At 44.2% G+C, this 51,798-nt stretch overlaps 1 protein-coding gene across 1 annotated transcript; it reads right to left on the bottom strand.

Annotated features, from left to right (window-relative positions):
- Positions 1-18,687: 18,687 nt before the first annotated feature.
- MFSD4B (major facilitator superfamily domain containing 4B) lies at positions 18,688-49,554 on the bottom strand. The gene is made up of 4 exons (XM_040428883.1): positions 49,166-49,554; positions 24,558-24,726; positions 24,207-24,323; positions 18,688-20,202 (listed from the first exon to the last, which is right to left on the bottom strand). Exons 1-4 carry the CDS (start codon positions 49,436-49,438, stop codon positions 18,998-19,000), a joined length of 1,764 nt encoding a protein of 587 aa, XP_040284817.1. The 5' UTR covers positions 49,439-49,554; the 3' UTR covers positions 18,688-18,997.
- Between the last annotated feature and the right edge of the window lie 2,244 nt (positions 49,555-51,798).

Below are 51,798 nucleotides of genomic sequence, written 5' to 3'. Positions count from 1 at the left end.
CTTGTGTGGCACAATTTGGTAGAGGCCCTCTTAAAGGGATTCTGTCACCAGATTTAACCCTATTAGGCTAGCTGACATTAGCAATGTGCTAATGTCAGCTAAACCTAACTAGCCTATTCCTACTTTTATCTATGCCCCCGTTACGACAGAAATCTAACTTTTATAATATGCTAATAAGTCTCTAGGAGCAGGGGGGTCGTTATTCCTGCTCCTAGAGGCTCCGTTCTCCCACCTTTGTCACCTCCCTCCAAGTCCTGATTGACAAGGCCAGGCAGCGCTTGCATCTGTTTGCCAGCCCTGTGCCCTGGTGAAATCTCGCGCCATTCAGTATTTGGCGCAGGCGCAGTGAGGAAGCTGACATCCTGCAAGCGTATTTCCCTCACCGCGCCGAATACTAAACAGCACGAGATTTCACCAGAGCACAGGGCTGTCAGACAGATGCGAGCGCTGCCTGGTCCCATCAATCCCTCCTAGAGGCTAATTAGCATATTGTAAAAGTTAGAATTCAGGCGTAACTGGGGGCATAGATAAAAGTAGGAATAGGCTAGTTAGGTTTAGCTGAAATTAGCACATCTCTAATGTCTGCTAGCTTAATAGGGTTAAATCTGGTGACAAACCCTTTAAGTTGAAGTGTGGCTCAACTGAATGCATTGCTAGGAGAGTTCATTTATGTAACTCAATCTCAGCTTTTTATTGATTCTGGGTAACCAGGACTCCCTGAGGCACTGGTTTGATAGATGGCATGAGGATGTCCCAGAGTTGGAGCTTCTCATTTGAAGTAACGGAGTCTTACATGGCAAGTGTTCATGGCCAGCTCATTCACATCAAATGGTTGTATAAAGATTATTTGACGCCTATGCGGCTCTTTCTTATGCATAAACTCCCAGACCCTTCATGTACAAGATGTGGAGAGTGGAGGGGATTGTCTTTTCACAATCCTGAGGCTTGCTCTACTAAGTGGGCTTCTTATTAAGTGGAGTTAAAGAAAAGGAGTTTAAGACAAGGAGTTGGAAACTAAGGTTGGATAACATTTCCTTGTGTGTTGTTGGCTTAATTCTAGGTAGTCCTTCAACTACAGCCAACAGGGTCTACTTACTAAATGGGGATTACAACAGTAAAAAAGTATGTGTTGAACAATTGACAACGCAGTCCAGTGCACATCTTGCATGATGTATGCAGTCCTGGAACAGCCGTTCGAGGGCGTATATCTTTGTTCAAGATGTGAGCAAATTACCCGTTTGGAATCGCAAATCGAGTCTCTAAACGGGCAAGTTGCAACACTGAGAGACATTGACAATTTGCAAAAGAGTTTTCTTTTCACCGAGCAAGCACTTTTTGGGATAGATGAGGGGGAGGGTAACAGAGAGGAGGCTGAGGAAAGTGAGGTAGCTAGCTGGGTAACAGTTAGAAAGCTGGGTAGAGGGAAGAGTGCCAGGGAGGCTGGCCCTGATCTGACACACCCCAACAAGTTTGCACGTTTGGCAGATGAGGGGGATGTCAGTCCAGGGACGGCACTGCTGCAGCCGGACACTTCCTCTGCCAGTCAGGGGAATGTCAGCTCCAGTAAGCAGGGAACCAGGAGAGCAGGGCAGGCCAGACAGGTGCTGGTAGTGGGAGACTCCATTATTAGGGGGAACCGAGCAGGAAATCTGTCACAAAAACCGCGATCGCCGAACAGTGTGCTGTCTTCCTGGTGCTAGAGTTCGACACATCGCGGATCGAGTTGACAGATTACTGGGAGGGGCTCGAGAAGATCCAGCGGTTATGGTCCATATCGGAACCAATGACAAAGTTAGAGGTAGGTGGAGAGTCCTTAACCACCTCAGCCCCTATAGCTTAAACACCCTTAATGACCAGGCGACTTTTTACACTTCTGACCTACCCTACTTTCACCGTTTATTGCTCGGTCATGCAACTTACCACCCAAATGAATTTTACCTCCTTTTCTTCTCACTAATAGAGATTTCATTTGGTGGTATTTCATTGCTGCTGACATTTTTACTTTTTTTTGTTATTAATCGAAATTTAACGATTTTTTTGCAAAAAAATGACATTTTTCACTTTCAGTTGTAAAATTTTGCAAAAAAAACGACATCCATATATAAATTTTTCTCTAAATTTATTGTTCTACATGTCTTTGATAAAAAAAAAAATGTTTGGGTAAAAAAAAATGGTTTGGGTAAAAGTTATAGCGTTTACAAACTATGGTACAAAAATGTGAATTTCCGCTTTTTGAAGCAGCTCTGACTTTCTGAGCACCTGTCATGTTTCCTGAGGTTCTACAATGCCCAGACAGTACAAACACCCCACAAATGACCCCATTTCAGAAAGTAGACACCCTAAGGTATTCGCTGATGGGCATAGTGAGTTCATAGAACTTTTTATTTTTTGTCACAAGTTAGTGGAAAATGATCTTTTTTTTTTTCTTACAAAGTCTCATATTCCACTAACTTGTGACAAAAAATAAAAACTTCTATGAACTCACTATGCCCATCAGCGAATACCTTGGGGTGTCTTCTTTCCAAAATGGGGTCACTTGTGGGGTAGTTATACTGCCCTGGGATTCTAGGGGCCCAAATGTGTGGTAAGTAGTTTGAAATCAAAATGTGTAAAAAATGACTGGTGAAATCCGAAAGGTGCTCTTTGGAATGTGGGCCCCTTTGCCCACCTAAGCTGCAAAAAAGTGCCACACATGTGGTATCGCCGTACTCAGGAGAAGTTGGGGAATGTATTTTGGGGTGTCATTTTACATATACCCATGCTGGGTGAGATAAATATCTTGGTCAAATGCCAACTTTGTATAAAAAAATGGGAAAAGTTGTCTTTTGCCAAGATATTTCTCTCACCCAGCATGGGTATATGTAAAATGACACCCCAAAACACATTCCCCAACTTCTCCTGAGTACGGAGATACCACATGTGTAACACTTTTTTGCAGCCTAGGTGGGCAAAGGGGCCCATATTCCAAAGAGCACCTTTCGGATTTCACCGGTCATTTTTTACACATTTTGATTTCAAACTTCTTACCACACATTTGGGCCCCTAGAATGCCAGGGCAGTATAACTACCCCACAAGTGACCCCATTTTGGAAAGAAGACACCCCAAGGTATTTCGTGATGGGCATAGTGAGTTCATGGAAGTTTTTATTTTTTGTCACAAGTTAGTGGAATATGAGACTTTGTAAGGAAAAAATCATAATTTTCCGCTAACTTGTGACAAAAAATATAAAATTCTAGGAACTCGCCATGCCCCTCACGGAATACCTTGGGGTGTCTTCTTTCCAAAATAGGGTCACTTGTGGGGTAGTTATACTGCCCTGGCATTTTCCAGGGGCCCTAATGTGTGGTAAGTAGGTAAATAACCTGTGAAATCCTAAAGGTGCTCTTTGGAATGTGGGCCCCTTTGCCCACCTAGGCTGCAAAAAAGTGTCACACATGTGGTATCGCCGTATTCAGGAGAAGTTGGGCAATGTGTTTTGGGGTGTCTTTTTACATATACTCATGCTGGGTGAGAGAAATATCTCGGCAAAAGACAACTTTTCCCATTTTTTATACAAAGTTGGAATTTGACCAAGATATTTATCTCACCCAGCATGGGTATATGTAAAATGACACCCCAAAACACATTGCCTAACTTCTCCTGAGTACGGCGATACCACATGTGTGACACTTTTTTGCAGCCTAGATGCGCAAAGGGGCCCACATTCATTTTATGAGGGCATTTTTAGACATTTGGATCCCAGACTTCTTCTCACGCTTTAGGGCCCCTAGAATGCCAGGGCAGTATAAATACCCCACATGTGACCCCATTTTTGAAAGAAGACACCCCAAGGTATTCAATGAGGGGCATGGCGAGTTCATAGAAATTTTTTTTTTTTGGCACAAGTTAGCGGAAATTGATTTTTTTTTTCTCACAAAGTCTCCCTTTCCGCTAACTTGTAACAAAAATTTCAATCTTTCATGGACTCAATATGCCCCTCACGGAATACCTTGGGGTGTCTTCTTTCCGAAATGGGGTCACATGTGGGGTATTTATACTGCCCTGGCATTCTAGGGGCCCTAAAGCGTGAGAAGAAGTCTGGAATATAAATGTCTAAAAAATTTTACGCATTTGGATTCCGTCAGGGGTATGGTGAGTTCATGTGAGATTTTATTTTTTGACACAAGTTAGTGGAATATGAGACTTTGTAAGAAAAAAAAAAATAATTTCCGCTAACTTGGGCCAAAAAAATGTCTGAATGGAGCCTTACAGGGGGGTGATCAATGACAGGGGGGTGATCAATGACAGGGGGGTGATCAGGGAGTCTATATGGGGTTATCACCCCCCTGTAAGGCTCCATTCAGATGTCCGTATGTGTTTTGCGGATCCGATCCATGTATCAGTGGATCCGTAAAAATCATACGGACATCTGAATGCAGCCTTACAGGGGGGTGATCAATGACAGGGGGGTGATCAGGGAGTCTATATGGGGTGATCACCCCCGTCATTGATCACCCCCCTGTAAGGCTCCATTCAGACGTCCGTATGTGTTTTGCGGATCCGATCCATCTATCAGTGGATCCGTAAAAATCATACGGACATCTGAATAGAGCCTTACAGGGGGGTGATCAATGACAGGGGGGTGATCAGGGAGTCTATATGGGGTGATCAGGGGTTCATAAGGGGTTAATAAGTGACAGGGGGGGGGTGTAGTGTAGTGGTGTTTGGTGCTACTTTACTGAGCTACCTGTGTCCTCTGGTGGTCGATCCAAGCAAAGGGGACCACCAGAGGACCAGGTAGCAGGTATATTAGACGCTGTTATCAAAACAGCGTCTAATATACCTGTTAGGGGTTAAAAAAAATCACATCTCCAGCCTGCCAGCGAACGATCGCCGCTGGCAGGCTGGAGATCCACTCGCTTACCTTCCGATCCTGTAAGCGCGCGCGCCTGTGTGCGCGCGTTCACAGGAAATCTCGCGTCTCGCGAGATGACGCGTATATGCGTGACTGTGCGCAGCGCTGCCACCTCCGGAACGCGATCCTGCGTTAGGCGGTCCGGAGGTGGTTAAAAATGATTTCAGGGATTTAGGTCAAAAGCTTAGGGCAAGGACCTCAAAGGTAGTATTTTCCGAAATACTGCCTGTACCACGAGCCACACAAGAAAGGCAGCTGGTGATTAGGGAGATTAACAAGTGCCTCAAGAACTGGTGTACGAAGAGCGGTTTGGGTTCCTGGAGAACTGGGCCGACTTCTGTATCGGCTACAGGCTCTATCGTAGGGACGGGCTGCACCTCAATGGGGAAGGGGCAGCTGTGCTGGGGAGAAAGATGGCTAGAAGGTTGGAGGAGTGTTTAAACTAGGGACTGGGGGGGGAGGGAAATTACATTATAGGAGGGGAAGATAGGGCAGATAGAGATCGGGGGCAAGGTAGTGGGACTGGGGGAAGAATGGAAGGAGGGACTAGAACAGTTCAGAAGGAAAGGTGTAGGGTAAAAAATATACATAAACCTCTCAAATGTATGTATACTAATGTAAGAAGCCTGACTAATAAAACTGGGGAGCTGGAATTAGTAATGTGTGAGGAGAACTATGACATAGTTGGAATAACTGAGACATGGCTGGATGATAGCTATGACTGGGCAGTTAATGTACAAGGCTACAGTCTGTTTAGAAAGGATTGTCAAAACCGGAGAGGGGGAGGGGTTTGCTTTTATGTAAAGTCTTGTCTAAAGCCCACACTCCGTGAAGATATAAGTGAGGGACATGAACATGTGGAGTCACTGTGGGTAGAGATACATGGAGCTAAAAACAACAATAAATTACTAATAGGAGTTTACTATAAACCATCTAATATACCACAGAAAATCTACTACTAAACGAGATAGACGAGGCGGCAAATCATAATGAGGTGGTTATTATGGGGGGATTTCAACTACCCAGATATAGACTGGGAAACTGAAACTTGTATATCTAATAAAGGAAACAGGTTCTTGGCAATAACCAAAGACAATTACCTCTCCCAACTGGTTCAGGACCCGACTAGAGGGACGGCCATACTGGACATAGTATTAACCAATAGGCCTGACAGAACAACAGACGTGCAGGTTGGGGGACACCTGGGAAATAGTGACCATAAAGTAATAACCTTCCAATTATCATTCAAAAGAGCATTTCTACAGGGAGGAACAAAAATGCCAAACTTCAAAAAAGCTAAATTTAGCCAACTAAGAGGCCATAGGCATAACTAACTGGGACAAAGTCCTCAAAAATAAAAATACAGCCACAAAATGGGATATCTTTAAAAGCATCCTAAAATCTCATTGTGAGAGGTATATACCGTATGGGAATAAAAGGTTAAGGAACAAAAAGAAACCAATGTGGATAAATAGAACTGTAAAGAAAGCAATAAATGACAAAAAGAAAGCATATAAATCACTAAAACAGGAGGGTAGCACGGAAGCACTGAAAAACTATAAGGAAAAAAATAGAACATGTAAAAAACAAATAAAAGCGGCCAAACTAGAGATCGAGAGATTAATTGCCAAAGAGAGTAAAACTAACCCTAAAATGTTCTTCAATTATATAAATGTTAAAAAGTATAAATCTGAAGGTGTCGGCCCTTTAACCCCTTAAGGACTCAGCCCTATTTCACCTTAACCGCTTCACGTCCGCCCATAGACTATAAACGTCCTATGGGTGGACGTCTATTTCTGACAGCACGTTTTAGAACGTCCTGTCAGAAATAGCAGCTGCACGCTAATCGTGCAGCTGCTGATCGGGTTGCCCGCTGTCAGTGACAGCAGGGCAACCCTAAGACAAGGCAGGGACAGTGCCCAGGTGTCCCTGCCTTCTAGATCGCTGCAGACACAGCGCTCACCGAGCGCTGTGTCTGCAGAGAAGGAAGCGCTGTGCGCTTCCTGTTCCCGCCCGGCGGTCATGTGACCGCCGGGACCGGAGTGTGCAGGAGCTGTGTGAGGTCATCCACAGACCTCGATCAGCCCTGCTCTGAGGCTGTACAGCGCTGGATTGCTGCTGTACAGCCTCTCTAGGGGAGTATTTGTCCTGTAACTGGGGCTACTATGTCAGCCCCAGTTACAGGAGAAATTAACAGTGAAAAAAAAAAGAAAAAGTGAAGCAAATGTCCCCCAGAGGTCTTGTATGACTTTATGAGGGACGAAAAGTGTAAAATAAAAAATAAAAAAAATAAAGGGTTGAAAAAATAAAATAAAGTTTCACATGTAAAAAAAAAAAAAGTTCCCAAGTAAGGAATAAAAAAAAAAAATTAAAAATAGAAAAAATAAAATAAAATAGACATATTTGGTATTGCCGCGTCCGTAAAAACCAGCTCTATAAAAATATCACATGACCTAACCCCTCGGGTGAACACCGTAAAAAAAAAAAAAATAAAACTGTCAAAACAAGCAATTTTTGTCACCTTGCATCACAAAAGGTGCAACACCAAGTGATCAAAAATGCGTATGTCCCACAAAATAGTACCAATAAAACCGTCACCTCATCCCGCAAAAAATGAGCCCCTACATAAGAAAATCTCTCAAAAAATAAAAAAACTATAGCTCTCAGAACATGGACACATTAAAACATAATTTTTTTGTTTCAAAAATGCTATTATTGTGTAAAACTTTAATAAATGAGAAAAAGTATACATATTAGGTATCGCCACGTCCGTAACGATCTGCTCTATAAAAATGTCACTTGACTGAACCCCTCAGGTGAACGCTGTAAAAATAAATAAATAGAAACTGTGCTAAAACAACCAATTTTTTGGTCACCTTGCCCCATAAAGTGTTATAATGAATGATCAAAAAATCATATGTACCCAAAAATAGTACTAATAAAACTGGCACCTTATCCCCTAGTTTCCAAAATGGGGTCACTTCTTGGGAGTTTCTACTGTAAGGGTGCATCAGGGGGCTTCAAATGGGACATGGCATCTAAAAACCATGTGGAGTTCCTTTTCTTCTGCGCCCTGCCGTGTGCCCATACAGCAGTTTATGACCACATGTGGGGTGTTTCTGTAAACCGCAGAATCTGGGTAATAAATATTGAGTTTTGTTTGGCTGTTAACCATCGATGTGTTAAAGAAAAAAATTGATTAAAATGGAAAATCTGCCAAAAAAGTGAAATTTAAAAATTTGATCTCCATTTTCCTTTAATTCTTGTGGAACGCCTAAAGGGTTAACAAAGTTTGTAAAATCGGTTTTGAATACCTTGAGGGGTGTAGTTTCTACAATGGGGTCATTTATGGGGGTATCCACTATGTAGGCCCCACAAAGTGACTTCATACCTGAACTGGTCCTTAAAACGTGGGTTTTGGCAATTTTCTTAAAAATTTGAAGAATTGCTTCTAAACTTCTAAGCCTTCTAACGTCCTAAAAAAATAAAATGACATTTCCAAAATGATGCCAACATAAAGTAGACATATGGGGAATGTTAAATAATAAATATTTTATGAGGTATCACTTTCTGTTTTAAAAGCAGAGAAATTGAAATTTAGAAAATTGCGAATTTTTCTAATTTTTGGGTAAATTTGGGATTTTTTCATAAATAAAAGGTGAAATATTTTGACTCAAATTTATGACTATCATGAAGTACAATGTGTCACGAGAAAACAATCTCTGAATGATTTGGATAAATAAAGGCGTTCCAAAGTTATTACCACATAAAGTGAGATATGTCAGTTTTGCAAAATTTGGCCTGGTCAGGAAGGGGGCAAAGGGCCCAGATGGGAAGTGGTTAAGGACTTGGCCATTTTTTGCAAATCTGACCAGTGTCACTTTAAGTGCTGATAACTTTAAAACGCTTTGACTTATCCAGGCCATTCTGAGATTGTTACATATTGTACTTCATGACACTGGTAAAATGAAGTTAAAAAAATCATTTTTATTTATAAAAAAATACCAAATTGCAAATTTCCAAGTTTCAATTTCTCTACTTCTATAATACATAGTAATACCTCCAAAAATAGTTATTACTTTACATTCCCCATATGTCTACTTCATGTTTGGATCATTTTGGGAATGATATTTTATTTTTGTGGGATGTTACAAGGCTTAGAAGTTTAGAAGCAAATCTTGAAATTTTTCAGAAATTTTCAAAAACCCAATTTTTAGGGACCAGTTCAGGACTGAAGTCACTTTGCGAGGCTTACATAATAGAAACCACCCAAAAATGACCCCATTCTATAAACTACACCCCTCAAGGTATTCAAAACTGATTTTACTAACTTTGTTAACCCTTTAGGTGTTCCACAAGAGTTCATCGCAAATGGTGTTAAAATTTCAGAATTTCGATTTTTGGGCAAATTTTCCATTTTAATCCCCATTTTTTCCAGTAACAAAGCAAGGGTTAACTGCCAAACAAAATGCTTTATTTATTGCCCTGATTCTGTGGTTTTCAGAAACACCCCATATGTGGCCGTAAACTACTGTACGGGCACACAGTAGGACGTAGAGGGAAAGGTGTGCCGTATGGTTTTAAGAAGGCAGATTTTGCTGGACTAGTTTTTTTGACTCCATGTCCCATTTGAAGCCCCCCAGATGCACCCCTAGAGTAGAAACTCCATAAAAGTGACCCCATCTAAGAAACCACACCCCTCAAGGTATTCAAAACTGATTTTACAAACTTTGTTAACCCTTTAGGTGTTGCACAAGATTTAATGGAAAAAATTTCACTTTTTTGGCAGATTTTCCATTTTAATATTTTTTTTCCAGTTACAAAGCAAGGGTTAACAGCCAAACAAAACTCATTATTTATGGCCCTGATTCTGTAGTTTACAGAAACACCCCATATGTGGTCGTAAACTGCTGTACGGGCACACGGCAGGGCGCAGAAGGAAAGGAATGCCATACGGTTTTTGGAAGGCAGATTTTGCTGGACTGGTTTTTTTGACACCATGTCCCATTTGAAGCCCCCCCTGATTCACCCCTAGAGTAAAAACTCCAAAAAAGTGACCCCATTTTAGAAACTACGGGATAGGGTGGCAGTTTTGTTGGTACTGGTTTAGGGTACATATGATTTTTGGTTGCTCTATATTACACTTTTTGTGAGGCAAGATAACAAGAAATAGCTTTTTTGGCACAGTTTTTTTTTTTTGTTATTTACAACATTCATCCGACAGGTTAGATCATGTGGTATTTTTATAGAGCAGGTTGTCACGGACGCGGCGATACCTAATATGTATACAATTTTTTTATTTATGTAAGTTTTACACAATGATTTCATTTTTGAAACAAAAAAAAAATCATGTTTTAGTGTTTCCATAGTCTAAGAGCCATAGTTTTTTCAGTTTTTGGGCGATTATCTTGTGGGGTATGATTTTTGCGGGATGAGATGACGGTTTGATTGGTACTATTTTGGCGTACATGCGACTTTTTTGATCACTTTTATTACCTTTTTTGGGAAGTAAGGTGGGCAAAATTTCAATTTTCTCATAGTTTTTATTTTTATATTTTTATAGAGTTCACCGTGCGGGGAAAGTAACATGACCGTTTTTTAGATCAGGTCGTTACTGACGCGGCGATACCTAATATGTGTAGTGTATTTTTTTATTTTTTATTCAGTAATAAATGTTTTGTTTTTTTTATCTTTACTTTTTTTTACATTTTTTTGACCCAGACCCACTTGGTTCTTGAAGATCCAGTGGGTCTGATGTCTGTATAATACAGTACAGTACACTATATAGTGTATTGTACTGTATTTTACTTACACTTTGTCTGAACAGATCTATGCCTTTAGCACAGCTCTGTTCAGCACCATGGACAGCAGGATGCCTGAGAAGGCGTCCTGTTGCCATGGGAACCTTCCCCGTTTGCTCGGTTGTGTCCACAACTGAGCAGACGGGGAAGGGTAAGGAGGGGGGCTCCCTCCCTCTGTGATCCCATCCTGTCTGGGGGCTGAAAAGGCACAGCAGCTCCCCGATGGGAGAGGGAGGGAGCTCCCTGACCCGGACTGTTAACCTTTTCCATACAGCGGTCCGTACGGACCGCGGTATGAAAAGGAACGGCTGACATCTGCACAGATGTCAGCCATTTATACCAGAGTGTCAGCAATGTGCTGACACTCTGGTATAACCACTGGCCACCAATGAATATTCAAGAGGAGGCGGACAGGGGATCGCGATCCCGCCTGCCGCACCGCCCGCAACCCCCCCCCCCCCGCACCACCCGCCGCCATAAAATCATTCAGGGGGGGGGGGGGGGGGGGGGGGGAGGAATCAACATTTTGGGCATTTTAAATGATTTCAGCCGGCATCCTGTTCGGATTAACCCCCGCGGTGCCGCAATCGCGATTTAAACTTAGGACGTACCGGTACGCCCTGAGTCCTTAAGAGGTTAAAGAGTAATGAAGGGGGAGTTGCAGAGAGTGACGAGGAGAAAGCAAAGCTGTTAAATATTTTTTTCTCCAATGTATTCACTGAGAAAAATAAACTGTCAGTTGACATGCAGAATGTAAAAATAAATTCCCCATTAAAAGTGCCCTGTCTAACCCAGGAAAAAGTACATCAGCGACATAAAAAGAATAAAATAGACAAAATCGCCAGGACCGGATGGCATACACCCCCGTATCCTAAGGGAATTAAGTAATGTCATAGCCAGACCCTTATTTCTGATATTTGCAGACTCTATACTGACAGGGAATGTCCCACAGGATTGGCGCATGGCAAATGTCGTGCCAATATTCAAAAAGGGTCCAAAAACAGAGCCTGGAAACTTTAGGCCGGTAAGTTTAATATCTGTTTGGGTAAACTGTTTGAAGGTTTTCTGAGAGATGCCATCTTAGAGCATCTCAACGGAAATAAGCAAATAACGCCATATCAGCATGGCTTCGTGAGGGATCGGTCATGCCAAACTAATTTAATCAGTTTCTATGAGGAGGTAAGTTCTAGACTTGACAGCGGCAAATCAATGGATGTCGTATATATGGACTTCTCCAAAGCATTTGACACTGTACCACATAAAAGGTTAGTATATAAAATGAGAATGCTCGGACTGGGAGAAAACGTCTGTATGTGGGTAAGTAACTGGCTCAATGATAGAAAACAGAGGGTGGTTATTAGTGGTACACACTCAGATTGGGTCACTGTCACTAGTGGGGTACCTCAGGAGTCAGTATTGGGACCGATTCTCTTCAATATATTTATTAATGATCTTGTAGAAGGCTTGCATAGTAAATTATAAATTTTTGCAGATGACACTAAACTGTGTAAAGTAATTAACACTGAAGAGGACAGTATACTACTACAGAGGGATCTGGATAGATTGGAGGCTTGGGCAGATAAGTGGCAGATGAGGTTTAACACTGACAAATGTAAAGTTATGCGTATGGGAAGGACTAATGCAAGTCACCCGTACATACTAAATGGTAAAACACTCGGTAACACTGACATGGAAAAGGATCTAGGAATTTTAATAAACCGCAAACTAAGCTGCAAAAAACAGTGTCAGGCAGCTGCTGCCAAGGCCAATAAGATAATGGGTTGCATCAGAAGGGGCATAGATGCCCGTGATAAGAACATAGTCCTACCACTTTACAAATCGCTAGTCAGACTACACATGGAGTACTGTGTACAGTTCTGGGCTCCTGTAACAAGGCAGACATAGCAGAGCTGGAAAGGGTCCAGAGGAGGGCAACTAAAGTAATAACTGGAATGGGGCAACTACAGTACCCTAAAAGATTATCAAAATTAGGGTTATTCACTTTAGAAAAAAGACGACTGAGGGGAGATCTAATTAATATGTATAAATATATCAGGTGTCAGTACAGAGATCTATCCCATCATCTATTTATCCCCAGGACTGTGACGAGGGGACATCCCCTGCGTCTGGAGGAAAGAAGGTTTGTACACAAACATAGAAAAGGATTCTTTACGGTAAGAGCAGTGAGACTATGGAACTCTCTGCCTGAGGAGATGGTGAGTACAATAAAGGAATTCAAGAGGGGCCTGGATGTATTTCTGAAGCGTAATAATATTACAGGCTATAGCTACTAGAGAGGGGTCGTTGATCCAGGGAGTTAGTCTGATTGCCTGATTGAAGTCGGGAAGGAATTTTTTATTCCCCTAAAGTGGGCAAAATTGGCTTCTACCTCACAGGGTTTTTTTTTTTTTTGCCTTCCTCTGGATCAACTTGCAGGATAACAGGCCGAACTGGATGGACAAATGTATTTTTGGCCTTATGTACTATGTTACTATGATATGGTTTTGCCCTGTTAGAAATCAGTTTTCGAAGCACGTCTCTACCTGTATTAATCTAGGGCACCCTGGTGATTGTTCCCCTGCAGTTTGTTTACTGGGCTTAGTAACAGATTTGATTCCTACTAAATTTGGTAGACGATTATATCATCTCTTTATGCTTTATACAAGGAAAATGATTCTCAATTGGAAACCACCCAAGAGTCCTACTTTGAATCAGTGGATTCAATTAACACAGAATTACGTCTGTAAAAATTGACATATGCGGTGAGAGGGACATTCAATTGTTTTGTGCAGATTTGGGATTTATGGATTCAGGCCCAAACTGTCTACACTAGAATGAGTGTACCACGGAGTGTGTGTTGAGTGTGAATGGTTGTTTAGCTTTTGTAGTGTGCATGTATAGTTTGAGGGTATTCTATTAACCTCTGAGTGGGTAACTCTTACTGCTTGGTATTTTGGGAATCTTGTACTTTGTTCCCTTGATTATTGCTCTTATCCATGGATTGAAAGCTTGATGTTTGTTTGTTAAAAATAAACTGTGAAATAAAAGAGACCGTCTACATCAGAGAATACCTCATTGAATGTAATCTACCTAAAATCTGTCTAAAAAGTATCGCAAATTGCCGCAACTAGGGCTTATCTAATTTTTCCCCAACTCACTTGAAAAGGTGTGGGCCCTAATCGGAAAGGAGGGCATGGCCTAAGATACATTGATACAATGTACAATGGTACAACATTCTGTCTCAAAGTAACCCATCTAATAGTTGGTATAGAGCTAGATAAAGCTTATAGCCCTGCACCAAATGTATCATTCAGCTGATGTCAACCGTGATAAATCCAGTGAATGTCTACGTCATCTATAGGATTAATAAATCTGCCCAAATATGCATTTGTGTGGTCCCTCTGGTCATTGATACCATAGGGAGGTGCTGTTAAATCAATTACTGCTAATGAACTATTCATTTCTCCAGATGGCTGGTGAATTAACTTATTTCTGTGTGATGTGTACGGACTCCAGGAAAAGAAGATTTCTGGTAAGTAAATTATATTATTTTTTTTTTTAGCTACTGCCAGTACTAAGAACTAAAAGGAATTATTATTTACAGTGAGTAACAAAATCAAATAACTTCTACCTAAAATGTCACATGGGTAAGAATACAATTATCCTAGAAAGTTAAATGTATGTAAATTTTTTGAATTCGGCATTATTACCGCACAAGATGGACTCTTTCTTGAGGTTTACATCCTATAGCAACTGAGGGCAAAACATGGTCTAGATCTTAACTGTAAAGTTGTTTAAAACATTACTTTAAAAGATGACAGGAGACAAATTTGGGTCCACAAATATTGGATCTTAAGAATGAAAACATTTCAAAGTTTATAAAATGTAAGAAATAAACACATAAATATCACAGCTAATAGACAATTAATTACAATATATTCAAATTTATTATCGTCAACAAATTTTAGAACACAAATAAAACACAAAAATTAAACCACGAATAACAATACTACCTTTGCAGGATAAATATGTCATGTTTTGCCCAGATACCCAATAACTTCGTAAGGAATCAGTAAGGTGACTTTCTCTAGATTGCGGACTCAGGTGGTCAATAGGAGTGGAAGAAGACCACCAACAAATCCTTACATATTAGATAAATGAGTTTATTTCCAGTGCAAAAACAACTGAAATAGAAAATACAACAAACCAAATAGTCAGCCCAAAATAAAGTCTTCTGCAATGTAGTGAGCCAGACATAATTGTTGCTTGACAATTGTACCAAGAAGCATCATGCAGATTTATTTTTTCTTTAACCATTCGCAATACTTCTGCTTTTCTGTTTAAGAAACCATTTTCAAAGACAAATACAAACTCTTTTTTTACTTGATAAATTGAGCTGAATATGGCATCCTAAGAGTACGGCCACATCTGCAGGTTTAAGGTACTTTTTAAAGCCAAAATCAGGAGTGAATCATACAAGATGATATAGTATTAAGGACAGATATGACTTCTCCCTTTTTTTAATCCTGGTTTTGGCTTCAAAAACTACGTCAGAATACCTGCATGACCCGGAGCACCCCCAGTGTGGGTTTAGACATGGCAGATATTTTCTATCACAGATTGCCACAAGTCCAAGGAAAGATCAGCATGTGGTACAAGTAGGCTTAGCTACAAATCTGCAACGTACTGACAATGCTGCAGATTTTGTGTGGCTAGAGTTCTGAAAACACATGTATTTTACTACAGACTGCTACAGATTACAGAATATGCACAGAAAATCTGCAAAACGGATCCTACCTACAAAGCTCTGTCGGTATATCTTACAAACCCTGTCTACCATTTATCTTTTTCAGAACTAGTGCCCTTACAAAGGTCCTCTTTCTTACTATCATAGAAATAATATATTTTTACAAAAATATAAAAGGTGGAGAATCTCTTTCCTGTGGATGTGTCTGCTCGACAGTTGGGGCCCCACTGGCCATGAGAATGGGGGCTTGTTGTCACCTCTTTGAATGGAGCGGCGGTCAGGCATGTGCACTGCCACTCTATTCAGCTCTATGGGGCTGTGTGAGATAGCAAAGTGCTTGTGCTCAGCTATCTCCGGCAGTCCTATAGAGTTAAAAAGAATGGCAGAAACACATGCGTTCTACCAATGCATTCAAACAGGGGGCACAGGCACCTGTGGTTGGACCCCCACCGATTAGACACTTAGCCCCTATGTATATCTAAGTTGTCTTCAAGAGACAACCCCTTTAAGGACAGGTTCACACAAGGCAGTCTGCTACAGTTTTTGATGTATAAGTAATAAGAAGCAGCAGCACTTGCATAACCTAGAAAATTGACTGTGGGTGGCTGGATATCTTTCACATGAAATAGGTAAAATATTTTAATCCAGTCTTCATCCTGTAATTTACTGCCATGTGTAAATAAACAGGATCAATACATAATTAAACCTTTGTAATAAAACTTACTATTTATGGATTGTTAAATTAGAAATACACTTTATATCTTGTAAAATAAAGAAAGTAGTTACACTAGAAGTGGTCTACAATCTGCCAACACTACTAGGGGGAGTGTAGGAGTACTGACTATGTTATTACAACTCTACACAATATGCATTAAACGCCATTTAGCAAAAGCTGCCAGCAGCCAGAATACAATGTTTTAATCTAGGTATAAGTAGCAGGGCTTCAAGTGAAACAAAAAAACTAAAATTACCTTTCCACCATTGGCTTTGCCAAGTTTACAATATATATATTTTTTTTTACAACCTTGGGTTGGGCTTACAACCTTGGGTGACTGTTTCAGTTGCCGCCTGGAGTCCTGTATAGAACTTTTAATTTTATTTATGGTACAGTAATTTAAAAAAGGAAAGTTCCAAAATAATTCGTACTTGAGGTTGAGCTAATTTCTAGGCCACTAAAGTAATGCTAATTTCATTTCTAAAAATATGAAGGGCAGCGTATATAAGAGGTCGAGCCTGCTGTAATGTTTGTAGCAAATAACTGGTGTAATAAGTTATAACACAAGTCAGAGAAAACAAAGCTACTGATATTTCAGAGAATAGAATGGAAGAGGGTAGTAAATACAGAACATTTAATATTTCCTAATGTATTTGTACTTTAAAGAGGTTTTCCAGGACATACACACAGATGATCCATCCTTAGGATAGGCCATCAGTTTGAGATCGGTACCTCCGCAAATCAGTTGTCCGATAGTGTTGCGGCACTTGGACTAGCACTGCAGCCTCTTCTTCAGGGCTCTGATCACATGGCCTTTGACTTGGACTGTGAATTGCCCTGATCTTTAATAAGGTGATGTGCCTGGTATACAATGAAGAGGCCCGGGTGCTCACCTTCAAAAAGCCGATTGGCAGGGGTGCCAGGTGTCTGCCCACTGTTCTGATTGATGACTTATCCAAAAGACAGGTCATCAAAATGTATGTTCCAGAAAACCCTGTTAACATTAGTTTATCCAAGGATGTGTGATTACTTTCTGATATTCTTCTTAATAATTCAATAACACTCAGAATACGTTTATGTGGACATTTTAATCAAATACTGGAAAGCGCCTCAAGCTTTTCAAAGTAAAGCAGTAATGCATATAATAATAAAAAAAACTTGAACATTACCCACTGACAGCTAATCTAGCAAAGAAAAAAAGTCCAGTTACACATTCTGTACAGAAGTACATAGAGGTAAACTTAGGGAAAAAAGACCTATGTAAAGTCATCTGTTCAGCAACCATATTTGAGATTTAAAGGGGTTGTTCAGCCTAGTAGCCAATAATCTTAATTGTAAAAAAAAAAAGCCAACAGTTGAATCACAGGCCTCAGCAGTTACATCTTATTTAAATGGTATTCCGCCGCTGTGACATTCCTTTCAAGCAGATGTAACTGCGGAGACCTGTGAGATTTGTCCATAGTGGTCACAGGCCTAAGCCACTTTCTGGTCCTGCAGGGTCCTAATTGTTTTTTATTTTTCATGGGACACAGGTTAGGACCATTGAAGTGGTTGGCCTCTAGGCCAGACAACTCATTGGGAAGTTATCCAACTTATATAAAAATAAAAAAAAAGACCAAATGTTTAAACAAAAAAAAACCCTCTCCAATCCTCCACTGATGTAGCATATATGCTCTGGCAGTCCCCCTAGGGTTTGTTTATAAGCAGCCAGCATGTGACCATCTCAGTAATCATGTGCCGTACTGATAACATCACCGCTCAGAATTAGGAGCCATGAAGCCAGCAGTACGGCACATGCCCACTGAAATGACACTGGCACGTGTCACATTTCTCCACTGGATTACATGGACTGCTTGTAAATAAAGATGCGGCTGCCAAAGCACCTGCACTGGATCAGCAAGACTTTTTTTTGTTTGTTATTTAACATTTAGGACTGTTTATTATTTTGTGAAGTTGAACAGCCCCTTTAAACCCACATAAAGTTGTTTTGTCACTTAAGACTCTGACTTTTCCAACCACACAAGTGCTTGAACTGCTTTCTAGACTCCTCTTAAATCAGAGGTAGCAGAGAAAACAACCTCTGAGTATGTGGCTCTAGTACTAAAGACACAAATGCAAGACTCTGTCTTGCAGATTTCAGAAAAACACAAAGACACACAATATCTGCAAGTGTATAAAAATGTATGTGCAAGGAAGTTAGTTATACAGCTACCATGTGCCAGAAACTAACTTCTTCTCACAGCCTATTGTCGGAGCACTCTTGCCTTTAATTCTGGTTGAACTACCTGCTAACAGTTGAGAATATGACCAGCTCTCTGCTTCATAAATCTAGGTACTGTATGTGCTACCACACATTGAACATTTTCACTTACATTCTTCCTCACTGATATTTACCCAAATTGCAAGAGATATATAGTCTGTAACATACCAATATGCAACTGTAATATTGGTAGCGGGACGAGTCAAGGGTTTTAAAGATGAATGGACAATTGAATGCTATCAGAACAGGAAAGCACTGTGACTTTTAACACTTCTGCTTTGTGAGATGACTACTAAGACCATTAGTGGATGGCTCTTTTACCATTAAAGGAGTTGTCCCATCTCGCCCTTTCATGGCCGGGATGGAAATAAATAACCCACAGTAAATACTAGTCCAGGGAGGCGAAGGTATGGAGACAGCTAATCCCGGGCTGGCACTTACTATGGGTTATTCCCATCTCGGCCATGAAAGTACACATCAAATCATCATATGAATATAAATCTTTACAAACATTAATTGTAAGCAATTTCAGCAAGATATTCTACCAAACAAGCCAGCTTGCTTTATAAAACTATATTTCTAGTCATTTTTTTCGCTGTCTGCATTCCGGTTTTTGGCAGGAGATATGTTAGCAATCACATTACCTACTGTCCCATTTTTTGATACCACCCGGCTGTTGACGTCTGAACTTGAAGTAACATCTAATGTGCCCTCTTGTATCACAGTGTTGTAGTTCTTACTTTGTTCATTCATTTCAATTGATTCAAAATCTGCTTCATTCCAGCGCTGAGCATCCTCTTCCTCCTCTTCCACTCCAGAACCTGAAAGCAAAGCCCGGCGGTCCTCACTTTCCATTCCATCCCAACGGGTCTTGTCCCTTGGAGAAGTGGCCAGTTTGTACATAACGGGAAAGAGAATTGCAGTCAACACAGAGGACGCCAAGATTGTATACATAAGTACAGGATAGGCAGGAAACAATCCCTGAAGGTAACCTACAGAGGCAGGAATAGCCATTTCACCCAGTGCTGCCCCGATGACGAATAAAGAAGCAGCCTTTCCTCCTATGGTTGTGTACTGCTGTGCCCAAGAAAAGCCACTTGGAAACGTAGTAGCCATTGAGGCACCATAGAGTGCGCTACCAGCCCAAAGCACAATGTGGTTGGTATGAAAAAGTAGTAAAAACAAAGACGACACAGCACAGCCAATCACACTAAGCAGCAGCATGGTGCCAGGATACAGACATGTAGCAAAACAGATGGCCAGGCCTCGAACTGCAGCAAACACTCCCCAAAATATGGAATTCAGCCCTGCTGCTTTATCATGGTCCATTTCTGCTGTAGTGATAGCATAGGTAAAAATATAGGAACCGTAGGCAACTTCTGCACCAACATAGAAGAAAAAAAACAAGAAAAGGAGAAATATAAGGGCATTGTGGTATCTGGCTGTCCGTACTTTCTCGTCTGTGCTCTTGGTGACTGATTGGTTTGACTGGGTCTTGCTGTACAAGATAAATAAAAATAAAGACACCAGGAAAATATATGTTGCGATCACAATATAGGATAACATGGATTTTTTTAATCCCAGAGGCAAATCCAGCATTTCCTTGGATGTCGTGTTGTCTCTCAGACGTTCTGTGAGGTGATTCTTATCAAGTGGCAGAATTTCTGGGATTAGCTTTGCCAATATTGGAGCTAGGACAGCCCCCAAAGCAAAACTGAAGTGGAGTGCTTGCACGTGAGGTCCAGCTTCATCCCCCCAGGTGTTCAGAATGACCACATTTCCACCTGATGTACAGGAAGATACATTGATTAATACAACCTTGAGGCCTAAACTTATCCGGTATACACCAGTGAGGCCTAGTTCACACATGAGTGATTTCCATCAGTTAAGCCTTATTCACACGTCAGTGTTTGATCAGTGTTTTCCATCAGTTATTATGAGCCAAAACCAGGAGTTGAGACTACACAGACATAAGGTATAAGGGAAAGATCTGCACCTCTTCTGTGTTTAAAGCGGCACCTGGTTTTGGCTGAATATCACTGATGGAAATCACTGACCAAACACTGACTGCGAATAAGGCCTCATTGTGAGCCAAAACCAGGTGGGGGGGGGGGTCAAAAACACAGAACAGGTGAAAATATATCCATTATACCTTATCTGTATGTAGCCTCCACTCCTGGTTTTGGCTTGTAATCACTGATGCAAATCTTTGACCAAATCACCGAAGTGTGAACCAGGCCTGACTCATGTCCAATAGGATGTCAATGGCAAAAGGGGCCTTCAACTACAAACAATAATGCTGCTACATAGTACACTAACAATGGAACAGTAGAAGATTCATTACAACTGTAGTAAATGCCTAAGTAAAATATATGTGAGTTCTTCATTCATTCTGAAACAAAGAAAGGTCAATAAGGTCAGCGTTTCCTGAGCTATGCTGCATGAACATGAAATCTGCATGTAACTGCATGTACTGGGTACAATGTACATTATATACATTACAAGGCAAAACTGCTTAAAAAATTAAACTTACCTTCTGATTTTTAAATTTGTATATATAAAAAAAATAAAAAAATTATATATATATATATATATATATATATATATATATATTATATTATATATTATATATACACACAGTACAGACCAAAAGTTTGGACACACCTTTTCATTCAAAGAGTTTTCTTTATTTTCATGACTATGAAGGGATCAAAACTATGAATTAACACATGTGGAATTATATACATAACAAACAAGTGTGAAACAACTGAAAATATGTCATATTCTAGGTTCTTCAAAGTAGCCACCTTTTGCTTTGATTACTGCTTTGCACACTCTTGGCATTCTCTTGATGAGCTTCAAGAGGTGGTCCCCTGAAATGGTCTTCCAACAGTCTTGAAGGAGTTCCCAGAGATGCTTAGCACTTGTTGGCCCTTTTGCCTTCACTATGCGGTCCAGCTCACCCCAAACCATCTCGATTGGGTTCAGGTCCGGTGACTGTGGAGGCCATGTCATCTGGCGCAGCACCCCATCACTCTCCTTCATGGTCAAATAGCCCTTACTTTCAAAGTTTTCCCAATTTTTCGACTGACTGACTGACCTTCATTTCTTAAAGTAATGATGGCCACTCATTTTTCTTTACTTAGCTGCTTTTTTCTTGCCATAATACAAATTCTAAAAGTCTATTCAGTAGGACTATCAGCTGTGTATCCACCTGACTTCTCCTCAACGCAACTGATGGTCCCAACCCCATTTATAAGGCAAGAAATCCCACTTATTAAACCTGACAGGGCACACCTGTGAAGTGAAAACCATTTCAGGGGACTACCTCTTGAAGCTCATCAAGAGAATGCCAAGAGTGTGCAAAGGAGTAATCAAAGCAAAAGGTGACTACTTTGAAGAACCCAGAATATGACATATTTTCAGTTTTTTCACACTTGTTTGTTATGTATATAATTCCACATGTGTTAATTCATAGTTGTGATGCCTTCATTGTGAATCTACAATTTTCATAGTCATGAAAATAAAGAAAACTCTTTGAATGAGAAGGTGTGTCCAAACTTTTGGTCTGTACTGTATATATATATATATATATATATATATATATATATATATATACACACATATACACACACATACATACACACACACACACACACACACACGTGGACTGAAATGATCCATATCTTCACTGGGAAAATATCTATTATTTTTTTTTTCTTTTTAATTTAAAATTGTAGTGTTACATACAACACTGTTCTGGCTATTAAAAATAGAAATTGTTCCTTGGCAGAAGTGTTCATACCTGATTTTAACATCAGCGTATCCCTTAAATACCATTAAAGGGGTATTCTGGTTGTTACAAGTTAGGATACGGGTTAACAGTGAGCACTCCCCCACAGATTGAACCCTGTTTGCCCCACTACCCAGACACGGTATTGCCGCATTATGTTTCCCCTTCACCCAAAGGGCCTCTGACAAGTAGTGTTACTCCTCTGCACTACCCCTGCTGCCTGTGCAACTTTTTGTTCCACCAGAGAATCTTGCTAAGAAGTGTCTCCCACTTGCCCCCTTCTTTCCACAGAGCTCTGCCATGTAGTGCTACCCCCTGCATGAGAAATATTTTTTAATTGAGAAATTATAATTATATTTGAAATAAACAAAGCATATACACCAGTCTATGGACTGACTGCAGAGTACATACTGGACAATGGTTTGACTGACCACAGAGTATACACTAGACTATAGCCTGACTTACTGCAGCATTTACACTAGACTATGGCCTGACTGACTGCAGAGCTTAGACTAGAACAGGAATGCTCAACCTGCGGCCATTCAGCTGTTGTAAAACTACAACTCCCACTATGCCCTTCTGCAGGCTGATAGCAGTAGGCTGTCCAGGAATGCTGGGAGTTGTAGTTTTGCAACAGCTGGAGGGCCGCAGGTTGGGCATCCCTGGACTAGACTATGCTGACTGACTGCATAGTGTACACTAGACTATAGCCTGACTGACTGCAGCATTTACAACTAGACTATGGTCTAAATGACTGGAGAGTTTAGACTACACTATGCTGACTGACTGCAGAGTATATACTAGACTGTGGACTGACTGACTGACTGACTGCCAAGTATATACTAGACTGTGGACTGACTGACTGCCGAGTATATACTAGACTGTGGACTGACTGACTGACTGACTGCCGAGTATATACTAGACTGTGGACTGACTGACTGACTGCCGAGTATATACTAGACTGTGGACTGACTGACTGACTGCCAAGTATATACTAGACTGTGGACTGACTGACTGACTGCCGAGTATATACTAGACTGTGGACTGACTGACTGACTGCCGAGTATATACTAGACTGTGGACTGACTGACTGACTGCCGAGTATATACTAGACTGTGGACTGACTGACTGACTGCCGAGTATATACTAGACTGTGGACTGACTGACTGACTGCCGAGTATATACTAGACTGTGGACTGACTGACTGACTGCCGAGTATATACTAGACTGTGGACTGACTGACTGACTGCCGAGTATATACTAGACTGTGGACTGACTGACTGCCGAGTATATACTAGACTGTGGACTGACTGACTGCCGAGTATATACTAGACTGTGGACTGACTGCCGAGTATATACTAGACTGTGGACTGACTGCCGAGTATATACTAGACTGTGGACTGACTGACTGCCGAGTATATACTAGACTGTGGACTGACTGACTGCCGAGTATATACTAGACTGTGGACTGACTGACTGCCGAGTATATACTAGACTGTGGACTGACTGCCGAGTATATACTAGACTGTGGACTGACTGACTGCAGCATTTACACTAGACTATGGACTGACCGCAGCATTTATAGCTGATTATGGACTGACCACAGCATTTACACTAGACTATGGCCTGACTGACAGCAGAGTTTAGACTAGACTATGCTGACTGACTGCAGTATTTACACCAGACTAAGGACTGACTGCAGCAGCATTTATGCCAGACCTTAGTGTGGCAGCAGCTAAGTAAAAAATGTATATTATGTGGCCCCACCAGATTTGTTTTTGCCAATAGGCCTCCACCAAGCTTAATCTGACCCTGGTATGAAGCCTGTATGAAATGAGATTACAGTAAGGCAGCAAAGACTTCAATGGGTGCCATGTTATGGCTTCAGACCAACCCAGTGGTAATATGACTGTGTGCATAAGACCTTTAGCTTTGTTTTTTGTTTTTATCTGTACTGCAATTTTTTACGAAACTTGCATGAAGCAGTGCACTTACCAGTGTCTAGGAATCCCATGGAAGTTCCCACAATAGACATAACTCCAGTAAGGAAAATGGCCTTCTTACACCATGGCAAGACAAAAAGTCCTGCACAAGTTGCCAGCATTGATAACCCTTATGAGATAAGAATACACAGGAAATTAAAACAAGCCAACAGCAGTCCAACAACTATAGCTGGTCACAAAACAATGCAGTTCAATAACTTCTACATATAACTGAAAACTGTGTCATCTAACATTAATGCTTAGGGAAAAGAAGCTCAACACAGACCTGTCATCAATGAAAGTCGATACATGAAAACCTCTTTGCCATGCGGAATAGGACCATTTTCTTATTTGTCTCACATACCTAGAAGCAGGTGCTGATTTAAGCGTTCAAAAAGGATACCACTCAAGATAGAGCCACAAAAATATCCTAAGGACCTCCCGACAAAAATATAGGAAATGTTTCCAACAGTACTATTCACATTAGCAGCCAAATCAGGGAACGTTGGTCCTAAGACTGAAATAGCCATTCCCTAAAAAATAAAAAAAGACAAAAAACGAATTAGTTTTAGTAGTTGTATAGATAAGTACATAGAACGTACAGGATAGTATGTGAATAAACAAATTGTACTACACCCAATGCATGTGGCTACAGTAGAGTTCTGCACAGAAGCTGGACTCGGGGATCAGATCTCGCTCTGTGTGATGAATAAAGTCATTCTCAAAGCTTATTTTGTGTGAAATCCCAAGAGTGAAATATGATCTCATCCACGACTCTTAACCCCTTAAGGACTCAGTCCTATTTCACCTTTAAGGACTTGGCCATTTTTTGCAAATCTGACCAGTGTCACTTTAAGTGCTAATAACTTTAAAACGCTTTGACTTATCCAGGCCATTCTGAGATTGTTACATATTGTACTTCATGACACTGGTAAAATGAAGTAAAAAAAAATTCATTTTTATTTATAAAAAAATACCAAATTTACCCCAAATTTGTAAAAAATTGCAAATTTCCAAGTTTCAATTTCTCTACTTCTATAATACATAGTAATACCTCCAAAAATAGTTATTACTTTACATTCCCCATATGTCTAATTCATGTTTGGATCATTTTGGGAATGATATTTTATTTTTTTGGGATGTTACAAGGCTTAGAAGTTTAGAAGCAAATCTTGAAATTTTTCAGAAATTTTTAAAAACCCAATTTTTAGGGACCAGTTAAGGTCTGAAGTCACTTTGCGAGGCATACATAATAGAAACCACCCAAAAATGGCCCATTCTAGAAACTACACCCCTCAAGGTATTCAAAACTGATTTTACAAACTTTGTTAACCCTTTAGGTGTTCCACAAGAGTCAATGGCAAATGGTGTTAAAATTTCAGAATTTAGATTTTTGGGCAAATTTTCCATTTTTTCCAGTAACAAAGCAAGGGTTAACAGCCAAAGAAAATGCTATATTTATTGCCACGATTCTGTAGTTTGCAGAAACACCCCATATGTGGCCGTAAACTACTGTACGGGCACACAGTAGTTTACGTAGAGGAAAAAGGTGCGCCGTATGGTTTTTAAAAGGCAGATTTTGCTGGACTGGTTTTTTTGACACCATGTCACATTTGAAGCCCCCCCTGATGCACCCCTAGAGTAAAAACTCCATAAGGCCTCATGCACACGACCGTTTTTTTTTTTTTAAGGTCCGCAAAAACGGGGTCCGTGACCGTTTTTTCGTCCGTGGGTCTTCCTTGATTTTTGGAGGATCCACGGACATGAAAGAAAAGTCGTTTTGGTGTCCGCCTGGCCGTGCGGACCCAAACGGATCCGTCCTGACTTACAATGCAAGTCAATGGGGACGGATCCGTTTGACGTTGACACAATATGGTGCAATTGCAAACGGATCCGTCCCCCATTGACTTTCAATGTAAAGTCAGGAGTCCCTATTATACCATCGGATCAGAGTTTTCTCCAATCCGATGGTATATTTTAACTTGAAGCGTCCCCATCACCATGGGAACGCCTCTATGTTAGAATATACTGTCGGATATGAGTTAGATCGTGAAACTCAGATCCGACAGTATATTCTAACATAGAGGCGTTCCCATGGTGATGGGGACGCTTCAAGTTAAAATATACTAAGAACTGTGTACATGACTGCCCCCTGCTGCCTGGCAGCACCCGATCTCTTACAGGGGGCTGTGATCCGCACAATTAACCCCTCAGGTGCAGCACCTGAGGGGGGTTAATTGTGCGTATCATAGTCCCCTGTAAGAGATCAGGGGCTGCAAGGCAGCAGGGGGCAGACCCCCCTCCCTCCTTCTATTGTATTAATTTCATTGGTGGCACAGTGTGCGGCCCCCCCCCCCTCCCTCCCTCTTGTATTATTTTCATTGGTGGCACAGTGTGCGGCCCCCCTTCCCTCCCTCTATTGTATTATTTTCATTGGTGGCACAGTGTGCGGCCTCCCCTCCCCCCCCCCCCGATCATTGGTGGCAGCGGAGAGTTCCGAACGGAGTCCCAGTTTAATCGCTGGGGCTCCGATCGGTAACCATGGCAACCAGGACGCTACTGCAGTCCTGGTTGCCATGGTTACTTAGCAATATTAGAAGCATCATACTTACCTGCTGCGCTGTCTGTGACCGGCCGGGAGCTCCTCCTACTGGTAAGTGACAGGTCTGTGCGGCGCATTGCTTAATGATCTGTCACTTGTGCTCGGATCGACTATCAGAACAGCTGTGGCCTAAGCGTAGCAGTAGAGTAGTGGCGGAACTGCTGTAAAGGGTAGCCTAAAGGGGGCCGCCCCATGGGAAGGATGAAAAAAGGGGTAGGGTGGGAGGGGCACACGCTGTCGAGCCGGGAATCGTGGAGGAAGCCGCCAGGGGGGAAGGGCACGGAGGTGCCTTAAATAGTAAGAGCGGGAGCCTCCCCTCCCACAAATACGGCAACTACGTTGCCTACACTTGTGCTCGGATCGACTATCAGAACAGCTGTGGCCTAAGCGTAGCAGTAGAGTAGTGGCGGAACTGCTGTAAAGGGTAGCCTAAAGGGGCCAAAAATACACGACACAGTAATGTGAACAAAATACTGTATTGACACATATTACAGTAACAAATTACGGAAAGCTAAAGACATCTCGCGTTTAGGGTTGGGGATGTAACGAGTGTAGCACAATGACTTCCAACGCCCTAACCTCTTTATAATGTGCCCCGGTACGTTGTTTTTAGAGGCGGCTGATGCCGCGCCTATCCTGAATGAATGGCCGGTGATGCTCAACGGATCCACGCCTACTCCTGGCAATAAGGCGCGGATGAACCTAAGGAAGGTCTGTATAGAGAGTGGGCTGGAGTCGTGAGCCAACAATGGGGAGTGAGGTGCGTCGGGTTTGATCAGCGCCAACCATTCATTAAACACTGCGACCGGGCACCATACATTGCCTGTGGGAAAATACTTAACCTTGGTGGTCTCACCGGGTCTGGTCGTCTTGGTATGATAAAGTGTGAGCACATAGTGGGAGCCTGAGTGTTGTAAATGTTGTTTCTGTATGAAAGTATGGCGGGAAACGGGGCACGTAAATTCCCCGGGTCGTAGGAAGCCGTAGAAGCATAGATACAAGGCGGTCTTAACTAAGGCGCTAGTCCTAACTCCGAAGGGGTTGGTATCTAGGATGGCCGCTAAGGATTTAAACATGTCCCCAGAGAAGGGTCTCCTGGAAATTATGCTAACGGCTGCTGAATTCTGAATGCCCTTGAGGATTGTTTTAACAGGGTGAGCGGAGAATAGCGAGGGTCTATCTGGGTAGGAGATGTGCCAGTAGTGTTGTATACCGGCTAAGTATGACTTGATCGTGCCGTGTGCTAGTTTGAGGTCTGAGTGGCAAAAAGCTATAAATGCGAGTAAATATGTGATATCGTCCATGGCCAGCTGTGGACACTTAATCTGGAATCTAGAAAAATGGGACCACGCCGTCTTGTACGTCCTAGCCGTGTTCTCGGACAAGGACCTCTGCATGAGGAGCCTGGCAGTGGCCAGGTGCGTGTTCAAGGCATGACTAACAGGTTGTGCGATGGTGTAGGGGTTGGTACGGGGTCCGCCTCTGGTGAAATCTGAAAGAAAAATTGCAGTTTACCTCTAGAAAGAGCATCTGCTGCCACGTTTACCTTGCCAGGAATATGTGCACATTCAAAATGAAACTGGTACTGTAGGGCCAACCAGATAAACTGTCTCATGAAAGCCATGATTTCACTGGAGTCTGACCTACCCTTATTGATCAGTGCTGCCAGACCTTCATTATCGGTCAGAATCAGCACTGTGCTCTTGCGCCAGTGAGCTCCCCACGCCTGTGCTGCAGCGACAATGGGGTAAATCTCGAACAACGAGGATGACTGAGAAAACCCAGGTATGGAAGCAACCTCGGGTGGCCAAGCGCTGGCCATCCAGTGGTTGCCGTAAATGGCAGCGAAGCCCAAAGCTGATGAAGCATCGGCGTGGAGAACGGGGGAGTGGCTGGACACTGAGGGAATAAACAAAGAAATACCATTCCAGTTGGAAAGGAACCGGTCCCACATCACTAGATCGGCCAGAGCTTGTTGATCTAGCCTCACCTGGCTATCTTGGTCGGAGGCTGATGGAAGAAGGCTAAGGAGTCTGGAGATGAAAGTCCTGCCCTGCGGGATGATCCTCATGGCATAATTGAGCATGCCGAGCATGCTTTGGAGCTCCGCTCTGGAACAAATGCCTGCGCAAGCTAACATATGGATTTTATCTCTGATTCTATGGAGTTTGTCCGGAGGCAAACTAGCTTGCAACGTAACGGTGTCTAGTTGGATACCTAAAAAGGTCAAACTGGTGTGGGGGCCCTCAACCTTATGATTTGCTACTGGAACGCTGAGTTTGCTGAACACTTCGGTCAAAACACCTAGATCACCTGGAGGCCGTGCCGGAGGTTCGATCAGCAGAAAGTCGTCTAGATAGTGGATGACGTGATGGGCACTGAAGGTGTGCTCCAGGATCCAGTGTAGACTACTGGCAAACTGATCGAACAGCCAAGGGCTTGATTTTGAGCCGAAAGTGAGACAGTTAGCGAAATAATACAGCCCGTCCCACTTGACGCCATGCCACTGCCATAGTTGGGGATGAATGGGCAGCAGTTTAAAAGCGTCGGTGATATCTGCTTTTGACAGCCACGTGTGCTGCCCCAAAGACAGTATGACCTGAATTGCCTCGTCTATGGACGCATATTTCATGCCAAACTCCTCGGAGGGAATAAGAGCATTAAGGCTAGGCACGTTAGAAGAATGTGGAGCTGACAGGTCGTAAATCAGGCGTTTTTTATTGGAGAATTTGCCAACAACCATGCCTATCGGACTAATTCTCCAGTGATCGAAAGGGGGCTGGCGCATGGGGCCTATCAGGTAGCCCTTTGCCACCTCTGCTTGAATGAGGCCACTGACCGCCTCGGGGTTCCTGACGGCAGACAGCAAATTCCTACATTCGTACGTGGTCTGTGGTAGGGATATCTGGCCTGTGTGGAAACCTACGGTGAAACCGTTAAGGAGGAACCTCACCCACTGTTGGTCAGGATGATCGGCCAGGAATGTGGCTAGCGTGTCAACATGCACCCTGCCTAGTCATGCCGGGTGAATGCTTTTCTGAGGGCACGCTGTCTTGGGGTGGGCCCTGAAACAGTTGGTGCATAAATGCAGCAACCGGCATTGGCTGTAGAAGCACCCTGTGTGATTGAAGTTGTTGCAAATTTGCGATTTGCCTAGGTACTTGATGGGCCTGCCTAATTTATCGACCCCTGTGGCGGATTTGGGCATGACGCTCTCGGGTGCCTGCCTAGTCTGGGAGCTGCCTGACGGAGGATTGCTGGAGACGCACCACTCTGCAGTGTGGGAGTGTGAACTGCAGGTGGAACAAGCGGGGGCTCTCAAGCCAGCAAAATGGCGGCAAAAAAGCTCGGTATCCGTCACTGCCCAGTCGACGGTGTGCTGGAACTGTGTGAGCAAGGCTGCTGCCCTTGCAGAAAAAGACCTATGATACTCGTAGAAGGCCGTGCCCCCGTATTTGTGGCCTAGGTCTACTACTTTGTAAAGGTATAGGTCAAATTCTTCCCGGCGACTGGGCGACACGGAACAGATGACGTCCCGGAATAGGCTAAACGCCAGCACAAACTCAGTAATACTGAGTTTGCGGTTTAGCCGGATGTCCCGTGACTTGAGGATGACAGACACCTCCCCGCAGGCGATGGTCTTGTTGTCGGGTACCTCGTGTGTAGCGATAAGCAGGCAGGCTAAATTGACGTCCTTACCGTCTAGAATATCCTGCCTAACGTTGGCCGGAATGAAATGCGATGGTGCGACATTAGGGAAGTTGGGGGGGGGGGGTCGCCGCAGACGTGGAGGGGACTGATGGAGACGTAAGTGTAGGGGCGCCAGCGCTGGAGGTGGAAGCCCTGTTTTGAATCTCCTCTAGTCTGGTTCGGAAGCCGGACATGGAGGACGCCATGTTATTAATTGCCGCATGTAACTGGGTGATGGAAGTCTGAATGGTGTTGGGCGTAAGCAACTCTTGACTGGAGCCTGGTTCGGACTGTAGCAAACGAAAAAGTTCAGCCTTTCTAGCAGATGCAGGGAAGGGAATTCCTCTGCGTAAGAGTTCCGTAGTTATCCTGGATATGGTCCAAGACCTTAGGGAGGGGGTCATGCCTCTTTCTGACTGTACGTCCTCGCTGGCTAGGGAAGACGCGGATGCAGTCGGAACTTGGTTGTGTGGCAGCTCCATCTGGAATACATGAAATGCGTGAGACGATGGCTAGCTAAACGTGACGATGCCTGTACCATGCACCCTGGTGAACTAGTTAGGGAAGAAAGACTAACCGTGCAAGCTGTGCCTGAGGAAATAACGCACCACACTCGTGTACCTTAACACCCCCTGCCACCTTGTGTACCCCAGGACGGGGCATGTACAGCCATGACTGCTGATGTCCGTGGGGGCCCGCGACTGCGTGTGAGTGGGTAATGGGGAATGCGTGTGAGACAGGAGACCTGTACGCTCGAGCGGTAAGCCTTACCAAGCTGCGACTAACTGGCGCCTGTAGCCGTGACAGGGCTTGCGTTGTCTCTGAAGACGTGACAGAGTTGCGTATGCCTGAGGTCGTGTCAGGACTTAGACTGAGTCTGAGGACGTGACAGACTTGACGCGTGTGCCTGAAGACGTGACAGGACTTGACCGAGTCTGAAGACGTGACAGACTTGACGCTTTGCCTGAGAACGTGACAGGTCTTACGTTGAGTCTGCAAACGTGACAGAACTGGCAAATGCTGAAACGTGACGGAATTGGCGTGAGAGTCTGAGCACGTGTCAGAAGTGGGGCGGCTGAGATATGCCGTGACTATCAACTGGGTCTGAGGACGTGACAGACCTGCCGAGGCTGAACGTGCCGGGACAGCTTGTGGGTCTGAGGACGTGACAGACCTACCGTGGCTGAACGTGCCGGGACTGCGTGTGCATCTGAGGACGTGGGGAGAACCCCCCTTATATTTCCTTCACTTTTTTTCTCTTTTTCCTTTTTTTTCCTTTTTTTCCTTTTTTTTTTTTTATTTTTTTTTTTTTTTTTTAGCTGTACATGAACCCCTGGTGAGGAGAGCGAGGAAAAGAGGAGAGAGAAAGGGGGGAGAGCAAACTAAATAAATTCCCTTTACCGAATCCTGATGAACGAAGTATGTGCCTACTGGACTGTGAACGAAACAAAGCATCAGGACAGCTCTGGATTTTAAGCCTGACCTAACTATGTTACTGAAATCTACCTGCACCAGGGTTTGTAGGAGTTCGATACTCTGACCGTACGAGCCCTTGAAGCCTGAGATGACACCTATTAAGGGATGAAATGCATCAATGATATAGACAGTACTGACTACAGCATGCCCGTAATCGGACGTCTTGACAAGTATGTGCGCCCGTGCGCTGCTGCAGCGCGGGGTGCGCGGAACGAGCAGCTGAATAACGACATATGCCCGGCGTGAGTATGCTTTGAATTGCATACTGTCCGGACTGCGATATCAAGAACGAAACGGGTGGCAACACAGAAGCTGCGGTGCGCCGGACAGATGAGATACGGAATGTGACGATATGGTGCCGTACGTGCCATGTGTACATGATGTCTGACCCCCGACTGTGCACGCGTGATAGAAGGGACCGGGTACCCTGTGACTGCGTGGGTACTGTAACTCAGGGGGTATGAAATCCGGCAGCACGCAGAGAGCCCTCACGGGATCGACGCCTGCGGCCGGAGTTAGAGAAGTGGTGGGCGAGAGAAGACGGCAATAGTGAAAGCCGACAGCATACTCCGGCGGTCCGGAACGTGTACTAGACAAGTGGAACCGCCGCTAGGAGGAAGCTGTCGGCTGCATGCGCCCGGTACCATAGCTGCCTGGCGAGGAGTGGTGCGGCTGCCGAACCGACCGCCTGGACGTGGGGCGGGAAGCCAGGGGCATGCGCCCGTTACCTGTGCCTGGATGGCTGCTGGCCAGGTGCGGCTGAAGGTGCTGAGATGAGCGCTGCTGTAGGTAGGGAGGGGAGCGATGGTACACGCTGGACGGCGGCCGTCGGACGCGATCCCCCACGTGACCCGGAAGTGACGCGGACGCTGTTGAGCCGGGAATCGTGGAGGAGCGGTGTAAGAAGCCGCCTTGAACCGTCCGCTGCCTGGACGTGGGGCGGGAAGCCAGGGGCATGCGCCCGTTACCTGTGCCTGGATGGCTGCTGGCCAGGTGCGGCTGAAGGAGCGGAGATGAGCGCTGCAGTAGGTGGGCAGATGAACACTGGACGGCGGCCGTCGGACGCGATCCACCACGTGATCCGGAAGTGACGCACACGCTGTCGAGCCGGGAATCGTGGAGGAAGCCGCCAGGGGGGAAGGGCACGGAGGTGCCTTAAATAGTAAGAGCGGGAGCCTCCCCTCCCACAAATACGGCAACTACGTTGCCTACACTTACCAGTAGGAGGAGCTCCCGGCCGGTCACAGACAGCGCAGCAGGTAAGTATGATGCTTCTAATATTGCTAAGTAAGGGGAGGCCGCACACTGTGCCACCAATGAAAATATTACAATAGAGGGAGGGAGGGGGGGGGCCGCACACTGTGCCACCAATGAAAATAATACAATAGAGGGAGGGAGGGGGGGCCGCACTGGCCACCAATAAAATTAAAACTGGGGAGGGAGGGGGGTCTGCCCCCTGCTGCCTGGCAGCCCCTGATCTCTTATAGGGGGCTATGATATGCACAATTAACCCCTTAGGTGCAGCACCTGAGGGGTTAATTGTGCGGATCACAGCCCCCTGTAAGAGATCGGGTGCTGCCAGGCCGCAGGGGGCAATCATGTACACAGTTCGTAGTATATTCTAACTAGAAGCGTCTCCATTACTATGGGAACCCCTCTATGTTAGAATATACTGTCGGATATGAGTTTTCACGAAGTGAAAACTCAGCTCTGAAAAAGCTTTTATGCAGACGGATCTTCGGATCCGTCTGTATGAAAGTAACCTACGGCCACGGATCACGGACGCGGATGCCAATCTTGTGTGCATCCGTGTTCTTTCACGGACCCATTGACTTGAATGGGTCCGTGAACCGTTGTCAGTCAAAAAAATAGGACAGGTCATATTTTTTTGACGGACAGGAAACACGGATCACGGATGCGGCTGCATTGAAAGTCAATGGGTCCGCGAAAAAAAACGGAAAACGGCACAAAGGCCACGGATGCACACAACGGTCGTGTGCATGAGGCCTAAAAGTGACCCCATCTAAGAAACTAAACCCCTCAAGGTATTCAAAACTAATTTTACAAACTTTGTTAACCCTTTAGGTGTTGCACAAGATTTAATGGAAAATAGAGATACAATTTCAAAATTTCACTTTTTTGGCAGATTTTCCATTTTAATATTTTTTTTCCAGTTACAAAGCAAGGGTTAACAGCCAAACAAAACTCATTATTTATGGCCCTGATTCTGTAGTTTACAGAAACACCCCATATGTGGTCGTAAACTGCTGTACGGGCACACGGCAGGGCGCAGAAGGAAAGGAATGCCATACGGTTTTTGGAAGGCAGATTTTGCTGGACTGGTTTTTTTGACACCATGTCCCATTTGAAGCCCCCCTGATGCACCCCTAGAGTAGAAACTCCAAAAAAGTGACCCCATTTCAGAAACTACGGGATAGGGTGGCAGTTTTGTTGGTACTAGTTTAGGGTACATATGATTTTTGGTTGCTCTATATTACACTTTTTGTGAGGCAAGATAACAAGAAATAGCTTTTTTGGCACAGTTTTTTTTTTTTTTGTTATTTACAACATTCATCTGACAGGTTAGATCATGTGGTATTTTTATAGAGCAGGTTGTCACGGACACGGCGATACCTAATATGTATACAATTTATTTATTTATGTAAGTTTTACACAATGATTTCATTTTTTGAAACAAAAAAATCATGTTTTAGTGTTTCCATAGTCTGAGAGCCATAGTTTTTTCAGTTTCTTGGGCGATTATCTTAGGTAGGGTCTCATTTTTTGTGGGATGAGATGACGGTTTGATTGGCACTATTTTGGGGTGCCTAAGACTTTTTGATCGCTTGCTATTACACTTTTTGTGACGTAAGATGACAAAAAAGTAGCTTTTTTTACACCGTTTTTTTTTTTTTACAGTGGTCACCTGAGGGGTTAGGTCATGTGATATTTTTATAGAGCCGGTCTATACGGAAGCGGCGATACCTAATATGTATACTTTATTTTTATTTATGTAAGTTTTACACAATGATTTCATTTTTGAAACAAAAAAAAATCATGTTTTAGTGTTTCCATAGTCTAAGAGCCATAGTTTTTTCAGTTTTTGGGCGATTATCTTGGGTAGGGTATGATTTTTGCGGGATGAGACGACGGTTTGATTGGTACTATTTTGGCGTACATGCAAATTTTTTGATCACTTATTACCTTTTTTTGGGAAGGTCGGCAAAATTTCAATTTTTTCATAGTTTTTATTTTTTTATTTTTATGGCTTTCACCGTGCGGAGAAAGTAACATGACCGTTTTATAGATCAGGTCGTTACGGACGCGGCGATACCTAATATGTGTAGTGTATTTTATTTTTTTAATTTTTATTCAGTGATAAGTGATCACTATTTTTTTGACCCAGACCCACTTGGTTCTTGAAGATCCAGTGGGTCTGATGTCTGTATAATAGAGTACAGTACACTATATAGTGTATTGTACTGTATTTTACTTACACTTTGTCTGAACAGATCTATGCCTTTAGCACAGATCTGTTCAGCACCATGGACAGCGGGATGCCTGAGAAGGCGTCCTGTTGCCATGGGAACCTTCCCCGTCTGCTCCGTTGTGGCCACAACTTCGCAGACGGGGAAGGGTAAGGAGGGGGGCTCCCTACCTCTGTGACCCCATCCAGTCTGGGGGCTGCAAAGGCACAGCAGCCCCCAGATGGGAGAAGGAGGGAGCTCCCTGACAGTTAAACTTTTCCATACAGCGGTCCGTACGGACCGCGGTATGGAAAGGGTTAAACGGCTGACATCTGCACAGATGTTAGCCATGTGCTGACACTCTGGTATACCCACTGGCCACCAATGAATTTTTAAGAGGAGGCGGGCGGGAGATGGTAAAGAAAGAGACTATCCATCTCTTTCTTTACCATCCATTTCCTTCTTTACTATCAATGGCGGCATAGAGTCAGTTTTACTAAATGACGAGCGCAGCGAGGCCGAGCGTACAAATTAATGTAGATGCTGTATTTTACTGAAGATGACTGTCACTTTAAGACGTCTCTATACCCTTAATTGTGCGCACACGCGGTGCGCGAAGTACTTCAATGGAGGCTTCAATTAATACAGCGGCGGAGATGTATTTTAATGGAGATGACTGTCACTTTAAGAAACTTCTATACCCTTAAAGGGAACCTGTCACTGGGATTTTGGGTATAGAGCTGAGGACATGGGTTGCTAGATGGCCGCTAGCACATCCGCAATAGCCAGTCCCCATAGCTCTCTGTGCTTTTATTGTGTAAAAAAACTGATTTGATACATATGCAAATTAACATAAAAGAGTCATATCTTACTTGTGTGACCAGAGAAGAGTCATATTTTCAAGCGCTGACTCATCTCAGGTTAATTTGCATATGTATCAAATCGGTTTTTATACACAATAAAAGCACACAGAGCTATGGGGACTGGGTATTGCGGATGTGCTAGCGGCCATCTAGCAACCCATGTCCTCAGCTCTATACCCAAAATCCTGGTGACAGGTTCCCTTTAAGTGTGCGCACGCGCGGTGTGCGAACTACTGCAGTGGAGGCTGCAGGAATGATTCGCGGAAATACGCTTGCGCAGCGCGCCACGTGACTTCCGCTATAGACTTTCGGCAAACTATAGACTTTCGGCAGAACCCCGGCTCAGGAGAACATGGTGCATGCCATGTTCTACCGTGATATGGCGATATAAACGAAATCTCTATCGTTGGCCAAATTTATATCATTTATATCGCATATCGCTCACCCCTAAATTATCCCATTTTAGAAACTACACCCTCCAAACTATTCAAAACTTAATTTTTAGAAATGCTGTTAACCCTTTAAGTATTTCACAGGAATTAAAGCGGAATGAAGGCAAAATTTCAAAATGTCCCTTTTTTATTGTGCAGATTTTCCATTTTAATCTATTTATTTCCTGTAAGACATCAAAAGGTTAGTGGGTCGCTAGAGGCGCTTCTGAAAATAGTGAATGAATATGGTGGATTTTCTGGTCTGAATGTTAACTGGGCTAAATCACTGCATCTAGTAGACGGAGGGGAGGGGACACCGGTCTCTTCCAGATCCAAGTTGTTGTTGGTTGATCAATTTAAATATCTGGGAATTATCATACATGAAAGATATACAGCAATTTATCCCACTTAATATTTCACCGACCATTGTGTCTAACACAAAAGCTAGATTGGCAAGGGAAACTCTAAAAGCGCCATACACTCAGGTGGCTTGGCTCTACCGGACATGTATAGATATTACTGTGCTGTCCAGTTGACGTACGCAAGCTGGTGGGTAAGGGCGGATGCTAACAATCCAGCAGTGGTGCTGGAAGCGGCACTCCTTGGATCATATGAGACAAATTTTCTGTACAGAATGGGTAAATATCCAGTTGAACACCTCACCTCTAACATGACTGCAGTAATTAAAATATGGAAAGAACATGTGTGGGTTTGGGGTAATAAGGGAGGTGGAGAGGGATGGTCCCCTGTGTTGCCATTGTGGAGGAATCTAAAATTACCAGAACTAGATTCACTTCCCGATTTTGAGTTTTGGCCAAAACATAGAATAAAATATTTTACTCAGTTGTTCTCCAAAGGAGCTTTTAAAACCTTTCCTGAGTTAAAGGAGGAGTTCGGCCTACCCAGGAATAGCCTGTTTAGATATTTTCAATTAAGACATGCCTGTGCAGAGCAATTTGGTAGTGGTAGGGTCAAGATAGAATATGGAGAGATTGAAAAAATTGCTAGACACAGAAATCTATGTAAACCAGTATCCTCCTTCTACTCAGTACTCATGTCCCAGTTGGCTTCTCCGCTGACCAAAGCATTGGCAAAGTGGCAGAAGGATATCCCTAACCTAGAAGACATGCATGAAAGAGAGCTTAAGTACAGTATAACTGGAGGAGTACAGTCATAAGTGCTAGGGATCAGTGGACTACAGGTTAAGTGGTTGCACAGAGTCTATTTGACTCCGGTCAGGCTGGAACGAATGGTACTCTAATGCACATGGATCTGGGAATGTCTGAAAATTGCGGAATTCTGGTCAGAAATTCATGAGTTTTTGAACTTGAAACTGGGATTGCCGGCGGTATGCTCCCCTGAAAATAGCCTATTAGGACTTGTGGATGATCTGTTGTAGGGATCGACCGATATTGATTTTTTAGAGCTGATACCGATAATCTGTGAACTTTCAGGCCGATAATTTATACCGATATTCTGTGCATTTTCATTTTTGAAAAAACAAAAAATTCCTACACAAATCTGCTGAAAATGAACATGTTTATTGTTAATTTGTAGCTTTTTTTTGTAAATCTTTCTCTTTCATTTATACTTACCCGTATTTCTCGCCCTATAAAACGCACCGGCCCATTAGACGCACCTAGGTTTTTAAAGGAGGAAAATAAGAAAAAATATATTTTTAGGTGTGCTTTTGGTGGGTTTTGAACTAATGGTGGTCTGTGCATGACACTACTATGGGGGATCTGTGGATGGCACTGCTATGGGGGGGTGGATCTGTGGATGTCACTGCTATATATGTGTCACCCACAGATCCCCCACCCCATAACAGTGCCATCCACATATCCCCCACCCCATAATAGTGGCACAGATGCCCTAATATACCGGAGCTAAACCTGTGGGAGGGGCCGGTGTCATGCAAATGCGGCGGGCCGTTGCGGTCACTGTACTCCGGCCCCGCCGCTTACTCACTGCTTTATTGCCTAAACCTTTTATAATAATAACTTTAATTGAAGTTCCTGTAGCAGGCAGAGCAGGGCGGCCGGCCGTAACTCACTGATGTCACGTGCTTGCGCCGCCTACTTTATGAATGAAGTAGGCGGCGCAGGCACGTGACATCAGTGAGTTATGGCCGGCCGCCCGCCTTGCTCTGCCTGCTACAGGACATTTAGTAAGTAGTACAGATGGGGCTGGGGATCGGAACTTCAATTAAAGTTATTATTGTAAAAAGGTTTAGGCATTAAGGAAGTGAGTGAGCGGCGGGGCCGGAGTACAGTGACCGCACCGGCCCGCCACATTTGCATGCCACCGGCCCCTCCTCCCTCCAGCTGATACATCGCAGACTGTGATGTAAAATGGCAGCATTCGCCACATTTTGGGGGGAAAAAAGTGCGTCTTATGGGGCGAAAAATACGGTAATATTTTGGCGTTTGTGTTTTTTTTTTTACTATCTTTCAGCTCCCTTAGGGGCTAGAACCCTTGTTCTATTCACCCTGATAGAGATCTATTAGGGTGAATAGGACTTCACACTCTTTGTGCACACGGCAGCAGGGAGCTGACTATGGCAGCCAGGGATTCGGTAGCATCCTGGCTGCCATGGTAACCGATCGGAGCCCCAGGCTTACACTGCTGGGGCTCCGATCAGAAGCTGCCACTGCCACCAATGAGGAGGAAGGGACCCTGTGGCCACTGCCACCAATGACTAATACTGGGGGGCTTGGGTGGGGGGGCGCACTGCACCACCAATGAAGATAGCTCACCCATTAACCCCTTCAGGACCCTGACATTTTTCACCTTAAGGACCAGGCCATTTTTTGCAAATCTGACATGTGTCACTTTATGTGGTGATAACTTTAAAACGCTTTTACTTATCCAGGCCAATCTGAGAGAGTGTTTTCTCGTCACGTATTGTACTTCATGACAGTGGTAAAATTTTGTCAAAAAAAAGTCATTTTTATTTATAAAAAAAAAATCAAAATTTACCAAAAATTTGCAAATTTCTATTTCTCTACTTTTATAATAGATAGTAATACCTCAAAAAAATAGTTATTACTTTACATTCCCCATATGTCTACTTCATGTTAGGATCATTTTGTGAATGCCATTTTAGTTTTTGGGGACGTTACAAGGCTTAGAAGTTTAGAAGCAAATCTTGAAAAATGTCTAAAACCCACTTTTTCAGGACCAGTTCAGGTCTGAAATCACTTTGTGAGGCTTACATAATAGAAACCACCCAAAAATGACCCTATTTTACAAACTACACCCCTCAAGGTATTCAAAACTGGTTTTACAAACTTTGTTAACCCTTTAGGTGTTCCACAAGAATTAATAGAGTGTTTTTCAAAATTTCACTTTTTTGGCAGATTTTCCTTTTGAATCCATTTTTTCCAGTTACACTTTTTGTGAGGCAAGGTAACAAGAAATAGCTGTTTTGGCACCGTTTTTATTTTTTATTTACAACATTCATCTGACAGGTTGGATCATGTGGTACTTTTATAGAGCAGGTTGTTACACTGTTTTTATTTAATTTTTTACGGTATTCACCTGAGGGGTTAGGTCATGTAATATTTTTATAGAGCAGGTTATTACGGACACGGCGATACCCAATATGTCTACTTTTGTTTATTTATGTATGTTTTACACAATGATTTCATTTTTGAAACAAAAAAAATCATGTTTTAATGTCTCCATATTCTGAGAGCCATAGTTTTTTCAGTTTTTGGGCGATTATCTTAGGTAGGGTACTATTTTTGCGGGATCAGGTGACGGTTAGATTGGTACTATTTTGGTGGGCATACGCCTTTTTGATCGATTGGTGTTGTACTTTTAGTGATGTAAGATGACAAAAAAATTGTTTATTTAGCACAGTTTTTATTTTTACGGTGTTCATCTGAGGGGTTAGGTCATGTGATATGTTTATAGAGCAGGTCGATACGGACGCGGCGATACCTAATATGTCTACTTTTCTTTTTTTCCTATTTAAAAAATAAAATAAAATCTTTTATTTGGGGAAAATGAAGTTGTTTTTTTTACTTGAAACTTTAAAAAAAAAAATTCACTTTATTTTTTGTCCCACTTTGGGACTTCAACATTTGGGGGTCTGATCCCCTTTACAATGCATTCCAATACTTCTGTATTGGAATGCATTGGCTGTATGTGTAATACAGTGTGTCTCACAGGCTCTCCACCGGAAGGCAGCCCTGATGCCTAAGGAAGGCATTGCGCTGCCTTCCATGCCATCGGTCCCCTCTCACGGGGACCCGATGGCAGCTCCGGTCCCCGCCCGACATCGCATGTGCCGCGGTCAGCGCTGACCGCGACACATGAAGGGTTAATGCGCCGGCATTGGTGATTTCACCGATGCCGGCGCATGCAGCAGGGGTCCGGTTATCAGCGACAGCCGCTGATCGGGCGGGCACAGCTCCTGCACACGCCCGATCACCATGAAGTACATGTACGTCACGGGTCTTTAAGTTCCGGAAAGAAATTACGTACATGTACGTCATGGGTCCTTAAGGGGTTAATTCATATACAGGGGGCGGGTGCTGGCTGCAGAATAATATAGCCGCACCGGACCTCTATTAGCGGTAGCTGCGATCCGCGGCAGTTAACTCCTCAGGTGCAGCAGGGGTTAACTGCCGCGGATGGCAGCTACTTGTCATAGAGGTCGGGTGCGGCTATATGATTCGGCAGCCAGCTCAGGCTTCCTGTTGAATTTGAATGAATGAGTGAGTTAACATCATTGGTGGCACAGTGACCACAGCCCCTTCTCTTCTCCTCTCAGTGGTGGCAGCGGCACAGGGGGAGGGAGACACTGCTTCCTTCTCCCCTGTGCTGCTGAGGGAACACGGATCGCGCTGACAGCAGCGCGATCCTTGTTCCCGATTCGTTATCGGCAAAATAGATGCCAATACCGATAACTTTGAAAACCCTGAATATCGGTAAAACCGATAATCGGTTGATCCCTACTGAATATCCTCCTAACATAGGTTATTCCGAGCTTTTTCAACTTGGACCAGTAGTTCAGTCACGGTGGTTGTTGGCCGCTGTGCATGGGAGGATCCATCACCCCATCCAGTCCCAGACATTGTTGATGGTGGTGAGACATGGTGATCGAGCTGGTGACGGGACCTGCTGGTTAACCTGAAAAGCATGTTGCGTAGTGCGGGCAGTGTGTGGGTTATCTTATTGGAACACCACATCTTGTGAGTCAAAAAAGACAATAAGACTTGTGCCACAATGTTCTGGACATAACCAAAGGCTGGTCATTGTTTTCTCCATCAACACCAGAGAGGAACAGCCATGTTAGTTACTGGTGCCCCACACCACCATGACACATGGTGTTGGTCCTGTGTGTCTCCGCACTATGCATGATGGCAGTAGACGCTCTTCACCCCTCTAACCCCCTGTTAACTTTGAGGTGGCCATCGTTAGTACCAAGCCAGAACCATCGCTAAACAGTACTGTTTGCCAGTGATGGCTGCATCAATTTTGAATATACCAGTACCTGTATGAACGATACCAACGCTTGCACAGGCAATTTTACTCATTAAAAAAGGTCTGATGCCTATAAGAATGCATAAGACTTTACCAGCAATTAATGATTGCATTGCGCCCTATGAACTTCAAGGGAATCACAGCAGTGCCTGAAACATCCAATATAGCTCCTTACAGTAAGGACCATTGTTATTAGTAAAGAGGCTGCCATTCAGCGCACCTCTCTAGTCCTGCTGCCTGCTCTAGTGTTGGTGCTCTGCATACATGGACACAGCTTCTCCAAATGCCACTGGTCCTGCTGCCTGCTCTCATTACTGTTCTCTGCATACAGTTGAAACCAGAAGCTTACATACACTATATAAAAAGACACATATGCATGTTTTTCTCAATATCTGACATGAAATCAGAATAAACCTTTCCTGTTTTTGGTCAATTAGGATTACCATAACTGTTGCTATTATTTGCCAAATGCCAGAATAAAGAGAGAGAGAATGTTTTAAGGCATTTTTATTACTTTCTGCAATGTCAAAAGTTTACATACACTAAGATTACTTTGCCTTTAAACAATTCTGGACTGCCCATATGATGATGTCATGTGTTTGGAAGCTTCTGTTAGGTTAGCTGGCAACATCCCAGTCAGGCTACTTTTACACTGACGTTTTGGTTTCTGTTTGTGAGATCCGTTCAGGGTTCTCACAAGCGGTCCAAAACAGATTAGTTTTGCCCTAATGCATTCTGAATGGAAAAGGATCCGCTCAGAATGCATCAGTTTGCCTCCGTTCTGTCACCATTCTGCTCTGGAGGCGGACACCGAAACGCTGCTTGTCAGGACGGATCAGTTTTCACTGACACACTCTGGTACAATAGAAAACGGATCCGTCCCCCTTTGACTTTCAATTGTGTTCAAGACGGATCTGTTTTGGCTATGTTACAGATAATACAAACGGATCCGTTCTGAATGGATGCAGACGGTTGTATTATCTGAACGGAAGCGTTTGTGCAGATCCATGATGGCTCCGCACCAAACGCGAGTGTGAAAGTAGCCTTAATTAGAGACACACCTGTGGATGTATTTAAATGCACACCTGAAACACATTGCTTCTTTGTGTAGCATCATGGGAAAGTCTAAAGAAACAGCCAAGATATCAGGAAGAGAATTGTGGACTTGCACAAGTCTGGCTCAACCTTGGGTGCAATTTCAGATTCGGATTCGGATCCGTTCAGATAATACAACCGTCTGCATCCGTTCAGAACGGATCAGTTTGTATTATCTTTTTATTAAATTGAGATTCCATCGCACATAGAATACATATTACACATGGAGCAATATACAATATCAAAGTTTCCAACAATATCGACATACATTAATCCACCTGATCGTTGTCCATAACTCTCAATTCCAATTTTAACCTCCTCCCGTCCGCCCATAGGATATAAACGTCCTATGGGTGGACCTCTATTTCTGAACGCACGTTTTAAAACGTCCTTTCAGAAATCGCAGCTGCACGCTAATCGTGCAGCTGCTGATCGGGTTGCCCGCTGTCAGTGACAGCAGGGCAACCCAGAGAGAAGGCAGGGACAGTGCCCAGGTGTCCCTGCCCTCTGGATCGCTGCATACACAGCGCTCACCGCCGTGAGGATTCAATGCGGATTCAATGCGTTTTTCACTAATGGTTGCTAAGAGATGTTGTTTGTAAACCTTCAGTTTTTTATTGCGCGTGTGAAAAACGCATCAAAACGCAGTGCACCCGTGTGGAAAAAACTGAACGCAATCACAGACAAAACTGACTGAACATGCTTACAAAATGGTGCGAGTTTCACTGAACGCATCCGTCACGCTCGTGTGAAAGGGGCCTAAGAACACCATCCCAACTGTGAAACACGGGGGTGGCAGCATCATGTTGTGGGGTGGTTTTGCTGCAGGAGGGACTAATGCACTTCACAAAATAGATGGCATCATGAGGAAAGAAGATTATGTGAAAACACTGAAGCAACATCTCAAGACATCAGCCAGGGAGTTAAAGCTCGGGCAGAAATAGGTCTTCCAAATGGACAACGACCCTAAGCATACTGCCAAACTGGTTACAAAGTGGCTTAAGGATAACAAAGTCAATGTTTTGGAGTGGCCATCACAAAGCCCTGGTCTCAATCCTATTGAAAACTTATAGGCAAAGCTGAAAAGGCAGGTGCGAGCAAGGCGACCAACAAACATTCCGACCAACTATTGTGAGAAGCTTGTGGAAGGATATCCAAAATGTTTGACCCAAGTCATACAGTTTAAAGGGCTTCTGTCACCCCACTAAAGTCTTTTTTTTTTTTGGGCTAGTTAAATTACTTATACTGCGATATATGAAAATATAATGGTGTTACTTACTTTGCTTCAGCAGTTTCTTATAAAAACTAACTTTTATAATATGTAAATTAGGTCTCTACCAGCAAGTAGGGCGTCTACTGGCTGGTAGCCGCCGCAAAAAACCGCCCCCTCGTCATGTTGATTGACAGGGCCAGCCGCGATCTCCTCCTCCGGCCGGCCCTATCAGCATTTCAAAAATTGCGCGCCTGTGTTCATTCGGCGCAGGCGCTCTGAGATGAGGAAGCTCGCCTCCTCAGCACTCCCTCAGTGCGCCTGCGCCGATGACGTCTTCTATTTCGGTGATGTCATAAAAATGCCTTAAAACATTATCTCTCTCATTATTCTGGCATTTGGCAAATAATAATAATAATAGTAATCCTAATTGACCAAAAACAGGAAAGGTTTATTCTGATTTCATGTCAGATATTGAGAAAAACATGCATATGTGTCTTTTTATATAGTGTATCTCCAATATGACACTGATTCTGCTGCCTGCTCTAGTTTTTGTGCCCTGCATACATGAGCACAGCTTCTATATATGACACTGGTTCTGCTGCCTGCTCTCATGACTGTGCTCTGCGTACATGGGCATGGCTTCTATACAGTACGCTGGCCATATTCATATAAAATATGATCTCACTATGGCACAGAAGATGTCACGAGACTGTGATTGTGACTCAGACAGCGGAGAGGATTGTAATGCTTACATGCCAGCGATTAGTGGTGGCAGCAGCACATGGTACTCGTGATCTCCAGTTACCTTTGAGTTAGACTAGTGTCAGGCAGGTCCAAGCATCCCTGCTGTGCACACCGCCTACACGTAGGCCTGATGTTTCCAGAGCAAAGAACAGGACGAGGGCTAAAATACAAAGGAGCTCCTCTTATTATTTTAATATTATTCCTACTACAAGTCGGTGCCCGTCACATACACATCCATAACAGTGGGTGCCCGTCACATACACATCCATAACAGTGGGTGCCCGTCACATACACATCCATAACAGTGGGTGCCCGTCACATACACATCCATAACAGTGGGTGCCCGTCACATACACATCCATAACAGTGGGTGCCCGTCACATACACATCCATAACAGTGGGTGCCCGTCACATACACATCCACATGGGACTGTATGTTGAAAGGGCAGAAGGGAGGGGAGAGATGTTAATTAGACTAGTAATGTATAATGTACCATTATGTATGCCTACATATTATTTATTTTAATTATTGCAACTTTTGTATACTGCCATGGCTGAAAATACTCCTCAAAAATGCTAATGTAACCTCTGACCGTTATCATGCCAGAGTGGCAGCCTGTATCGCAGCAAGGGGAGATGCCACCCAGTATTAATGTGACCCTGCCTCAACATAAACCCTGCTGCAGAACCCAAAATAAAGGGTGCATCACCTTGGTTGTATGATTATTGACCAAGCACCACTAGCAGATTATACTGTCAATCTCATATTAATTGCATTAAACAGGTTGGCCCATCTCAAACATTGGTAAAATGTCAAATATGTGTGAGTCCCACCTATCTTTAGAACGGGACACCCAAAGTGAACGAGCGCACCACAGCCACCCTCTATTCACTTCTAAAGGAGTTCTGGAAAAAGCAGAGCACGTTCGCTCAGCTCTTTTTGGAACTCCCCTAGAAGTGAATGGACATGGTGCATTCTCCTTCACTTTGGGGGCTTTGTTCTAGGGATAGGTGTGGGTCCCAGCACTGGGACCAGCATCTGACATTGATGGCATATCCTAGCAATATGCCACTAATGTGTGAGATGGGCCAACTCCTTTAAGTTTTCCAGGTGTTCTACTGTATTGTTATTACTGGTCAGTGTATTTGTATCTTTATAAAATATTGCTAGTCTCGGAAATAGATTGGTCTTTTAGAAGTCAGGTGGTTCTATTGTCATCTGCTTCTCCTTCAGGTAATCTCATCCTGAGCTGCCGGTAATAGAGTACCATGGTCACCTATCTCCGGGAGTCCCATAGAGTGGCAGCTGGCACATGGTACCTAGTTCTCCTGACTAGTGTTGAGTGAACTTGTTTTTTAAGTTTGGCGCCCAAAGTTCGGGTTATTGAAGAATCCCATTATGGATTCCACTACCACGGACCATAAGTTATGGTCCGTGATAGCGGAATCCACACGAACTTTGGACGCCGAACTTAAAACACAAGTTCGCTTAACACTACGCCTGACCAGTAAGGGTCAGATTAATCAGACCCCTAATGCTCAGCTACATATCCTCCGTACATCAGGGATCCGCAACCTGCGGCACTCTAGGTGTGCTGAAACTACAACTCCCAGAATGCTCCATTCACTTTTATAGGAGTTATTAGAACATCCGAGCATGTTCGAATGCTGGGAGTTGTAGTTTCTAAGCAGCTGGAGTGCTGAAGGTTGCTGATCCCTGCTTTAGGTATTTAGTATTTGCTGCTGCTAACAGGTTATAGTTTTCATACGGTATTATATCTGAATATTTTACACAGCTCTATATAACATGATTTTATCACGCCATTGTTGTATCACCCAACCAGTTATGGTATTACAATTGGGATCCACATGGCTTGCAACACCTGTGAGGAGTATGGGTAAACATTTGATTTTTCAGGCCCATTGTGGGATAGACAGGAGCCATGGTCTAAGGCTCCATTCACACGTCCGCAAATGGGTCTGCATCCGTTCCGCAATTTTGCGGAACGGGTGCGGACCCATTCATTCTACAGGGTTGGCCATTTATATGGATACACCTTAATAAAATGGGAATGGTTGGTGATATTAACTTCCTGTTTGTTGCACATTAGTATATGTGAGGGGGGGAAACTTTTCAAGAAGGGTGGTGACCATGGCGGCCATTTTGAAGTCGGCCATTTTGAATCCAACTTTTGTTTTTTCAATAGGAAGAGGGTCATGTGACACATCAAACTTATTGGGAATTTCGCAAGAAAAACAATGGTCTGCTTGGTTTTAACTTAACTTTATTCTTTCATGAGTTATTTACAAGTTTCTGACCACTTATAAAATGTGTTCAATGTGCTGCCCATTGTGTTGGATTGTCAATGCAACCCTCTTCTCCCACTCTTCACACACTGATAGCAACACCGCAGGAGAAATGCTAGCACAGGCTTCCAGTTTCCGTAGTTTCAGGTGCTGCCCATCTCGTATCTTCACAGCATAGACAATTGCCTTCAGATGACCCCAAAGATAAAGGTCTAAGGGGGTCAGATCGGGAGACCTTGGGGGCCATTCAACTGGCCCACGACAACCAATCCACTTTCCAGGAAACTGTTCATCTAGGAATGCTCGGACCTGGCACCCATAATGTGGTGGTGCACCATCTTGCTGGAAAAACTCAGGGAACGTGCCAGCTTCAGTGCATAAAGACGGAAACACATCATCATGTAGCAATTTCGCATATCCAGTAACCCCTTAGACTTTTATCTTTGGGGTCATCTGAAGGCAATTGTCTATGCTGTGAAGATACGAGATGTGCAGCACCTGAAACTACGGATACTGGAAGCCTGTGCTAGCATTTCTCCTGCGGTGTTGCTATCAGTGTGTGAAGAGTGGGAGAAGAGGGTTGCATTGACAATCCAACACAATGGGCAGCACATTGAACACATTTTATAAGTGGTCAGAAACTTGTAAATAACTCATGAAAGAATAAAGTTAAGTTAAAACCAAGCACACCATTGTTTTTCTTGTGAAATTCCCAATAAGTTTGATGTGTCACATGACCCTCTTCCTATTGAAAAAACAAAAGTTGGATTCAAAATGGCCGACTTCAAAATGGCCGCCATGGTCACCACCCATCTTGAAAAGTTTCCCCCTTCACATATACTAATGTGTCACAAACTGGAAGTTAATATCACCAACCATTCCCATTTTATTAAGGTGTATCCATATAAATGGCCCACCCTGTATATGGGGACGGAATGGATCTTTGGGTCCGCAGCTCCGCAAAAGATAGAACCTGTCCTATTCTTGTCCGCAGCTGCGGACAAGAATAGGCATTTCTATAGGGGTGCCGGGCGGGTGTGTTGCGGATCCGCAACACACCACGGACATGTGAATGGAGCCTAACACTGCTGAAGTCCATAATCTGTAGTGTAGCTTTCCCCCAGGTGATCTGCACTACAGTAGAGGTTGTATATCCTGACTGCTGACACCACTACTAGACCCAGCAGGGAGGAGGCGCTGCTCAGCTACATAATCTATAGTGTAGCTTTCCCCCAGGTGACTTGCACTGCACTAGAGACTGTATATCCTGACTGCTGACACCACTACTAGACACAACAGGGAGAAGGCACTGCTCAGCTACGTAATCTATAGTGTAGCTTTCCCCCAGGTGACTTGCACTGCACTAGAGACTGTATATCCTGACTGCTGACACCACTACTAGACCCAGCAGGGAGGCGGCGCTGCTCAGCTACATAATATATAGTGTAACTACTTTCCCCCAGGTGACTTGCACTGCACTAGACTGTATATCCTGACTGCTGACACCACTACTAGACCCAGCAGGGAGGCGGCGCTGCTCTGTAGTAAACCTAGGACGGTGCACATGACAGCAGCTGACACAAGCTCTTACCAGCCCCAGGAAAGCCGCGCACATGGCGGTGGTCACACAGCACCTCAGCCCGGCGCACTGCTGGCCGCCTCTCCCGCTCAGGCCTCCAGGCACTAACAGCACCACATCCTCCGCTCTCCTCCGACGACTGCCGCCTTCCTCATCCTCCCGGCCTCTGCTAGCACTTGGCGGCCGTTTATCAAACAAAGTGTCCTCTTCTTCCTCTTCTCCGGCCTCGTCGTCCTCCGCCCTGGCGAACCGCACCTGCTTCTTCCTCTTACCGTTCCCCGCCATGTCCCCGATATTCAGTTGTCACTTAAAGCCGCGGCCTCATGCCTCCTAAAGGATCCGGCTCCAGCCACCTCTCTCCGGGAACAACCCGGATGTAGCAGCCTGAGCCGCGCGGTGACAGGCCGGGTGTACCTGGGTGGGAGGAGCGGGAAGCCGCCTTCTCTGCTCTTGTCACTGGCGCTGTGTACACGATGCGCTTCCCAGCAGTGCGGTCCTGTAGCAGGAATGACTGGTGTAAAACACACATTTGCGGCATTGGGGACTTGCTGAAACTAATATACTGGTTTCATTATAGCTCATTTTGTAACTCTGAGCCCTTATCAAGCCAATGAGGGTAAATGTGTGGGGCCGTAACGTCCACACTCACATATGTCAAACACACAAATGCAAGAAAATACTGTCGCACAGGCATTCAAAAAGGGGTTGTGTGACATTTTTACACTAAAAACTGGCATAAAAATGTTTGTAAATGACTACCAATATTTGATAAGGGTGAATACCTTGAAAAGGGTGTCCTATATGGCCAAATATTGACTTTATTACACTGTATCTGAATTAGGCCGGGTTCACGTCGGGCAGGATCAGCGCCGGTCCCCTTTATAGGGGCATTCATGTAGCTTTACCACAACGCTAGATCCAGAGAGAGTCGGCGCGCTCGGCTATTTTCAGCACTCCCATAGAAATGAATGGAGGGTGGCCGTGCGTGCGCGGTGTGCCCTCTCACTTTGCGGGCTCCTTTCTAAAGGAAGGTACAAGTCCCAGAGGTAGGACCTGCACCTATCAGACATTGGGGGCATATCCAAGCGAGGTGAGACGACCCCTTTACGGACGCAGTTCTCTCTTGGTTTTCCTCCTATTTCACTGGACGCTCTTTTGGTGTTTCATTCAGTTCTTCTCCTCTCCTTTTTGCTGTTGTGGTTCCTCAGGGTTCAGTCCTAGGCCCTCGCCTCTTCTCTATTTACAGCCCCCATCGGACAGCCTATCAGAAGATTTGGTTTCCAGTACCATCTCTATGCTGATGACACCTCTCTATACACTTCATCCCCCTACTGTATTACAGAACACCAGTGACTCGCCGCCGTCTAGAACATCATGTCCTCTCTCTATCTGAAATGGAATCTTTAAAAAACTGGGCTTCTTGTGTTCTCTCTATCTACTAACCTACCTAAACCTGATATCTCCATCTCAGTGTGTGGCACTACCATCACGACTAGGCGGCATGCAGGGTCAGCGCATTGCCCTGCATTTCTGAAGGGGGCGCCAGAGCAGCTTTCCCAAAGGCAATGAAGCTATTCATTTTCACCTTGCTCCATCCCTCCTTCCCCGTCATCAGCTCTTACCTAACAACTGTTTCCTGTGAGCTGTGAAGTCTCTTGAGAAGGAAAGCAACAACTGCTTCCTCCCACATGCTGTTTTGTTGGGAGCAGTTTGTGTGGTGCACTGTGCACTTCCTTCCGAGGCCCCACAGAGATGACCTGCAGGTGCTGTTCCTAACACGTACCTCCCAACCGTCCGATCCAGGTGGATAGTCCTGGATTTCAGTGGCCGTCCCGGTACAGGGGAAGTATGTCCCGCTTTCTGGCAGCTGTCCCTGCGTCCAGGGCCGCTGATAGGCCAGTACAGCTGGCCCAGTTGTACCGGGCCCGGCTGGCAGGGGGGCCCGGCAGTGGCATAGCTATAGGGGTCGCAGCGGTCGCAATTGCGACCGGGCCCCTAAGTCAGGGGGGCCCACGGGGCCCCCTCAGCCAGGAGAACGCGGCCCCAAGCTGGTGAAATCAGATTCACATGGGGCGGAGGCGGAGCGGAGGCGAGGCCCTGCATGACGCGCACTGTGCAGGGCAGGGCAGGCTAAGTAGGAGGAGGGAGGGGGAGTGGCTTCAGTTGAGGTCAGAAGACGAAAGAGGAAGCTGTGTGCAGCCGCCGATACTGACTGACTCCGCCTCCTCTCCTGGCTGAGAGCTCCCCTCCTCGGCTCCTCCTATCCTGAGCCTGCGAGTGCGGCTGCCTGCCAGACTGTCTGCTGTGCTGAGGTGAGCGTGGCTAGCTGGACCATCCGACTGGACCAGGGTCCTGGTGGTCCGGTCCAGACCAGTTAAAGTGTGTGTCTGTGAACTGTGAGTGTCCCTGAGTGAGTGAGTCCGGTCCGGGGGCCCTAACCCGCCTGGTGGAAGCGCCGGTGGCGGTGACATAGTCAGTGATAACTAAGCCCAGCAGCCCCAGACCAGACCAGTCAATACCCGCTCCTTTAGGAAAAAACTAATCAGTACTCTCATCACTCAGATGTGACTGCAGGCAGCACAGCAGCAGGCCAGAAGCGATCGATCAGCCAGGATTAATGTGCACAGCCTGGGTGGGAGGCCCCC

This window comes from Bufo bufo, chromosome 4 (assembly GCF_905171765.1).
Source record: "Bufo bufo chromosome 4, aBufBuf1.1, whole genome shotgun sequence".
Classification (NCBI taxonomy): domain Eukaryota; kingdom Metazoa; phylum Chordata; class Amphibia; order Anura; family Bufonidae; genus Bufo; species Bufo bufo.
Note: the sequence above shows the minus strand (reverse complement) of the source record. Positions and strands in the feature narration are given on the sequence as shown.

Coding starts and splice junctions, on each gene's coding strand:
- MFSD4B (XM_040428883.1), bottom strand. CDS start 49,438: ATGGCGGGGAACGGTAAGAGGAAGAAGCAGGTGCGGTTCGCCAGGGCG. Junction 24,324..24,557: donor AAATCAGCACCTGCTTCTAG/GTATGTGAGACA, acceptor TTATCTCATAAG/GGTTATCAATGCTGGCAACT. Junction 20,203..24,206: donor CATGGGATTCCTAGACACTG/GTAAGTGCACTG, acceptor CCTGTACATCAG/GTGGAAATGTGGTCATTCTG.